Consider the following 72089-nt stretch of genomic DNA (forward strand, 5'->3'; position numbering starts at 1 on the left):
TTGATGAAAAATATCCGGACCGACCTTTGTAAGCGGAACTGACCACTGTCACGAAACGTGGACTCGCCAGTATAATATGAGACGGGGATTACTGTCTTGTCAGTGAAGAAGCAGTAAGAGCGGAATGGATTGCTCAAGAGAGATCAGTGACTTCGAATGTGGACTAGTCATTTGATGTCATCTGAGTAACAAATCCATCACGGATGTTTCAACTCTTCGATTAGTGATGTGCTTGTGATGTGGAAACGCGAAGAAGCAACAACTGCTACACCGGGATCACGCAGACCTCATGTACTCACAGACGGGGGCCGACGAGCACTGGGGAGAGAGGTTGTAAAAATCAGCAGAACGAATGACTCGTAAGTTCCAAACTGATGCCAGCAGTCCAACTAGTCTAATGACTCTGCTTAGGCAGTTAACATGTAATAATATAATGGTCGAGTGGCCCCTTGTAAACCAGAAATTACTGTAGTCAATGCTAGGTGACGCTTGAAGTCGTGTGAAGAACGAATCCACTGCGCCGTAGATGACTGGGGACGAGTGGTGTGGAGTGGTTCAACTGGCTCTAAGCACTATGGGACTTAACAGGTATGGTCATCAGTCTCCTAGAACTTGAAGAACTACTTAAACCTAACTAACCTAAGGACATCACACACATCCATGCCCGAGGCAGGATTCAAACCTGCGACCATAGCAGCAGCACGGTTCCGGACGTACTCTGTGGGTATCCGATGGTAGTTATTGAGTTTGTTGAATGCCAAGAGAATGATATCTTCTGTTATGTGTAGTACCAGCTGTGTTGTTCCGTGGTGAGCGTGTGATCCTTTTATTGCGCTTGTGAAAACGCTTAATGTGACAGAATATAAACTCCTCTTTCATCACTGCCTATGGTAGAACAGCAGGTCAGGGACAAAGATCGTTTTTATCAGCATGCAACGCATATTTTCATGAGGCAGCGTATCTGAGGCACTGGTTTGTTGATAGTAACATTCCTGAGATTCACTGGCGTGCCCAGAGTTCCAATCTCAATATAGTGGAACACCTTTCGAAGGAGTTATAACTTCGTCTTTGCATCATACTCCAGTTTACAAGATTGCAATCTTTTCTGATTGCTGCAACTGAGGTGGAGTGGGCTACTATTACTCCACAGCAGGGGAAAGCAATAGTTTTGGCTTGGGGGCGACTTTGTGAAAGCAGAGGCTAGCGGAGGGTCGCACCTTTCAAAATGATTGTTTGCTTTAGTTCAAAATGGTTCAAATGGCTCTGAGCACTATGGGACTTAACAGCTGTGGTCATTAGTCCCCTAGAACTTAGAACTACTTAAACCTAACTAACCTAAAGACATCACACACATCCATGCCCGAGGCAGGATTCGAACCCGCGACCGTAGCAGTCGCGCGGTTCCGGACTGCGCGCCTAGAAACGCGAGACCAACCCGGCCGGCTGCTTTAGTTAACTTTGCATTTCAGAAAAGGTATAAGTAGTTGCATAAAAATTTTGACTTTTTGGCGGGCCGCACAATAAACGTTAGCGTGTCACATAGGGCCCTCGTGCCGCTGTTTGCCCACACTGCTCCACAGACATTCAAACAACGCATTGAAAGTGTCCCCAGCAGAGTTCAGGTCGTCATATAGGCGAATGGTGGACATACTCAATATTAATATCCACTAATAGGCCTCTGGACTATTTTCATCAGATAGTGTAGCTAAACTAACATGAAACCAACACTACATTTTTTACATGTAACCCGGAGTCCATGCTATACACGGACGTAACAGAGTGATGCTATTGGCTGGTGTGTCACATGGGACTCTGTCGCTTAATATTGCGTGTTGCCAAACCACGCGCCTTCTTACCTGCACACAACCATAGCCAATGCATACTACTTCATCAACGTTCTGCCTTACACTCAGATGACAAAAGTCATGGGATACCGTAGCTCCAACTATTATGTCGGACCTCCTTTTTCCGGGTGTATTTCAGCAACTCGACGTGGCATGGGCTCAATAAGTCGCTGGTAGTTCCACGCCGAAATACTGAGCCACGCTGCCTAAACAGCTATCGATAGTTGCGAAAGGGCTGCCACTGCAGGAATTTGTGAACGAACTTACCTCTCGATTATGTACCATAAGTGTTGGATGGGATTGATGTCGGGGGATCTGGGTGGCCAAATCATCCGCTGGAATTCTTCAGATTAATCGGAAACAAATGTGGGTTGTTGAGATGGAGCACTGTCATCCATAAAAATTCCATCGTTGTTTGGGAACATGATGCCCATGAACGGCTGCAGACGATCTCCAAGTAGCCGAACATAACCATCTCCTGTCAATGATCGGTTCAGTTGGACCAGAGGACACAGTCTATTCATGTAAACACAGCACACACCATTATGGAGTCATCACCACCTTGCAAAGCGCCTTGTTGACAGCTTGGATCCATGGGTTCGTGGGATCTGCGCCACACTCGAACCCTACCACCTTCTTTTACCAACTGACATCGGGACTCATCTGACCAGGCCACGGTTTACCAGCCGTCTAGGGTCCAGCCGATGTGGTCATAAGCCTAGGAGAGGCGCTGCAGGCGATGTGTTGTTAGCAAAGACACTCGCTTCGGTCGTCTGCTGCCATAGCGCATTAACGCCAAATTACGCCGCACTTTCCAACGAATACGTTCGTCATACGTCCCACATTGATTTCTGCGGTTATTTCACGCAGAGTTGTTTATCTGTGAGCACAGACAACTCTATGCAAACGTCTTTACTCTCGGTCATTAAGTGCCCTGTCTGTGGTGAGATAATGCCTGAAATTTGATATTCTCGGTACACTCTTGAAACAGTGCCGAGTTCGAAATATTGAATTCCCAAACGATTTCTGAAATGGAACGTCCCATGCGTCTGCCTCCAATTACCGTTTCGCGTTCAAACTCTGTTAATTCCCGTCGTGCTACCATGATCACGTCGGAAACCCTTCCACAGGAATCACCTGAGTACGAATGACAGCTCAGTCAATGCACTGCCGTTTTATTCCTTGTGCAGACTTTACTACAGTCATCTTTACAAGTGCATATTGGCTCCCCATGACTTTCCTCTCGTCATTGCATATGCTCATTCTATACCTACCACTGCGATTCTTAACAACCATTATATTTGGCGATAACATAAAGCTCTACCACACTGTTTAATAATGATGATATCCTGTTGTGTATAATATTCGGAAGATATAAAGGGGCGTATTGATGGTGATATCGTCAAAAAAGAAACAAATAAGACTTTCTATGGGTAGGAGCGTGGAATATTAATAGATATGATAGAGAGCGTGGGAGGAAATATAAATATATGAAAGTAAGATAGGGTAGGAACCCGTGAAGGGCAGCGCCAGGAAAAATAGCATTTTTGTTGCTGAGCACAAGATTAACAGTACAAATCAAAGAGAAGTGAGACAGGAATAGGTTTACCAGCCAACAAAAAAATAATGAGTTGGGTGATATACCGGGTGATCAAAAAGTTAGTATACATTTGAAAACCGAATAAATCACAGAATAATGTAAATAGAGAGGTACAAATTGGCACACACGCTTGGAATGACATGGGGTTTTATTAGAACCAAAAAAATACAAAAGTTCAAAAAATGTCCGACAGATGGCGCTTCGTCTGATCAGAATAGCAATAATTGGCATAACAAAGTAAGACAAAGCGAAGATGATGTTCTTTACAGGAAATGCTCAATATGTCCACCATCATTCCTCAACAATAGCTGTAGTCGAGGAATAATGTTGTGAACAGCACTGTAAAGCATGTCCGGAGTTATGGTGAGGCATTGGCGTCGGATGTTGTCTTTCAGCATCCCTAGAGATGTCGGTCGATCACGATACACTTGCGACTTCAGGTAACCCCAAAGCCAATAATCACACGGACAGAAGTTTGGGGACCTGGGAGGCCAAGCATGACGAAAGTGGCGGCTGAACACACGTTCATCACGAAACGACGTGCGCAAGAGCTCTTTCACAGGTCTAGCAATACTTTGTTTGTTTGTTTTTTTGTTCTAGTAAAACCCCATGTCATTCCAAACATGTATGTCAATTTTCACCTCTATATCTACATTATTCCATGGTTTATTAAGTTTTCAAATTTATACTGACTTTTGATCAGCCGGTATTATGATGGGTACAGTGAATAGATTACCACAACCCTTCTTTGGTAACTGGTAGTAGTTAATTTGGTAATAGAGCGATATGCGGGAAGTAAAAATAGTAGAGGAAGACGAAGGCTCGTACGCAATATTCAGGTTGAGGTGTTTGTAGGTTGCAGCAGTTATGCACAAAGTTTTCATTCTGAGTCATCAGTCTTCTGTTTGGTTACATGCGGCCCGCCACGATTTCCTCTCCTGCGCCAGCCTCATCATCCCAGAGTAGCACCTGCAACCTACGTCCTCGATTATATGCTGTATGTATTCCAGTACATGTTTTCCTCGCCCACTCTAACACCATAAAAGTTATTCCCTGACGTCCTAACAGACGTGGTATCATCCTGTCCCTTCTTCTTGTCAGTGTTTTCTGTATACTACTTTCTTCGCCGATTCAGCGGAGAACCTCCTCATTACTTACCTTGCATTTCAAGTAATTTTCAACATTATTCTGTAACACCATATCCGTAATGTTTAGATTCTCTTCTGTCCCCGTTTTCCCACAGTCAATGTTTTACTACCATCCAATTGGTGTGGTCAAAAAGTATATTCTCAGAAATTTCCTCCTCAAATTAAGGCGTATGTCGAAACTCGTAGACTTCTTTTGGCCAGGAATGTTCTCTTTGCCAGTGCTAGTCTGTTTTTATGTCGTCCTTGCTCCTTCCGTCATTGGTTATTTTGCTGTCTAGGTAGCAGAATTCCTTAGCTTCATCTACTTCGTGACCATCAATCCTGATGTGAAGTTTCTCGTTGTTCTCATTTCTGATTCTTCTCCTTACTTTCATCTTTCTTCGATTTACTCTCAATCCATATTCTATACTCGTTAGATTTTTCATTCCATTCAGCAAATCACGTAATTCTTCTTCACTTTCACTCAGGATAGCAATGTCATCAGCAAATCGTATAATTGATATTCTTTCACCTTGAAATTTAATCCCACTGTTGAACCTTTTTTTATTAATTTCCGTTACGTTTCTTCGATGTACACATTGAATAGTAGGGGCGAAAGACTGCACCCTGTCTTTCACAACTTCTAATCCGATTACTTCTTTCTTGATCTTCCACTCTTATTGTTCCCTCTTGGTGTTTGCACATATTGCGTATTACCCGTCTTTCGCTATATCGTATTCCTGTTAATCTCATAATTTAGAACATCTTGCATCATTTTACAATACCGAACGCTTTTTATAGGTTGAGAAATTCTATGAGCGTGTCTTGATTTTTCTTCAGTCTTGCTTCCATTATCAAGCGCAACGTTAGACCTGCCTCTCTGGTGGCTTTACCTTTCCTAAAGCCAAACTGATCAAAAATGATTCAAATGGCTCTGAGCACTATGGGACTTAACTGCTGTGGTCACCAGTCCCCTGGAACTTAGAAATACTTAAACCTAACTAACCTAAGGACATCACACACATCCATGCCCGAGGCAGGATTCGAACCTGCGACCGCAGCGGTCGCGTGGCTCCAAACTGTAGTGCCTAGAACCGCTCTGCCACTCCGGCCGGCCCAAACTGATCGTCATCTGTAGCATCTTCAACTTTTTCCCGTCCTTCTGTATTTTAATCTTGTCAGCATCTTGAATGCACGAGCTGTTAAGCTGATTGTGCGATAATTCTCGCACTTCTCGCACCTGTCTGCTCTTCCTATCGTCTGAATTGTATGGACAATGTTTTTCCGAAAGTCTGTTCGTATATGGCCAGTGTCACACGTTCCACACACCGACGTGAATAGTACTGTTTCTACTTTCCCCAATGAGTTTAGAAATTCCGATGGAATGCTATCTGCCCCTTTCTGGCTTATTTGATCTTCAATCTTGTAACGCTCTTTTACATTGTGACACTGGTTCCCCTATCTCTTCCCTATGACCTCCTGTTTCTTGTCCATCTGACAAGTCCTCCTTCTCATAGAAGCCTTCAATATACTCTTTGCACTTATCCACTCTCTCCTCTGTACTGAACAGTGGAATTCCCATTGCACTCTTAATGTTACCACCCTTGCTTTTAATTTCACCGAAGGTTGTTTTGACTTTTCTAAATGCTATGTCAGTCCTTCCGACAGTATATTTCTTTTCCGATTTCTTCACGTTTTTCATGTACCCACTTCACCTTACCACTTCCTATTAATTTCATTCCTGTTTGTATTTCTGTATCCCTGAATTTCCCTGAACATTTCTGCAATTCTTTCTGTCTCTGATCAGTAAATATTTCATCTGCTGCCCATGGTTCCTCCGCAGATACCCTCCTTGTACCTACGTTCTTCTTTCAAACTTCTGTGGTCGCCCCTTTTAGAGCTGTTCCTTCTTCTTCAACTGAACAATTGTAAAATTCCTTCTTGCAGTTTTTATAGCCTCACGGAACTTCAGGCGTACTTTCAGATTACACATTTAACTACTTCCGTCCTCTGGAAGAAATTTAAACGGTGTGGCATAAGAGAAGGTTAATTACAATCCCTTAAAATTTATTACAAAAATAGAATTATCCTAGAATCTGCCCCATTGCCCAAGGCGACATAATCTGCAAGTGGCCAGGTAATGATGGCAAAATAAAACAGCAGCTCTCGCCTGCTGTATATACAAGAAGAGTTAAGGCCCACGCTGTTCTTTTAAGCACAGTTCCAATAAACTACCCGTGGGAATTAAGACTATGATCACTTCAGTATAGATGATTTTGAACAACTGCCATTGCACGAACGAAGATCGGTCAGTTCAGCAACGATCCACAACTATGCAAGCCAAGTTCTGTCACATGTCTCAGTAAGACACGGATCGTGACGTTCACAGCTGCTGTATATGTAGCGCAAGCATTTGCCGACGCAAAAACGGCATACATGGAACGCTGCGTTCCGTCGGACGCGGCCGTCTTCAACCAGTACGGCTACGGAAATAAGTCACAAACTCTTTCTAACGCACGGCGCTGACAATGAGGATAGCTCGGACGTGTGGTTGCTGGCTTCGGCTATACTACCGCTGTAATTTACAGCTGTCTTCCACTACTAGCATCGCCTCCACGTTTACTGTTTACTGAGCTGTACCCGCGCACTCAAACAACTGCAAATGGTCAAGTCACGCTGCATGCAAGTGCTTTATACTTCTTGGCGGAAGGCGGAGTCAAGAAAACCAGAGACAGAACTCTGACAGCACGCAATGCCAGTAGCGATTAATCGAGCCGTCTATAATCACGGCTCAGTTACACAACACTTCCTTGACAGTGGCTACACAACCAAAACCGTGCAGTAGTGGAGAATCCTAAGAAAATACACTCCTGGAAATTGAAATAAGAACACCGTGAATTCATTGTCCCAGGAAGGGGAAACTTTATTGACACATTCCTGGGGTCAGATACATCACATGATCACACTGACAGAACCACAGGCACATAGACACAGGCAACAGAGCGTGCACAATGTCGGCACTAGTACAGTGTATATCCACCTTTCGCAGCAATGCAGGCTGTTATTCTCCCATGGAGACGATCGTATAGATGCTGGATGTAGTCCTGTGGAACGGCTTGCCATGCGATTTCCACCTGGCGCCTCAGTTGGACCAGCGTTCGTGCTGGACGTGCAGACCGCGTGAGACGACGCTTCATCCAGTCCCAAACATGCTCAATGGGGGACAGATCCGCAGATCTTGCTGGCCAGGGTAGTTGACTTACACCTTCTAGAGCACGTTGGGTGGCACGGGATACATGCGGACGTGCATTGTCCTGTTGGAACAGCAAGTTCCATTGCCGGTCTAGGAATGGTAGAACGATGGGTTCGATGACGGTTTGGATGTACCTTGCACTATTCAGTGTCCCCTCGACGATCACGAGTGGTGTACGGCCAGTGTAGGAGATCGCTCCCCACACCATGATGCCGGGTGTTGGCCCTGTGTGCCTCGGTCGTATGCAGTCCTGATTGTGGCGCTCACCTGCACGGCGCCAAACACGCATACGACCATCATTGGCACCAAGACAGAAGCGACTCTCATCGCTGAAGACGACACGTCTCCATTCGTCCCTCCATTCACGCCTGTCGCGACACCACTGGAGGCGGGCTGCACGATGTTGGGGCGTGAGCGGAAGACGGCCTAACGGTGTGCGGGACCGTAGCCCAGCTTCATGGAGACGGTTGCGAATGGTCCTCGCCGATACCCCAGGAGCAACAGTGTCCCTAATTTGCCGGGAAGTGGCGGTACGGTCCCCTACGGCACTGCGTAGGATCCTACGGTCTTGGCGTGCATCCGTGCGTCGCTGCGGTCCGGTCCCAGGTCGACGGGCACGTGCACCTTCCGCCGACCACTGGCGACTGTGGAGACCTCACGCCCCACGTGTTGAGCAATTCGACGGTACGTCCACCCGGCCTCCCGCATGCCCACTATACGCCCTCGCTCAAAGTCCGTCAACTGCACATACGGTTCACGTCCACGCTGTCGCGGCATGCTACCAGTGTTAAAGACTGCGATGGAGCTCCGTATGCCACGGCAAACTGGCTGACACTGACGGCGGCGGTGCACAAATGCTGCGCAGCTAGCGCCATTCGACGGCCAACACCGCGGTTCCTGGTGTGTCCGCTGTGCCGTGCGTGTGATCATTGCTTGTACAGCCCTCTCGCAGTGTTCGGAGCAAGTATGGTGGGTCTGACACACCGGTGTCAATGTGTTCTTTTTTCCATTTCCAGGAGTGTATATTTTAATCTAACTAACGACAGCCTGTGAAGCAGGTTTTGTTTTTGTAATTCTCTCTCTTTTTTCAAGATAAAGTCTAGCACTTCAGTAATCTGCCTAGTTTTGCTGGCTATATGGGACGGTCCCTGGAGAATGAAGAAAATGCAAAACTGATATGGAAGATACTTATTGTAATTGCGTACAGTGACATTTAGGTATTGAATGCAGTGAGCGACAGGAAGGCTAAAGATCAGGTGATGGAGAATAGGGCGGAAACTACATTACTTTGCAAATATAACATCTGTAAAGACGAAATCATCGATGACTACAACATGTGTAGTCTTCAGTCCGAAGACTGATTTAATGCAGCTCTCCGTGTTACTCTGTCATGTGCAAGCCTCGTCATCTCCGAATGACTACTGCAAGCTACATCCTTCTTAATTTGCTTACTGTGTTCATCTCTTGGTCTCCCTCTACGATATTTACCCTCCACACTTCACTCCATTAATAAATTGGTGATCTCTTGATGTCCAAAAATGTGCCGTCTCAACCGATTCCTTCTTCTAGTCTTGTTGTGTCTCCCCAATTCGATTCAGTACTTACTCTTCAGTTACGTGATCCACCCATCTAATCTTCAGCATTCTTCTGTAGCACCATATTTCAAACGCATCTGTTCTTTTCTTGTCCAAATTGAGTATTGTCCACGTTTCACTTCCATACACGGTCATACTCCAGACAAATACCTTCAGAAAAGACTTCCTATCACTTAAGTCTCTATTTGATGTTAGAAAATTTCTCTTCTTTAGAAAAGCTCTTCTTGCCATTGCCAGTTTATATTCTATATCGACCCTCCTTCGGCCATCATAATTTATTTTGTTGCAGAACTCATCTGCTACTTTTAGAGTTTCGTGTCCTAATCTAATTCCCTCAGTATCATCTGATTTAATTCGACTACATTATATTATCATTGTTAATGTTAATCTCATATTTTCCTTTCAAGACACTGTCCATTCCATTCAACTGTTATTACAAGTTCTTTTTATAATATCATCCCAAAAACTCAAAGTTTTTATTTCGTCTCCCTGAAATTTAAATCATACGTCAAATTTTTCTTTCGTGTCCTTCATTGCTTGCTCACTGTACAGTTTGAATGACGTCAAGGATTAGCTACAATCCTGTCTGTCTCACTCCCTTCTCAGCCACTGCTTCCTTTTCAGGCTCCTCGACCCTTCCAACTCCCGTCTGATTTCTGTGCAAGTTGTAAATAGCCTTTCGCTACCTGTATTTTAGCCCTGTTACCTTCAGAATTTCAGAGAGCGTTCAGATCGACATTGTAAAAAGCTTTCACTAAGTCTACAAATGCTAAAAATGTAGATTTGCCTTTTCTTAACCTGTCTTCTAAGATAAGCCGTAGTTTTAGTGTTGTCTCGCGTGTTACTACATTTCTCTGGAACCCAACTGGTCTTCCCCGAGGTCGACTTTACCAATTTTTCTATTCTTCTGTAAAGAGTTCGTGTTAGTATTTTGCAACCATGACATATTAAAGTGATAGTTCGGTAATTTTGACACCTGTCAGCAGCATCTTTCTTTAGAATTGTAATTATTACATACCTCTTGAAGTCATAGGGTATTTCGCCTGTCTCGTACATCTTGCACAACAGATGGAAGAGTTCTGTAATGGCTGTCTCTCCAAAGACTATAAATAATTCTGAGGGAATGTCGTTTACGCCCGGGGCCTTGTTTCTCAGTAACGTAAACGTAAACCCCATCCACAGAGCCTGGCAGACCCAGCGGGACCGACCGGCCGCCGTGTCATCCTCAGCCCATAGGCGTCACTCGATGCGGATATTGACGGGCATGTGGTCAGCACACCGCTCTTCCGGCCGTATGACAGTTTCCGAGACCGGAACCGCTACTTCTCAATCAAGTAGGTCCTCAGTTTGCCTCACAAGGGCTGAGTGCACCCCGTTTGCCAACAGCGCTCGGCAGACCGGATGGTCACCCATCCAAGTGCTAGGCAACAGCGCTGAACTTCAGTGATCTGACGGGAACTGGTGTTACCACTGAGGTAAGGCCGTTGGACAAAGTCCCCCAGTGCTCTGTCAAATTCTTTTCGTAGTATCTTATCTCTGCTCTCATCTTCATCTACGTTCTCTTCTATTTCTGTAATATAGCCTTCAAGTTCAACTAGCTTGATCTCAGGTGTAGAGACCCCCCATATAATCCTTCCATCTTTCAGCTTTCCCTTCTTTACTTAGGACTGGTTTTCCATTTCAGCTCTTGGTAACGAGCTGCTTCTCTTTTCTCCAAGGGCCTCTCCAATTTTCCTGTAGGAATATATTGTGAGAATCTCCTAGGGCAAGAGAATCTGTATCCGTTTGGTTTGAATTAAGGGGAACGGACGATTCTAAGTGATACCTGGGCTATCAAAAGTAAAGATGAGGCGAAGAGGGACACAACAAGACAGAAATTGTAAAAATGTGTAGACTCTACGTTAGTGGATGAAAACATTATGACCACTGCCCACCGTGGCACCAAATGTGGCCCTATTGCGCTGCCTGCGCATGACACCGCTCGCAAAGTGTTCAAGAGGAACAGAGGTTAATGGAATATCATTCTACCGACGATATGTGACTCAAAAGGAAAAATCCATGGACATAAACGATTTTAACGAAAGGCAGATTGTTCAAAAAATGGCTCTGAGCACTATGGGACTTAACTTCTGAGGTCATCAGTCCCCCAGAACTTAGAACTACTTAAACCTAACTAACCTAAGGACATCATACACATCCATGCCCGAGGCAGAATTCGAACCTGCGACCGTAGTGGTCGCGCAGTTCCAGACTGTAGCGCCTAGAACCGCTCGGCCACCCCGGCGGGGGCAGATTTTTACAGTCTGCCGAAGCTGGTCAACTGGTCGTGCGCCAGTACTGCGAGCATCTATGGAAAATGATTGAAGAACGGCGAAATCACCTGTAGACGACAAGCTGCTTTACGTCCACGCCTCATCAAAAACTACAGAATGTGGAAGTCGGAGCTTTGTACGCCCTATAAAAAAGAATAGGCGGTGACCAGCGTGTGACCGCATGAGAGGTGCAGGTGCAGGTGCAAGCGTTCCGGAGTATCCTGTTCAGCGAACATGGGACTAACCAACAGACGAACCCAACATGTTCCTTTGTTGGCCTAATGACATCTGTAATTACCACTGCAGTGGGTGCGTCATCATAGAGGTTGGAGCGTGGATCAAAGAAACTCGCCGCCCGGGCACGTGATCTACGTTTCTTATTATGCAAAGTCCGTGATCGTGTCCGGATATGCCGTCATCCAGGCGAACGTTTGCTCCAAAGAAGTACCGCGCCACGGACTCTGGGCTGTGGGAGCTGTATTATGGTAGGGGTAACATTCATCTGGGCTTCCTTGGGACCTGTGATGCTAATCGAAGGCACAATGACAGCTATGCAGCAAATGATCGTTATTGTGGACTACGTGCATCGTTCCGACGGCGATGGCACTTCCAGCATGATAAGTGACCGTCTCACGAGGCCAGAATCGTGCTACAGCGGTGTGATGTACATGATGGTATACTCAATTCGATGCTATGGCTGCCATATTCACCTGATCTGTACCCAGCGGAACATTTGGAAGCTTCTGGACGCCAGCACCGCGCTGATGAATCACTGGTCCGTAACTTATGGAATTTGTGAGACATACCTATGTAAATACACCAAAAACTTTTCACAGTGCTGCGTTCCAAAGGTGAAGTAGATGCTCATAATTTTTGACACATCAGGTATTTCACTCAAGTTACTCTAACTTCTTTAACAATTATTTCTTTACAATCTTCCACTCGTTTACATACATGCATGCTTTTACATTTGTCTAAAGAGGCTGCAGATAAGTGGCTTACTTACATTTCCAACCTCCCTCATGTATTACACAATTTGAAAAATTCAAAGACCCTGTACACGCTGTGCTAAGTACTCGGCTTAATTACAAAGATAATTAGTGCTTAATAGCAAATACTTAGGGCAAACATATGAAGAACAGAAGCAGAAAAGAAACAAACATTACAAGGGCCACGATGTGTAACGGATTACCATTTTGCCCTTTCACGGTTAATTTGGCGTATCTCCATCAGTTACCTGACCAACTCAACCTATAGAAACGATCGAGGTCAAATTTCCTTGCAGGTAATGGTGTACATAATCCTAACCGGCTGCAAATGGGGAAATCCACTGACATAAATGACTTCGTCAAAGGACAGGTTGCTATTGCCGGCGCCTGGGAACGAACATCTCGGAAACGGCGAATCAGGCAGACGACAAGGCGGTGGACATTAACGCTTCAGCACAGTACTTTGAAGTCGGAAGCTTGTCCTCTTTGCAGAGCATGATAGGTGACGATCTTTAGTAGGTCTTCAATGCTGCTGTGGACTCAGTGATTTCGAGCACACTATTGAGTGCTCGCTTTTGATCATAGGGCTCTGGAGCAGACGATCTCTACTCGTACCCTTGTTTAACCAACAACATTGTCAATTACAACTGCAGTGGCCCCAGTATCATCGTGATGGATCGTTGATCAGTGGAAACGTGTCGCCCGGTTGGATCAACCACGATTCTTGTTACAGAACGTCGATTGTAGTGTCCGGACAAGCCCTCATCCGGGCGAATGGCTGTTAGAAATACGCACCGCGCCTTCTATGGGAGACACTCACATGGATTTCTACGGGACCTGTGTGAGCAATTGAAGGCATAGTGACAGCTGTGCACTACGGGACCACTACATCTACATCTACATCTACATCCATACTCCGCAAGCCACCTGACGGTGTGTGGCGGAGGGTACCTTCAGTACCTCTATCGGTTCTCCCTTCTATTCCAGTCTCGTATTGTTCGTGGAAAGAAGGATTGTCGGTATGCCTCTCTGTGGGCTCTAATCTCTCTGATTTTATCCTCATGGTCTCTTCGCGAGATATTTGTAGGAGGGAGCAATATACTGCTTGACTCTTCGGTGAAGATATGTTCTCGAAACTTTGACAAAACCCGTACCGAGCTACTGAGCGTCTCTCCTGCAGAGTCTTCCACTGGAGTTTATCTATCATCTCCGTAACGCTTTCACGATTACTAAATGATCCTGTAACGAAGCGCGCTGCTCTCCGTTGGATCTTCTCTATGTCTTGTATCAACCCTATCTGGTACGGATCCCACACTGCTGAGCAGTATTCAAGCAGTGGGCGAACAAGCGTACTGTAACCTACCTCCTTTGTTTTCGGATTGCATTTCCTTAGGATTCTTCCAATGAATCTCAGTCTGGCATCTGCTTTACGGACGATCAACATTATCTGATCATTCCATTTTAAATCACTCCTAATGCGTACTCCCAGATAATTTATGGTATTAACTGCTTCTAGTTGCTGACCTGCTATTTTGTAGCTAAATGATAAAGGATCTATCTTTATGTGTATTCGCAGCACATTACACTTGTCTACATTGAGATTCAATTGCCATTCCCTGCACCATGCGTCAATTCGCTGCAGATCCTCCTGCATTTCAGTACAATTTTCCATTGTTACAACCTCTCGATACACCACAGCATCATCTGCAAAAAGCCTCAGTGAACTTCAGATGTCATCCACCAGATCATTTATGTATATTGTGGATAGCAACGGTCCTATGACACTCCCCTGCGGCACACCTGAAATCACTCTTACTTCAGAAGACTTCTCTCCATTGAGAATGACATGCTGCGTCCTGTTATCTAGGAACTCCTCAATCCAATCACACAATTGGTCTGATAGTCCACTACGGACTAGCTGCATCCAATCATACATTATGTGTTTCCCTCCGTCGATAGGATCGACAGCAGAATAACAGTCTGTGTCACGAGGCCAGAATCGAGCTGCAGTGGTTTAACGAGTCTGATAGTGAACTCACGTTTATGTCTTGGCTATCAAATTCGCTTGATTTGGACCCGATGGGACATATCTGGGACGCCATCTGACACCAGCTCCGTGACCAACAAAATCGCTGGTCCGCTGCTATATTGTGTACCTGTTAAACAGGTGATCATAATGTTTATACGGAAAAAAAGATAGAGATGCAAGGCTGAACACGAAGACGGACGACAAATGTTGACCAAGAAGATAAGGAACGCAACCGACTTAGCAGGGAACAATTGATCAGTGCTGGTGGCGGAGGGTTCCGTGACATTTCACTCGAAGCCTTCAACATGTTCCTCCACTTCGGCACGCAGCGAGGGACGTTCAGATAGGTTGATCGAAGTGTCTGTCTTCTGTTTTCGTCATATGTATTTCATACATTTGGATACAAAAATCTTAAGTAAATATTCTATTAGTGTGTACTTCAACGGGTTTAGAAATGGACAGAAGAATAACATTGTATAAAATCTAGTCTGACTTTAAAATGCTTTAGAATAACACTCCAAAGTCATAATACTTAATTGAATAGAAAACTGTATTTTTGTTTAGCAGTAAACAAGCAGATTTTGTTTGCTCAAATGGTGGAACTGTTAGAAATGTATTGGAAGGTTCGAAGATGAGGATAGGCATTAAAACTAACAGTAGTGTTGGAAATTGGGTTGTTTTGAAAATCGAGCTGAGGCAAACATAATTATGTTTATATTTACCCAGACATGTTTCAACACCTCTGTGTCATCTTCTGCGGGTCAAATTTTTATTTCTGTAAAGTACAATGTCAAATTTCTAATAATTTAACTATTGTAGGCCTAAGATTTACAATATGTGTATTTCGCTTTGTTTTGTTTAGACGTTCACCTTAAAATTACATCGCCAAATGAAGTGCATTATTCTACATCGGCTTTTGTGCCCTTTTTCGTCGTTGTTTTGACAGCATGTCATCTGAAAACTAACCACGAAGAAAGTTATTGTGTATTTGTGAGGAACTGTTTCGTGGGTAGAGGTTGTGTGCGTTTCTGTACTTACAATTTTTTTTTCGTCCTGTTGCGTGTCTCTAGCCGATGTCTCGATCAACTGCTACTCAGTGTACTGTTTCCACACAGTTTTTCACACAAATTGTTTTCACTCATTAGTTCACCTCACATGTACTTTCACAAAGTGTGGCGGAACGTGTGGGTAAATATAAAAATAATCGTATTTTCGTAAGACTGATTTTCAAAACAACCCAATTTTTAAGTCGCAAGCACGGAAAACGTCAAGAGGAGCTCCAAACCTCAGTAAAACGCGTATTGTTTGTTTTAAAAGCAGGAAAAACAAAACAAGGGCAATGAAATACAGGGTTATTACAAATGATTGAAGCGATTTCACAGCTCTACAATAACTTTATTATTTGAGATATTTTCACAATGCTTTGCACACACATACAAAAACTCAAAAAGTTTTTTTAGGCATTCACAAATGTTCAATATGTGCCCCTTTAGTGATTCGGCAGACATCAAGCCGATAATCAAGTTCCTCCCACACTCGGCGCAGCATGTCCCCATCAATGAGTTCGAAAGCATCGTTGATGCGAGCTCGCAGGTGTGGCACGTTTCTTGGTAGAGGAGGTTTAAACACTGAATCTTTCACATAACCCCACAGAAAGAAATCGCATGGGGTTAAGTCGGGAGAGCGTGGAGGCCATGACATGAATTGCTGATCATGATCTCCACCACGACCGATCCATCGGTTTTCCAATCTCCTGTTTAAGAAATGCCGAACATGATGATGGAAGTGCGGTGGAGCACCATCCTGTTGAAAGTTGAAATCGGCGCTGTCGGTCTCCAGTTGTGGCATGAGCCAATTTTCCGCGGGCTACGCGTGAAACTTGCCCGTACGCGTTCAACCGTTTCTTCGCTCACTGCAGGCCGACCCGTTGATTTCCCCTTACAGAGGCATCCAGAAGCTTTAAACTGCGCATACCATCGCCGAATGGAGTTAGCAGTTGGTGAATCTTTGTTGAACTTCGTCCTGAAGTGTCGTTGCACTGTTATGACTGACTGATGTGAGTGCATTTCAAGCACGACATACGCTTTCTCGGCTCCTGTCGCCATTTTGTCTCACTGCGCTCTCGAGCGCTCTGGCGGCAGAAACCTGAAGTGCGGCTTCAGCCGAACAAAATTTTATGAGTTTTTCTACGTATCTGTAGTGTGTCGTACCATATGTCAATGAATGGAGCTACAGTGAATTTATGAAATCGCTTCAATCATTTGTAATAGCCCTGTACATGTTTTCCTATTCATTATGAAAATAGTTATTGGTCCTGGACACATGTTATAAAAGCAAACGTTTTCCACACATTTAATTTGAGATTTCTCAGAAATAATCATTACTTACAAAACTGTAAGAGATGTGAACTTCAATTTGATATGAAAAAGGTAAAGTTGGCCGCATCCCGTAGTCTCTTTTGAACACAACAACGATTTCCTAGGCATGGTGCTATAAACTTGGGTATTACCTTTCTTCTACCAACCTTAGAATCGACTTACTGAATTTAACCTGAATTCCATACCATCTTGAAATGTTTGGATTTAATTAAGTCATTTCTACAGGTAAAATGGGGGGAAAATTTCTGAAACGATTGAGTACGAATCTCTGAACTTCAGAGTTGCGGTCTGGGTCTTAGCTGCAAAGCCTTGTATACACTGCCTGACGAAAATGTGAAGCAAACAGATGTCATCGTCGATGTCAACGTAAGTTCGTATACGTATGCATCCTCGGTAAGTAAGTAAATGACTGGTGTGACCGGTAGAACTGCCATTAGAGCGCATTATAACTGTTAATGTTTAGTGTTGCTAGAGTTTGGTGTTTTTACTGTTTTGAGTTGTCACCGGACCTCGTATGGTAGACCCTATAATGGGCGTGAACAGTGTCAGATATTGAGTGATGATTATGAAGGACGGGGCGATACTGCATACTGGTCTGAGTCAGTATTATCAGCACCTGATAGAGTTTGAAAGGGACGTCACAGTGGGTCTCCATTTGGCCGGTTGGTCGAATCGTGCGATATCCAGGTTAGTGAAGCATTCGGATATGGCAGTGGCCCGATGTTGGACTGCGTGAGAACGTGACGGCAGGAACACTCGTCATCAAGATTGCGGCAGACGATGTCTGATCATAACAAGAAAGAATTACTGTATTGTACTGTGCACTAAGCACATCTGCGCATGGCACCCGAGAACAAGTAATGGGCCCTCTGCAACATTCTGTGTCCAACTACACTCATGCTCATAAATTACGAATACTTGCAGAATGTGGTGCCACATAACGTGGCACTACACAAAACTGGCGCTAATAGCGTAGTCACATAGGGAACACACACGACACAGATATGTTAAGTCCACGGTATTGTCGATAAGTTGAGAAAACCGTCGCGAAACACATGTGCTACAAAACGTCACTGTTTCCTGCGCATGTACCCCGACATCAATATGGGATATGCACCTGTACACAGGCCGCACAACGGGTTGACATACTCTGGATCAGGTGGTCTCGCAACTGCTGGGGTATAGCTGTGCCTGTCGGAGCTCCTGAAGTGTCCTAGGGGTTTGAAGACGTGCAGCGATACGTCGACCGAGAGCATCCCAGACGTGCTGGATGGAGTTTAAGTCTGGAGAACAGGCAAGTCACTCCATTCGCCTGATATCTTCTGTTTCAAGGTACTCCTCCACGATGGCAGCTCGGTGGGGCCGTGCGTTATCATCCATCAGGAGGAAGGTGGAACCCACTGCACCCCTGTAAAGGGGTGCAAAATGACGTCCCGATACACCTGACCTGCTACAGTTCATCTGAAACCACGACCTCCATACAGGTCCCTTTCAAGGACGTGAAGGGGTTGGTATCTTGTTCCTGGTTCACGAAAGCTGAAAACCAGGCGAGAATCACTGTACCTGGACTCATCTGTGAACATTACCTGGGACCGTTGTTCCAATGACCATGTACTGTGTTCTTGACACCAGGCTTTACTGGCTCTCCTGTGTGTCAATGGAGTGCACCTTGCGTGTCTCCAGGAGAATAAACCATGTCTGTTCAGTCGTCTGTAGACTGTCTGACTGGAGGCAACTGTTCCAGTGGCTGCGGTATGGTCCCGAGCAAGGCTACCTGCAGTACTCCGTGGCCGTCTGCGAGCACTGATTGTGAGATATCGGTCTTCTTGTGGTGTTGTACACTGTGTACGTCCCGTGCTGTAGCGCCTGGACACGTTTCCTGTCTGCTGGATTCGTTGCTATAATCTTGAGATCACACTTTTTGGCACACGAAGGGCCCGTGCTTCCACCTGCTGTGTTTGACCATCCTCCAGTCGCCCTAGTATTCTACCTCTCATAACGTCATCAATACGTGTTCTTTGAGCCATTTTAAACACACAGTCACCATTAGCACGACTGAAAACGTCTGCACACTTACTCGCTGCACCGTACTCTGACATACACCAACACACCTCTGTGTATGTGGACTACTGCCAGCGCTACTGTGCGACGACCACAGGTCAGATGCACCGCATGGTCATACCCCGAGGTGATTTAAGCCCGCAAACCGCCCACCAGAGCGTTGTTTCACCATGTATCAGCATTATCCTTAATTTATGAGCATTAGTGTAGAAAATTACCGTCCCATTTTTAGGCTGCCGTTAACATAAACGACTGGAGTGGTACTGTGACAGCGAAGCGTTGACTGCTCATGAATATCGTCGGATTATATTCAGTGATGAAGCGCGCTTCTTCACTATCCGGGATGGTCAACTCGGCGAGTATGGCAGTGACGTGGGAAGACGTGGAAAGATGCCCACTCTTCAGGTGTTTTGGAGACTTTAGGTCACGGCTGGAAGCGACTGAGGGAGCTCTCACGACACAACGGTAGGTCACGTCTTCATGTAATACCTTTAATGCAATATTTTGCTGTTTCAAAAGACATTATTGTTGAGAGCACATATTTCAAAAGGAAGGACATTCATAAAGCAACTTGGGTCTCTCCGGATGGACACACCCGAAACCAAATTGATCATGTTCTTGTAGATCGTAGATGGCGCACTGGTATAGAAAACGTTAGGACTTTCGGGGGAGCAGACTGCGATTCTAATCATTTTCTTGTAGTTGCCAAAGTTCACCAACGGCTATCTACAGCAACATCAAGGTGTCACAATGCAGAACTTGTTAGGTTTGACACTGACAAGCTAAATGATGAAAACTTTAGAAGAAGGTACATGATAGAAATTTCAAATAGGTTTGATGCTCTCAGGGCACACGAAGATCAAGACGAGGATGTAAATAAACAGTGGGTCACTGTGAGGAATAATATGAAAGAGGCAGCGAAAATCACAATAGGTACAATTAAGAAGAACAGGAGGAAACCGTGGTTTGATGAGGAATGCAAGAAATTGGTAGAGGGAAGGAGAAAAGCGCGATTATATTGGGATAGAATGGGAGACAGAAAACGAGAGGAGTTTATGAACTTGAGAAGGGAAGTTAGTCGTAGGCTACGGGCAAAGAAAAGGGATTATTTGAACAATCAAATTACGAGAATGGAAACAAACAGTAAAACAAAAAACATTAGGGAACTTAACCTAGACATAAATAGGACAAATGCACTTCGAGGGGATGCTGGGGGAATACTGACAGACCTCAGTGCTATATTAAGTAAATGGAGGGCGTATTTTGAGCATCTATTAAATGTACACCAGGAAGCAGGAAATGAGCAGGCGTACGAAATACATACAGCAGAACCCCAGATACCTGAGCCAACGTTAAAGGAAGTAAGAGATGCAATCAACAAATTGAAAAACCATAAAGCACCAGGATCAGATTGCGTAACTGCAGAATTAGTTAAAAATGGGGGACAGAATTTGGTGGAAGTAGTTCACAAAGTGATAACTAAAGTATGGAACTCAGAGATGATACCTGAAGAGTGGCAGGAGTCGATTCTGATCCCAATTTTTAAGAAAGGTGACAAAATGGATTATAGTAATTATAGAGGGATATTGCTATTACCAGTATGTTCCAAAATTCTTTCGAATATTCTGCTAAGCAGGCTTACACCATATGCAGATGAAATTGTGGGGGATTACCAAGCCGGCTTTCGGAGGAACAGATCAAATATTCACCCTGCGTCAAATTTTGGAAAAGAAATGGGAATACAATAAACCAGTTCATAATCTTTTCATACATTTTACAAAAGCATATGATTCAGTATTGCAGTCAAAATTGTACAGAATTCTTTTGGAACTTGGAATACCAAAGAAGTATGTTAGACTTATAGAAGTGAGCTTGAAAAACATAAAAGGTAGAGTACGCGTGGGGAAATTGGAGTCAGAAGAATTTGTAATAAAGAACGGACTTATACAGGGTGATGTCCTGTCTCCTCTACTTTTTAATTTAGTCCTAGAATATATTGTACGAATGGCAGCAGATAATTCAGAGGGTGTGGAGTTAAATGGAAATATTAAGATACTAGGGTATGCAGATGATCTAAACATCATTAGCGATAGGAAAGAATCTGTAACAGCAAATGCGAACGCGTTAATCAAGGCTAGTGAAGATGTAGGTCTAAGGATAAGTGAAGACAAAACTAAATACCTGGTTACTACTAGAATGCCAACAGCAGTAGATCAGGAAATGTTAAGAGTTGGAGACATGCAGTTTGAAAAAGTGAACACACTTAAGTACCTAGGCGTGGACATCACTTCGAGAAATGAGATTGAATCCGAACTGAAGAAGAGATTACGGGCGGGAAATGCGTGCTACTTCTCACTGAATAGATTACTTTCATCACGGATATTGTCTAGGAATTTAAAGATTAGAATATACAAAACTATTATTCTACAGTTATGCTGCATGGGTGTGAGACTTTGTCTCTCACTGTGCAAAATGAAAAGCCGTTTCGAATATTTGAAAACAAAATTTTGAGGAAAATTTCGGAGCAAAAAAGGATGACATTAGCGGAGAGTGGCGAAAACTGCATAACGAAGAGATTCACGAACTCTATTCAAGCCCTGACATAATCAGTATTATTGAATCACGTAGGCTGCGATGGGCGGGTCACGTAGCTCGAATGGATGAGGGCATGGCAGCGCGCAGAGTACTGGTAGGGCACCTAGAAAGAAAACGTCCTGTGGGGAGACCGAGGCGTAGATGGGAGGTCAATGTGAAAGCTGATTTGAGGAGCCTAGGCATTGAAGGTGAATGGACGGAAATAGCCCAAGACAGGGACAAAAAAATGGTTCAAATGGCTCTGAGCACTATGCGACTTAACTTCTGAGGTCATCAGTCGCCTAGAACTTAGAACTAATTAAACCTAACTAACCTAAGGACATCACACACATCCATGCCCGAGGCAGGATTCGAACCTGCGACCGTAGCGGTCACGCGGTTCCAGACTGAAGCGCCTTTAACCGCACGGCCACACCGACCGGCCAAGACAGGCACAGATGGCGAAAATATGTTGGTGCGGTAATGGACTCTCGAGTCCGGTATGACCAGTGAGTAAGTAAGTAAGTAAGCAATGGTGTCTTGGTGCCATTTTTCTACAGTACAATGCTCGACCACGCTTGACACCTATCTCTGTGATCTGTCCACGTGTTGATGAGGTACTCTCATGGCCTTCAGTACCCCCAAATCTGTCCCTAATATAACATGTGTGGGATCGGCTGACAAGTCACCTCTGTCCATGTACCAGCACTCAGAAAATCAAGGACCAGCTGCAACAGTTATGGGCCAGCTTGCCTCAGGAGACTGTACAACGTCGTCAAAGCACCCTTCCAATTGAATCAATGTATGCACGCAGGCATAAATATGATAAGTATGCTCATACTGCTAAGTTATTTACAAATTTGACTCAATTTTGCAATGACCTAAGTAAGATCAAATATGGTACACTCTCAACCCCTGGGTTTCGTTTCTTTCCTTCTCCTATTGTGGGTTATATACTGTATATTCGATAACACCGCATTTGCTGGCCGTACCTACTCCGCTCAAACGACTCCTACTCCATTTGCTCCTCGTCTCCTACAGTGACACTGACGAAAACTCGCTGGTTCACTGGTTACTCTGACGACCTGTATTTTGGGCGAAAGGAGAATATAGGATGTACATTAGAATGCTTAGCAGTGTAGAATACGTTCAGCTACAGAACAGTGGTTGAAGGGCATGTGTAGACCGATGTTGTTGTTGTGGTATTCAGTCCTGACACTGGTTTGATGCAGCTCTCCATGCTACTCTACCCTGTGCAAGCTTCTTCATCTCCCAGTACCTACTGCAACCTACATCCTTGTGAATCTGTTTAGTGTATTCATCTCTTGGTCCCCCTCTACGACTTTTATCCTCCACGCTGCCCTCCAGTACTAAATTGGTGATCCCTTGATGCCTCAGAACACGTCCTACCAATCGACCCCTTCTTTTAGTCAAGTTGTGCCACAAATTTCTCTTCTCCCCAATTGTACTCAGTACCTCCTCATTAGTTATGTGATCTACCCATCTAATCTTCAGCATCCTTTGAAACTTCCCCTTAGAAAAATTTATGAATTACTGTGCTTTGATACCCCTTACGTTATTTGATTTTCAACTGAGCAGAACTGAACGTACTCACACATTTCGCTCTTTACTTATCCTGATCAACACTAAACTGACACACAATATTTTTAGGGCAACGCATCCTGACTTTCAAAAATCCCTTCAAAAGAATGGCCCTGACTAACAGTAACCTATGCCTTTCATGAATCACTTACCTCACAAAAATCTTCGTTACTCGAACTACTGCAATACAGTGAGCGCCAGTACTGCCAGCTAAATAAAAGATTCTAACTACTGAAGGCACTAACTACTGATAGGCATACTTAGCAAATGAAAGATTTTGATAGAGAACAAACGATGTATTTACCTTAATAACATTCAAAAGTCATCATATTAATATATCAGTTCATGATATCCAATCTTACAAATTTACTCTCTCTGATGGACACACGTCTAGATCGTCCGCTCTCAAAACTCCATCTCACTCCCCACATCCACCACTGCTGGAGACTCACATCCAACTGCCCAACACTACAATAGCGAATACTCCAACAATGCCAACAAGCCACAGACTGCACACAGCACAGTCAGTCATTTTCATACAGGGCGCTACGTGGCGTTACCAGCATAAAAACCTAAAAGCCTACTTACACCTTCTATAGCACCACATTTCGAAAGCTTCTATTCTCTTTTTGTCTAAACTATTTATCGTCCACGTTTCACTTCCATACATGGCTACACTCCATACAAATACTTTCAGAAAAGACTTCCTGACACTTAAATCTATACTCGATGTTAACAAATTTCTTTCCTTGTAGACCGATATCATGACTGAAATTAAGATCACAATCGTGCCCATAAAGAGTTAAAACGAACAAAATAAATGTAAATAAATGTAAGAGGACTCGAAAATGTGAAAGTGGACTAGCAGCATTGATTTTCAGCCAATTGTCGCGAATATTTTTGTGAATTATGAAAATAATCAATTAATTTGCTCCATTATTGTGGTATATGGATTTGTCTTGTTTCATCGGCTGCGTGACAAGGTGGGACTGTCAGTTACGTCATCGGAAAGTGGAATCGGACGCGGAGTGGCGTGCAGAGTGAGTTTGGGTGACCAGGTGGACACACGAGACGGCGAGTGGGCGCGACCGCAGCGGACGCGGAAGATGCGGGATGCGCCGGACGCTGGCCCGGCAGGTAAGACCGCGGCAATTAAGGGCGGTGCGGCACGGGCACGGGCGCGGTTACGTAAGCACGTGGCAACAGTGCCGGCGTGTGACGTCACGAGTGTAGGAAGGAGCGGTCTGGGAGTGGCACCGCGGACACCTGGTGGCTCGTGCCCACGCGGGAGCACTCCGCTGGACGCTCCAGAGACAACTCACTGGAGGCCGGGGGTACGGCCAGCCGCTGCTGCGGAGTGCGGAGGCCGCCCTCCCATCGATGCCGTAACGTGCTGCCTGACTGTTTGTCCCATTATCCCTTCAGACAGCAAGTGAGATACGCCTGTAGAGCAAACCATTAGAAGGATATGGAACTAGAATGAGATTTTCACTCTGCAGCGGAGTGTGCGCTGATATGAAACTTCCTGGCAGATTAAAACTGTGTGCCGGACCGAGACTCGAAATCGGGACCTTTGCTTTCGTGGGCGTGCTCTACCATCTGAGCTACCCAAGCACGACTCACGCCCCGTCCTCACAACTTTACTTCTGACAGTACCTCGTCTCCTACCTTCCAAACTTTCGAGAAGCTCTCCTGCGAACCTTGCTTAACTAGCACTCCCGAAAGAAAGAATACTGCGGAGACATGGCTTAGCCACAGCCTGGGGGATATTTCCAGAATGAGATTTTCACTCTGCAGCGGAGTTTGCGCTGATATGAAAGTTCCTGGCAGATTAAAACTGTGTGCTGGACCGAGACTCGAACTCGGGACCTTTGCCCTTCGCGGGCAAATGCTCTACCACTTGCCCGCGAAAGGCAAAGGTCCCGAGTTCGAGTCTCGGTCCGGCACACAGTTTTAATCTGCCAGGAAGTTTGATACGGCGCTTCAGTACGGAACCGTGCGCATGCTGTGGTCGCAGATTCGAATCCTGCCTCGGGCATGGATGCGTGTGATGTCCTTAGGTTTGTTAGGTTTAAGTAGTTCTAAGTTCTAGGGCACTGATGACCTCAGATGTTAATTCCCATAGTGCTCAGAGCCATTTGAGCCAAGTTTGATATGGAACTAATTCGAGTCAATCAACAGAGTAGGTTAAGGACAGTTTCTACGAGTGTTTTTTTCTGATTTAACAAAAGCATTTGATTCTGTGGATCATAAAAATAATTTTGGTTAAGGTTCAACATTATGGTATTAAGGTAAAAGTTCGACAATGATGGACATCAAAGCTGGGAAGCCGGACGGAGTGGCCGTGCGGTTCTAGGCGCTACAGTCTGGAGCCGAGCGACTGCTAGGGTCGCAGGTTCGAATCTTGCCTCGGGCATGGATGTGTGTGATGTCCTTAGATTAGTTAGGTTTAATTAGTTCTAAGTTCTAGGCGACTGATGACCTCAGAAGTTCAGTCGCATAGCGCTCAGAGCCATACCTGGGAAGTAGAAAGCAGTAGGTTTCCCTCCAGTGCCAACAACACGGAAGTCGTTTGAATCTGATTGGGGTTACATAATGCGAGGGCATGTTACAGGGTTCTGTTCGGTGTCCGTTGCTTTTCTTGATGTAAATCAATGATCTTCATCATACAAGGCTTGTTGATACCCAGCTGAATACCACAATGCTCATAATATCTGGCGCAATCAGATCTACTCCAGTTTAATGGCTTCCACCGGTGTAATGCCTCCTGATCTACGCAGATGTACTGCCCTTATGGGAGAATTCCACAAGATCTGCAGGAATTCTAACCTATCCGTGCATAGCGACCTGCCACTTTTAAATCGTAAGAGACTGAAATCACGCCATCCAACTCCGTGCGATGCTGCTGACATGGTTGCTAAGGATTTCAAACCTCTTGAAGAATGGAGAGGTCGGTGGGAAGCAGTGACAGATGTGCATCTGCATAACATCTTCTCAGGTGCTAAACTTCCAAGTGGATTCGACCTACCACGCAAGACTTGGACTACTATCAACAGAATCCGTACCGGCCATGGCCGATGCAGGGATGCTCTCTTTAATTGGAAGAAGCTGCCTGATCCAGCCTGTGAGTGCGGGGCTCCATACCAGACTGTTCACCACGTTGTCAGTGAATGCAGGATTCGAGCCTATCACGGCGCCAAAGAGGACTTCCTGCTAGCAACTCGAGATGCAGTGCACTGAGTTGAAGGACTGGATATTCAGTTGTAAAGACAAACTTAAGTTTCTTGTGTGTCAGTATGTACATATGTAAACGTAATTTAATTTCATGATATGCCTGTATTAGCCAGACACTAAATAATAATGATCTTCCTCTGAACAAGACAGGTAATTCCAAAATTTTAAATTTTATCGATGACACGAAGGTTATCACGAAAGTCGGGGAATGTAATGCATGTGTTCCAGCTTAGTCGTCGTCAAACGGTTTCACTCAAGAACCAATACTGACACAGTGGAGCGGTATATCGGGTCGCATATGTGCTAACCTTATTAATAACTGAAGAGTGGAAACCTCAAACGTCCTAACTGCCAAATTTCAGGTTTGTCAGGAGTTAAAAAAAAAGGAAACTACGTATCTAATTTTCTGTATAACTTACTTTTATCCAAAAAGGTTGAGAAGGTACTTTGATACCACGGAATTATGTAGACCACGTCATCAGTGCAAAAAATAACGAAACAAATGAGAAAATAAAAGTCAAGAACGTTCTAGCGCCATGCCAGGAAACTGACTGGCTCTAAGCGCCAATTAGAAAGTTTTTATTTCAACTGCTATTAATACAGAGGCACTACGTATTGCTTGGGATAATACAATTATAGAAATACAGCAGGAATATTTTACCTAGTAGAACTGTGGTCGACAAAACTTATTTGATGTTTCTCTTGAGTTTTCTTTACAAAACAATACAGCAACTCAATTCAAGAAAAAAACTCTCAGCATCGGTTTCTATTTTTACATAATTTCATTATTGGGTTCAGATTTTGCGAAGTTTAATGTAAAATTACCAATGCTCTTGAGAAGGAAATGGCAACATTGTCAACAGGTCTTCCTGTTTTGCAACTGGTTATTATGGCTGGCTTTTTAGATGAAATACGGGATGGTATATATCTGAGATGGTCATTCCTCTTTTACAGGCAATGGCATTTTTTCCACTCATGTGTTTCCAAGTAACAAGTTTCATATATCTCTTCGAGATGGATGAGTATGAGACATTTTGATCACACTGGTGCTACGTTTGGAGGTCTTACACGACTGCAGTGACAACAGTGTTTTAGCAGCATCTTTAAAAACAAAGAAGCCAGACGTATGCGTTGGGATGCAGATTTAGCCGACTCAACAGTCTTGTGGAATTGTTGTGGAACAGTTGCCTTGATTACCTTTTTTCGTTTCTCTATAATCGCAAAAGCTCAGTCGACGCTCAAAAAACTGTTCCCACTCACCAAGAAGTGACGTGTTATCTCTTCAGACGCCTGAGACACTTGGAAATCCACTGGGAAGCACTGATACGGACAGAGAGTATGCGCCATAATATTATCTCCATGATTTGACATTTGGAACACGTATAGAGAAAAAAATGACACCAGAATGTTTTTCATTTGCACTCTTCAATTGGTAACCTACATAAATGTAGTATGTTATGACCCCATCCCCCAACAGTAACTATAGTAAGGACGTAATAATTTGGCCCCCAGCCCGAAACTCGAAACTACTCATCGTTGAAAGTCGGCACAATTCGGAACTCTTCGTGTCGACTATTCTGTTTTTCAGTTTGCTGCCAAAGCTGTGATCCCAAAGCTGTGACACAGTAATTGACTGAAGACGTGTTGTCTGTCCCAGCGACGAATAGTTCATTGATAACAGTAGTCGAATTTATATCTTTATGCTATATGAACCACGACAACAGATGTTTTGAAAGTAATTTTTTCTTCTACTCATTCCGTTGTATTACATTACTAACTAATTTAATAACAGATAATTTAATTTATTCTTCCTTGCTGCATCCTTGCTACATTCCTTGCTACATCTGAAGATGACCGTATCTGTAATGCACTTTCACGAATTCATGTTACTTCCCTGTCCGTCGATAGCAGCTGATTGGTACGTGAGCTATCAGTGCTGTAAGACAAACCATAAAACACTTCCCCTCTCATACTGCTAACTCAGCAGTGGCCGCACTGCCTATCCCTCTGCCCTTGAGGAAAGCAGCCAACTTTGCTTAGCTCATGGCCGATTTCAGCAACGTCAATTAAGATTAGGAACTTAAAATATTGCTGCCTAAGTTTTTTTGTTACAAACCAACAGAGCTAAACTCTTAAGAAGCTGTTCAAGTTAGCTGACGTTTCTGGATTCTGCTCTTAGTTGGCAGCAGATGCATATTATTCTAAAATACGGCTGGAAACCGAGGACCACACGAATACTCGATTCGGGCTGCAGTTTGACGACCACCGTTCTAGATAATAAGTTAATAACGTCAGAAAATAACAGCCAAAAAAGAGATTATCACGTAACTTCAACAAAACGCAATGCGTACAGTTTTTGACATGGAACTGTCGTAAACACAAAATTTAATTGTTCAAAGAGGTTAAGCAGCCGCTGAACAAGTCCATCTTAAATTCACAGCGCTGAGTGTTGATGAAAAATGTTTTTCGAAACATCATGCTCAAAATCGTACGCTGAAACTGAATGTGGCTACCTTTACTATAACAATCTTCTTGTCTCGGAAACTAATAGGCGAAGGCTTGTATACTTTCACGATACTGTCTCTTATGTCAGCATATTTTGCTACACTTCTGTGCACTTATGCACTCACCAAAAATGTTCTTAGCCCAGAAGGTGTTGGTCAGGCAGAAGGCTGGACGATATCCTGAATCTGTATCACATGTTGCAGACTGTATTCCTTCCAACGCGACTGTAGGACAATAATAGCACAACTACAGAAATATTTTTTTCTTTCTTCATTACTAGAGGGGTATTCCGTTAGTAAAAGGGTGAAAGGCCTTTCGGATCACGATGTTCAAATTTTAACACGAACAGGAATTTGTGCACACACATACACACACACACACACACACACACACACACACACACACACACAAAACACACACACACATGTTAAATATAAATACAAATTTATTATTAGCCGCTCGGGGTAGTCGCGTGGTTTGAGGCGTCTTGCTACAGTTCGCGCGGCTCCCCCCGTCGGAGGTTCGAGTCCTCCCTCAGCCATGGGTGTATGTGTTGTCCTTAGCGTAAGTTAGTTTAAGTTAGATTAAGTAATGTGTAAGCCTAGGAACCGATGACCTCAGCAGTTTGGTCCCATGAGAACTTACCACAAATTAAATTAATTGAACTGATTATTAATGTTAATCCAGTGGCAACATAGACCTTTAAAAAACTCATTAAGAAAGAAGGTTGGCAAGATGTGCTGATAAAACAAACGATAAATGTGATGATGTCCTTTAAAAATTTCTCATGTTCTTTGAAAGTTGGTTTCTATCCGAAAGTTTTAAACAAACTTGAAGGAACAGGCAACCTCAGTGAATGGCTAGTGGCATATTGATATCACTTAAAACGAGTGGGAATTACATCAAAACCTTAGAAATTGTCACAATCTAGCTGCAGTAGCCCACTACAACAGTACAGAAAGTTGCTTAAAAATATCAGTAGGGACGCAAAAAACATGCCATTTGCAGTTAGAATAGATAATTCTAAGGACAAAATTCTTTGGTGAAGGATTTCGGAAAGCTGTGTTTAGGAATTCTGATTTTGCACCACTGTCGTCTGTAGTATTTCTATTGCTATCGCGCATTGATTGTGTCTCGCATACTTTACATACGACCAGAATCTCTTTGGATTTTCTGCCAAGCTTCGAGACAAAGTTTCCTTATGAAAACTATTACAAGCATCTCACATTGAAGTCCGCGCTAAATTTCGAGCTTCTGTAAGAGAACGCCAGTCTTGGAGATTTTGCATTCGTTTAAATTTGGCATGTTTTTCGTTGTTTCTGCAACAGTATTCAGACTTGTTTTGTGTACCACGGGGGATCAGCTCCGTCGTTTGTGAACTTATTTGGTATAAATCTTTCAACTGCTGTCGATACTATTTCTTCGAATTTAAGCGACATCTGGTCTACACTTACGAAGTTAATATGCAAGGAGTTGAGATTGTCTCTCGTATCTGTGCATCAATAGTAATGTGAGGTGACATGTGAGTTGTCCGATAATATAATCACCTTACAGTTTACTTACACTTACCATTTTGACCACAGACAAAAATAAAACCCTAATAACTCTGTCACACTCAGCAGACGTACTCTACTGCATTCTAAATCACGAGAGGAAAGAAGAAGATGATGTATGCATGAACTCTGTTACTTGCCACTGTTTTCTGGAACACCTCTGTGGAAACGCTCCGACAATGTGACTCCTACAACTAACGAAAAATCAATTCTTCCGTTTGTTATACACCGTCGTTGAAATGAAGCTAGGTGTGTACCATTTGCAGTCTGGTACTCAAAGTGCATTCAAGATCAAGCAAATAGTGCAAATGTTGGTAAAATAAACAATTTTAAATCAGAAGAAATTGCATATTCTGATGGACACTAAACAAAAATTTGCACATTTGGTTATTTAATGTTCACCTCCAGTTAACGTTTGCATTCACTTAGCTATTAGAAACAGGTGTTTCCAGCATTCTCTCAACTTTATTTGTTCTCTCTCTCTCTCTGTCGGTCTGTCTCTCTATCTCTCTCTTTCTCTCTCTCGCTCACACACACACACACACACACACACACACACACACACACACACAAACACATCGCCTTCTTTCAGTCTTTATGTGGAATTTTGTGGGAGTGACTGTGTGTGTGTGTGTGTGTGTGTGTGTGTGTGTGTGTGTGTGTGTGTGTGTGTGAGTGTAGTAGAATTAGTTACATGCTTTACTTGCTAGCATTGCAGTTAGGAAAGCCGCTCCATTGACTACCAAGATTCTACAAATATTCATCCAGTCATCGCGATTCGGATTTTTTTCGGTTGCCGTAAATCCCTTCCGACGAATCACGTTACCTGAGAAGAAAAATCTGTGGCCGATTACCAATATTATCTTTCCGCTTTTCATTTTTGTGCTCTGTCTCTAGAGACATCGTCGTTGCCAAAACGTTAAAGCCTAATGTATGTCACACATGCTTTAATCTGCGTACTCCATACTATGCAGGCGTAACATTTCCGTTTATTTAAATAGTAACATCTTCAATCAGCGGAATAGAAACGCACATTACAGAAGAATAAAATATATAACATAAATAAAAAATAGATTTTTTCATAGACTTAGGACTCAGGGAATTTATTCTAAACAATCTGCACGTATGCGTAGAAAGTATCTGAAAGTAATGAGAATGACGATGCGGTTTCTTGAAAACGATTTTCAAAGACTTTTATGCAAGTAAAAGTGTCCAAAATCGTATTGACATCATGATAAACGAAATTAACAATTTTACGAGTACTTCTGCTCTGATTAGTATATAGCAAATGTAATTTCATTAAAAAGATAAACGAAAATAATTTATATTCGTTGACTCCTTAGTAACCATTTGCTACATATGCAAAATGGACTGTCAGTTCTGCACTCCAATCTACAATGATAGGATGCTATTTTTTTCTTCCGATCAAAATTCTAAAAATAGGATGCTATTTTTTTCTTCTGATCAAAATTCTAAATACTTTTACAATAATCACAAAAAAATTCCTTATTTTTCAGTATCTATCATGTTCGGTAAGTAACGTTACGATGGTAAAATAATCAAGTCACCTAAGCACAAAGGTATAGCTGCGTTAAGTAATAGGGACATGCATAATTGAGAGACACAAATACAGTTGCCATTAATTAATTGGAAGAAGTACGTTACCAAATGAATGCAATGTAGGGAAGTTTTGCTTTCAACGTTTTCTAACGAATCCAGTTTCATTACTTATTCTGTTAACATAGCACTGCATTGTACTGCATTAGACCATACTTTAGCGGGATAGTGATACTGGAAAGTTATGGTGATAGAAGGGTCTCATAAGATGTATTTCCCTCTCAGATCATTTTTCTTCATTTGTTATTTTATTGTTTGCAATGCTGCCATACTAACTCGATAAAATTATTTCTTGAATATCTAACGTATTATCAGAAGTTGTAAAGTACGAAATACCCGACTAAAAATGAAAAAATTTTGCAATACGTAATTAAGTAGTGATCTAGTATATTGTGATTTGATTATATTAAATTTTTGGTGAATGAGCTACATCAGTATTTATCACTAATTTCATCCTGTGATTCTATTATCACAATTTGATTCACTCATTTGCTCCCAACGGCGCTGAATGTTAACACTCAATTTTTCAGACAACCTGAGCGCTAAAAACACGTAGAGTAACTTTTATCCCAAATAATTATTTACCTTTCCTTAACTTTTATTGTCAAGGCGTGCTCCGTACAGGATTATACTTTTAAGTAACTCGAATCACATCATCAATAACTACTACTTTAAATGTGTACTTCTATAGACGACCTAATATGATTTTGGATATAACCAATGAATGAGTCAGCTTCATAACATATATTGTACATCAGAGATTACACTACCTGCAGCTGTCGAAGGAAAAGATGAACATTGCAAAATAACAAGGACAGAACATTAACAAGCGACACTGTTTCAGGCATAAAAAGAGGTTGTATGCATTGTACGCTATGTGACGCTTTACACACCTGGTGCAATGAAGAATTATATCGTTGATTAAACTTCCTTGCCATTAGTTGTACTAATTTGCCTCGAAAATTTCCCTACTTTTCTTTCGATATTTTAGATGGGTAAAAATCACAGTTCAAAATTTGCTACACACACTCTATAAAAACATTCCAGACATTTCGATGATAGGAAAATTATTCCAGAATGAGATTTTCACTCTGCTGCGGAGTGTGCGCTGGTATGAAACTTCCTGGCAGATTAAAACTGTGTGCCTGAACGAGACTCGAACTCGGGACCTTTGCCTTTCGCGGGCAAATGCTCAACCATCTTTTTTTTTTCATCTCATTTTGTTCGCTTTTGTTTGTTGCATCTGCTCGGGGCGGACGTCGTAAGACATCCGTTTAAGTTCGTTATTGATCGATTAGCTCAGTTTTTTATTACAGAGGGCTGCTAACCCTTTGACCTAACACGCTGAGCTACTGTGCCGGCACCATCTGAGCTACCGAAGCACGACTCACGCCCGGTCCTCACAGCTTTACTTCTGCCAGTATCTCGTCTCCTACCTTCCAAACTTTACAGAAGCTCTCATGCGAACCTTGCAGAAATAGGACTCCTGAAAAAAAGGATACTGCGGAGACATGTCTTAGCCACAGCCTGGGGGATGTTTCCAGAATGAGATTTTCACTCTGCAGCGGAGTGTGCGCTGATACGAAACTTCCTGAGGACGGGGCGTGAGTCGTCCTTCGGTAGCTCAGATGGTTCTGGTCCTCGGAAAAAGAAAAGCCGGCACGGTAGCTCAGCGTGTTCCGTCAGAGAGCCGGTTGGCCTCTGTAATAAAAAAAAAAAAAAAAAGTGAGAGCACTTGCCCGCGAAAGGCAAAGGTCCCGAGTTCGAGTCTCGGTTGGGTACACAGTTTTAATATGCCAAGAAGTTTCAGGAAATTTATTGTTATTGACGCTGAATTAAATTGGAAAACCCTCTCAGACTGGGCGGCTGACCGTTGGGGTCGCCCGGCCAACTACGCCACACGACTTTACTTTTACTTAATAGAAAAACATTAAGGTGGCGGCATGAAAGTAGAACTCAAAATCAGTATCAATAATAAGAGTAAATTAAAGTAAAAACGAGACAAGATTAGGGTTTACTATCCACTAGACGACAAGGACATTAGAGAAACAAGACAATGTATAATTAACATATCGAAAACAAGATGTACAAATAAAAATGATGTCACAGAAAGTTGATGAGTTTTTGTATTTAGGGCAGCTGTAGACAATGACCTGATGAAGAACAATACTAATAAGAGAAGAATAAAAGCGGTCAGTGGTGCTTTCTGTAAACTAAATAGCGTTTTCTGACGTAAGCTTCCGGCTGTCAGTGTGCATTACCAGTTTTGAGGTGTGCCAGTTAGCTGTGAACTTTGGATGCGAACACTGTTTAGAAAATGATGCCTTTCTAGGACCAATGGAGAAATTCATGTTTAAAAATGAAAAGAATGTTAGGAAAACAAGTAAACAGAATTGGAAACAGAGTGAATTGAAAGGCGTTATGATAACTGCAATGAAAGTGAATGGATGTGCAGATAATTTAACTACTTTAACGGGCTAAATGGACCAGGAAATTTCTTTGAGACTGCCCTCTCGTAACCGAAAACACAGGAATTCCATCCAGAAGAAATATGTAGATGTATTACCTGCTTATGATGCTTTGCGTTTACTAAACTTTCAGTTACGAAGTAGCACACTCAGCTCAGAAAGCACGTTTATTACGAACATCAATGTACAAACAGAACACAACTCATAGTGGCTGTCAGGTGCCATGAAAGCAGTGTTACACCGGCAGTCTCGGCAACTTCGATTTGTCAGTAGCTTGTCTGCATGTCTGTAGTTGAGAAATACATTATACATTATTGTTAAGGCTTTCGTGGCCACTTGTTGACAAACTGCCTATTGGCTTCTGACTCGGGTTCTTCAGCCGACGTTCATCCAATGATTTTACTGACGTTTCGTCAGCACGAGTGGCTGGCATTGTCAAAGCTTCACCCTCCATTGCCGGTGTTCACCACCGGCCGAAGAACCCGAGTCAGAAGCCAATAGGCCGTTTGTCACATTATACAGGGCTATTACATATGATTGAAGCGATTTCATAAATTCACTGTAGCTCCATTCATTGACATATGGTCACGACACACTACAGATAAGTGGAGAAACTCATAAAGTTTTGTTCGGCTGAAGCCGCACTTCAGGTTTCTGCCGTCAGAGCGCTCGAGAGCGCAGTGAGACAAAATGGCGACAGGAGCCGAGAACGCGTATGTCGTGTTTGAAATGCACTCACATCAGTCAGTCATAACAGTGCAACGACACTTCAGGACCAAGTTCAACCAAGATCCATCAACTGCTAACTCCATTCGGCGATGGTATGCGCAGTTTAAAGCTTCTGGATTCCTCTGTAAGGGGAAATCAACGGGTCGGCCTGCAGTGAGCGAACAAACGGTTGAACGCGTGCGGGCAAGTTTCACGCGTAGCCCGCGGAAAATTGGCTCATGCCACAACTGGAGACCGACAGCGCCGACTTCATCTTTCAACAGGATGGTGCTCCACCGCACTTCCATCATGATGTTCGGCATTTCTTAAACAGGAGATTGGAAAACCGATGGATCGGTCGTGGTGGAGATCATGATCAGCAATTCATGTCATGGCCTCCACGCTCTCCCGAATTAACCCCATGTGATTTCTTTCTGTGGGGTTATGTGAAAGATTCAGTGTTTAAACCTCCTCTACCAAGAAACGTGCCACACCTGCGAGCTCGCATCAACGATGCTTTCGAACTCATTGATGGGGACATGCTGCGCCGAGTGTGAGAGGAACTTGATTATCGGCTTGATGTCTGCCCAATCACTAAAGGGGCACATATCGAACATTTGTGAATGCCTAAAAAAACTTTTTGAGTTTTTGTATGTGTGTGCAAAGCATTTTGAAAATATCTCAAATAATAAAGTTATTGTAGAGCTGTGAAATCGCTTCAATCATTTGTAATAACCCTGTACATTGATTCTTTTCAGCAGTCTAGGGTATCGTTAATCCGAGGTAACGGGTAGACATCTTTTTTAGAAATTTTGTCCAGTTGTCGACCATGTGCCACCCTAGTTCTTCACACAGACCGCATGAGAGGACAAAGGACTTTCTGAAGGTTAAATAATGTCATCTTTCCGCATGTTCTACCCTTTCTCCTGGATTATTTGTCGTTCAGCTTGGCACACTCTATACAAGCCTTGGTTAACACTCGCCAAAGCTGTTTTCCTCGCTCAGGCCAGATCCTATTGGCAGTTCGCTAACAAAAGAAAATCAGCAGCTGAAAGTTGTGCACCGTTCTCTTACACTGGAGAGTGCAGAATTTGTATGACGCATTGTTATCGTCATAGAAGAGTGTAAGGTTGGCCATTTGTCAAAGTAGAACTCAAGTATGCAGTCCTCTCCGTCGAATCGTGACAGGATCTTAAATCTGTTGTACAGCCTACAGTCAATACATTGTGGTATGGATTCTCGACTCAGAGTGTTACTTTAAACGCTAACAACGTTGGACTCCGCGTGTCCTGAGTTCTTGTTAATGCCTGCAGGAAGCTTTAGTACATAATAATGTACGCCAAGGTAGCGTCTTTTATTTCTTGGTTGACTGTATTTAGTTAACAAGAAGTGCGTCTATGGGGTAAAAACGTTTGAGTGCTCGACATCTAACGTTGTGTTAACGGCAGCCATAATTAGAGACAGTTCGATATGATATAGTGACCAGAAACAGACCTGCCTTTGGAAAATTCAGAGAGTTAAATTTCTGGGTTGTTTATTACCGTCTCTCAGAAAACGCTTTATTATCATCATATCTCGCTGGTGATCTGAAATGAACTCATCTTCCTCAATTAAGACTATAGCAGGATGATGCATCTGACTGCCATCAACTCTACGGATTGATCTAAATAGTACATAGTACGCCCAGCTTAAATGTTACGCTAAATCAAAAGAGAGAACTGGATATTTTATGCAAAGCGTTTATTTTCTTTTCCCTATCGCTGCAGCAATAACGGCATTTTTTTCTGGAGAATAAGTTTCCACTGTAAGTATTTATTTCGTCGCTACTTTATATTAAATGCTTGCTAATATTCATGGTACAGGAAAATTTGATTTAGTGGCATATAGTCTTAGCGGTTTATAGGTAGAGTAGTCTTTTCGAGTAGTGGTCCCGTTCAGAATCAGAGACTTTTCGTAGATGGAATTCCAATTGAGAATATCTGGGAGGGAATTTCAAGTTTCGTGTTAGCTTATAACCAAGAGGAGCCTCCCAGAGACCTTTCTCAGAGACCTTGGGTGAGAAATATTCCTAATTCTCATATGTGCGTCTTCTATGGGAAGTGGGACGATGGCTGATCAGTCTATGAGGATTGATGGTACCACCTTCAGACGTGTTTATTAAATTTCTTTATTCAGTGCCACCTTTTTCGTTGCTACTCTGCAGTGTCATCTAGCCTTATGTGCATCAATGTGACAACATTAGTCATCCAAGAAACACAAAAAAATATTACAATAAATGATACCAAACGTTCTATCTTTGATAAACAGTATGGTACCTCAGAGTACTTAGCACATTGTCCGCCCCCGGTAGCTGAGTGGTCAGCGCGACAGACTGTCAATCCAAAGGGCCCGGGTTCGATTCCCGGCTGGGTCGGAGATTTTCTCCGCTCAGGGACTGGGTGTTGTGTTGTCCTAATCATCATCATTTCATCCCCATCAACGCGCAAGTCGCCGAAGTGGCGTCTAATCGAAATACTTGCACCAGGCGAATGGTCTACCCGACGGGAGGCCCTCGTCACACGACATTTCATTTCATTTCATTAACTAATTAGCCGAAGAAAATCATACATAAATCGTAATTTGTTCTGTCCAGTAATAAAATTAACTATAAATCTCATATGGCTACAAAACCTTTTACTTAATAAGAGTAGCCATTCACGAGTAAATCTTCCTTCGAGAGCATGACCAACAGCAGTTGTGAATTCAGAACGGCTACAAAATAGGACTGTTGCTCAGTAACAGTAGCAAATAGTATATGATAAGTCAATCGACATGTACAAGGTATTTCACCATGGATATAAGCACGTGCCAATAATAAGTTAATTCAAAAATGCACTGACTGTCTACGAAGTTCCACTATTTGTGTCTAAAATAGCTAAAATGTGAAAATTGTCCTGAGGTAATAACAAGCGAAAACACATAGCTTCAACAACAGCACGACATACAAAACTCAGGACTTCTCTCTGTCCGTAGTAAACCACACACATTCTTTCTTCAACATGGGGTGAAGTTTGCAGTCACAGCAAAATAGGATCACAACACAAAATCTGTCTACAAAATATCCTTATAATACCATCGGTCAGAAACGACAAATGCAGATCTCTAAATAATGCGGATATCGCATATGAAAGGTAAATTCGAATTCTGTCTGAAGAGGTGTGTTCCTTGCTAAACCAGAAACGACTGCTACGCAGATAACGTTTACTCAATGCCAAAGCCTAATAAAAGTCATGGAGCACATGCATGACAACTCATAAAAGCATGTAATCACTCTCAGCAGAAGACGAATATTAGAGGCGCCTATGCAAATCTAAGTACGCGTAGTTGGCAGAATCCAAGGCGGTACCACACTAGTGTTAGCAGTTAAAAGAACCACAGCTTTCACAGCGTCCGTAGGTTACACATAACGAAAAAAATCCGGCACCAGGCAGATATTAAAAGCAATAGATGAAATGAGAATTATGTCGTCTCGACCAGGTCAAAAGTACTAGTCAATATATAAAAAATAACTGGAAAAGGAACTCGTGTATCTTTTCCTGCAGTACTTCGCATGCGCTAAAATGAAAATGCCTGCGTGCATCAAATCAACGTTACATAAAGTCTAAAGGGGATTTGTGACCTATGTGCATACGTGTAACCCCATTTTAAATTCCTCATATGAAATACAAAACGAAGTTTTTTTCCGATTATTAGTGAAAACGTTATCGATGAACCTTGAAGACATACACCAATTGCAAATAGTTTTGATTTTTCCGTAACAGCATTAATTTCAGAAGTTTGTAGAAAGTTTTGTAATTTTCAGTCATATTGCTGACATCGCCAAAAATAGAAGTAATAAGTAGTCTTACATTGTCCTAGTTTTAACTCTAATGTTCAGTAGGTAGTTTTGAACCGTTAACATAACCAAAAAAGTTTGTGACGAAGAACATTTCCCTGGTGTAATGAATTTTCAGCGGCAATACTAAGAAGGAAATGTAACGCAAATTCCAGTGAAACTCGCAAAAAAACGTCATCACAAAGCAGGAGCATGGTATGTGATAGATCCCATGATAGGAAAACTAAGTAAATTTTTGTGTTTAGAACTCATTCTTCTAACGTGTGAACACAACACAACACAACACAAAAATTTACTTAGTTTTCCTATCATGGGATCTATCACATACCATGCTCCTGCTTTGTGATGACGTTTTTTTGCGAGTTTCACTGGAATTTGCGTTACATTTCCTTCTTAGTATTGCCGCTGAAAATTCATTACACCAGGGAAATGTTCTTCGTCACAAACTTTTTTTGGTTATGTTAACGGTTCAAAACTACCTACTGAACGACCGAGTTATATATACTCATCCACTAAGTGATTACATATAACAAAATTTATATTAAATTTCAATCTACGGTAGTTCTGAATACCCCTGCGACGAAAGACACCTCTCTCTCTCTCTCTCCATAAATGTGGTTAATCAGCTATTGACAATAATGGACTCTCTACAGCCTATAAAACTGATGGTACCAAAGCGTTTATATGGAGATTGTATTCAATCTTGAGTAAGCAATAAAATACGTAAACTTCAATGTACGGATATGTAGCACATGTTACTCAGCCTACAATAATCAATGAAATACATAGACTGCATTATGCGAATATGTAACGCTGGAACGAAATCTTAATCTTCGGTTGCACATACAGACTATTTTTATTTGAAACGTCAATGCATTAAAGCATCTGCGAGAAAAATTGCTTCAAGTTTTAAATAAGGTACGACTACAAGCCAATGATCGTGTTTTGGCAAACAAAGCTTCCATAGATGTCGCTTTAAATAAAGGACGATCGTTGCAATGACGTCAGACTCATTGATCGCTAATACCACTGATCAGAGTTAATAAATTTGATGTTGATACGGTAACAAAATGAGGTCAGTGCAGTTTTCTTCGATTCCGAGAAAGGCAAATTAAATTTAAAGTAGAGCCTGAGTAATGATACGAGTTACACTGGTTAATTACGAATAAACCGAAAATAAATTACAATTTTTGTCTGTGGTAGCAAAAGAATGAAGGAATATTGAAACGTGACTCTCTGCTTTTGATAACCCCCTTTTAACTCAACTAATGTTGCTATAATACATTATACAGTTGTCCTTCCATCAAACACAAGATAGTTGAGTGTCGCTATTCTATGAAATTTAAACCGTTATAATAATTATTATTGTTATTATTATTCGTATTATTATTATTATTATTATTAAAGTATTTCAACAACAGCTTCAACATTACTGACTTATCTTCTAGAGTTTGAGTCATTTGCCGTTCAAAACACGTAAGAAGTCGTCCACAACTCTTAACGCGACAAACTCTATGACTTCATTCATTGAGTCTTGTAAGGAACAACAGTTATTTACTAATGGTCGCCTTAAGTTAGGAAAGTTACAGTGAACTGAAGAGCAACAACGAAACATATGTCATGCTATTCCAATTAATAATTTTAATGAAACGACTCACGATGAACACAGCTGTACAAACGAGTTTCTTTCTTGTACTGAAATGATTTATAAGAGTTATATGGGTTAATTCTTTAACGCTGATAACTACAAAATTTTTGCTTACAGATGTAACATTCGATTCTAATTTTTTAAACGTGAGCATCTGAAAATTCACTGATTTCAGTCAATGAAACGAATTAAAGCTGCTCTGATACCTGCATCAGGAAGGATCAGAATATGACACGCAGCTCACTGAAATCCTGGCCGCCGTATAGAACTCTCCAGAATAATTTAGTCACCAGTGAAGTTATATTGCTATGATACGTAACGCAGTGTGGATTTACTTACATGGTAGGCAGGACGCCAGTAGTGGGGCCGTAGATTCTCGTCTGTGACAATCAAGCGTCCACGTTTAGCAGAATGTATACAGAACTTTCGCACTGTGCTGGCGGTGCGACATGCAAACGCCACTGGGCTATTGCCGTCACCCTTAAAATTACATGTTGCCACGCGTTCCGTTACAACCAGTTCGTTTCTCTTGGCACACACTGCGCGTGAACTCCCATTCGCTCGTAATAACAACTGAAGGAAGAGTATACATAAGGTAGGAATATCCATGGCGTAAGCAAGGATTATACTTACGGCGAATATTGAAATTTTAAAATTACGCGTATTTGCCCTATTTTTCAAAAATGGTTCAAATGGCTCTGAGCACTATGCGACTTAACTTCTGAGGTCATCAGTCGCCTAGAACTTAGACCGTAGCGGTCGCTCGGTTCCAGACTGTAGCGCCTAGAACCGCACGGCCACCCCGGCCGACTGCCCTATTTTTAGACATTCATTTGTCAGTAATAACAATGCCGAAAAATTTTTGGTGTTACCGATGGAAATGGAAATACATGAAGGGAGGAGCACCAAAAACTCGTCAAGTGAGAAGCAATACTGGGATATGTTGAATACAAAAAGAGAGAAAAAATGTATTCCGTGCTCCGGATGTACACCACAGAGTTACTGCTAGACTCTATGCGAAGAAAACGAGATGCGGCTTGTTTACTTGTAACTAGGTGGCGCATGCAGAATTACCTTGCCTCACTGGTCGCTAATATAAAATCACGACGTGAATAAAAAATTCTGACGTATTATATCGCGCTCGACTAAACACAGATTTCATTCGTTTTATGTTTTATTTATTACATAACTGATTGAATATTTACACACCAGTATTTAATGTTCCCCACATGACCACGTCGTACAACCATATTTTTTTTCTTTATGCTATTTTGTCTTTAACTAATAGTTGTGTAGTATCTGTAGTTTTCCTCAGCCAATGCTGCCTAGGATCTGAGATTCGGATGGGGGGCGGGAAGCGGTTAGGAGGAGAATGTCAGCTCGTAAACGTTTGTCGATGAATGACAAAAGTAGTTTTATGATTTCATGACCAATGATTCTGAACGTGGTGAACCCGGTACTGACCCATCTCTCCCAATCCAATAGTTTGGGAAAATTTTCTGTTCTTCCATACTAACGGCAAAGTGTTATGGGACCCTGTGATGCTGGCACAGTAATCGTTGCCTGACTGATAGCGGGACATTTTCCAGCATTTCCGGTGGAATGACCGTCGCTGTTTATGCCCTTGTCCTGAACCCCACAGAATTACGTGCATCAGATGACTGAAGGCGTCTTATAATATAAAATACAAAATTTAAGTTTTATCAGTCATCTTAAAATTATTGTGATACGCACTGGAAATTGGGGACAGCCTTCCTGTTTCTGTGAATGGTAACAATCACGGAGATATTTACAATTTAGTTAAAGATAAAGAAAGTTTCTTGTTCCTTAGTTGCACTTACACAAATGAAATGCATACTGATTTTATGTATTTAGGCACTATGAATGTACCTTGGAAACAATACAAGAATTATTAAAGGGCGATATAGTTTGTATTACAAAAACAGTAGCTGTTTTTCTGTTGAACATTCATACGTAATGAGGATGAAAATAATTACATTACAGGTTACAGTACAAAAGAAAATCTGTCTTCCACTTTTGTTACACATAGTGTAAGAACTTTGTATACAAAATTTTGGACTGCTCAGAGGAGATAAAAAGAAATATGTGATCTGAGGCTTTCCCGGCGAATGTGCTGTATCCAAGGTTCTCGGGTGTCCAGCCGAATCCGATCGTCGAAGTTCCACGATATTTCGGCGAATAACTGCGACGATCGGATCCGGCTGGACACTCGAGAACCTTCCATACATATTAAGAAATACTTTTTTATTTGATGACATATATATCACAATTACAGCGTTCCCCGTTGGAGGTTTTGACGTTAGTGATGTTCAGAGTCGGTGTTCAGAGTGTCATCTGGTGAATATTGTTTGAGATATGTTGCTGAAAATGTCGTCCGTTTACATTGATGCACAAATGGCATCTACCTACTAATGACTGTCTAACACGCTCAAAACAACCAAGTGTTTCACGAACAATGGCTGCAGCTTCAACTAAACAGGCAAACGGCTCTTCTAGGGTATCTATCGGTGTATCGTACGCTAAACGCTTCGTCTCCCCCCACAAAAAGAAATTGATAGGAGTGAAGGTCGGTAGAACTGGCCCATTCCTCCCAATTCAACAGTTGGGGTATATGTTGTCTATATGTTCTCTGGCACCGACGTGGCCCCGACATGCTGGAACCATAATAGCTGCCTGACAGTTAGCAGAACATTTTCCAACATTTCCGCCAATAATTCGCGGAGAAAGATACAGTAATTTCTTCCACTGAGAGGGTTAAGCCGAATTTAGGCTCAATCAGAATGTTGTGAACAGTACCAGCCCATTCGTTTATGGTACGTTTCTGATGATGGTGGAAAGAACGAGTTGCCTTACGATTTTCCAGCTCCCAAACATTCCTATTACGTCTATTGAATATCCTTTACATTGTGAAAGAAGCCTCGTCAGTAAAGAAAAAAACGCTTTTGGAAGACAGGGATGTTTACAGTTTGATGTAGATACCGTTGGCAGAATCTTGCACGCTGCGGGAGGTAATCAGCAGATATGTCTTGTACTTTCTTATCCTTGAATGGATGCAAGACCGTTGTAGTATCACGCAAAGAATAAATCTGTAGCTTGCCCAATACAAATTCCTTCCAAAGAGTAGTGCACGTGAGCTTTGAAATTTCTGTCCACCGACTGCTATTTTGGGGTCATCAGAGTATATTATGGAAAGAATTGTACGGTATTATTCATCTAACTATTGTCTTGTACGCGGTATTGTACTGACGTTGATCTATGTAGGTATAACAGACGCATATTGACATCGTATTTTGACATGACTGAAATCAACACAAGCCGGCCGCGGTGGCCGTGCGCTTCTAGGCACGTGTATATGTTCCACATGCTCTCCTCTTGGTGCATAAATCCCTTACTGTCAGGTAAAAATCGCTGTCTGGGTAAGAACCACCTGGCTATCATAGTTACGGAGCTTTGACGCCATAAACAGACTGCCGCATCGTGCATTGTGTTTAAATTTGTTACTTCTGTGCTACTAACTCTATCCACATATGGCGCTAGACGCATCTACAAAATTATATCATGGTACCATATGACATGGCATAAACACTGTGGTGCGTGAAGAACTGCCGCACAATGCATGATGTTTAAATTTATTACTTCTGCGCTACTGACTCTATTCACAACACGTTTTGCAGACAGTAGCCACATATGCCTCTGAATGTGCCTAAAAATTATATCTTTATAAGACACATAGGTCAAGAAATTGACATCATAAACGCTGAGATGCGTGAAAAAATGCCACATCATGCACTAAGTTTTAATACACTCCTGGAAATGGAAAAAAGAACACATTGACACCGGTGTGTCAGACCCACCATACTTGCTCCGGACACTGCGAGAGGGCTGTACAAGCAATGATCACACGCACGGCACAGCGGACACACCAGGAACCGCGATGTTGGCCGTCGAATGGCGCTAGCTGCGCAGCATTTGTGCACCGCCGCCGTCAGTGTCAGCCAGTTTGCCGTGGCATACGGAGCTCCATCGCAGTCTTTAACACTGGTAGCATGCCGCGACAGCGTGGACGTGAACCGTATGTGCAGTTGACGGACTTTGAGCGAGGGCGTATAGTGGGCATGCGGGAGGCCGGGTGGACGTACCGCCGAATTGCTCAACACGTGGGGCGTGAGGTCTCCACAGTACATCGATGTTGTCGACAGTGGTCGGCGGAAGGTGCACGTGCCCGTCGACCTGGGACCGGACCGCAGCGACGCACGGATGCACGCCAAGACCGTAGGATCCTACGCAGTGCCGTAGGGGACCGCACCGCCACTTCCCAGCAAATTACGGACACTGTTGCTCCTGGGGTATCGGCGAGAACCATTCGCAACCGTCTCCATGAAGCTGGGCTACGGTCCCGCACACCGTTAGGCCGTCTTCCGCTCACGCCCCAACATCGTGCAACCCGCCTCCAGTGGTGTCGCGACAGGCGTGAATGGAGGGACGAATGGAGACGTGTCGTCTTCAGCGATGTGAGTCGCTTCTGCCTTGGTGCCAATGATGGTCGTATGCGTGTTTGGCGCCGTGCAGGTGAGCGCCACAATCAGGACTGCATACGACCGAGGCACACAGGGCCAACACCCGGCTTCATGGTGTGGGGAGCGATCTCCTACACTGGCCGTACACCACTGGTGATCGTCGAGGGGACACTGAATAGTGCACGGTACATCCAAACCGTCATCGAACCCATCGTTCTACCACTCCTAGACCGGCAAGGGAACTTGCTGTTCCAACAGGACAATGCACGTCCGCATGTATCCCGTGCCACCCAATGTGCTCTAGAAGGTGTAAGTCAACTACCCTGGCCAGCAAGATCTCCGGATCTGTCCCCCATTGAGCATGTTTGGGACGGGATGAAGCGTCGTCTCACGCGGTCTGCACGTCCAGCACGAACGCTGGTCCAACTGAGGCGCCAGGTGGAAATGACATGGCAAGCCGTTCCACAGGACTACATCCAGCATCTCTACGATCGTCTCCATGGGAGAATAGCAGCCTGCATTGCTGCGAAAGGTGGATATACACTGTACTAGTGCCGACATTGTGCATGCTCTGTTGCCTGTGTCTATGTGCCTGTGGTTCTGTCAGTGTGATCATGTGATGTATCTGACCCCAGGAATGTGTCAATAAAGTTTCCCCTTCCTGGGACAATGAATTCACGGTGTTCTTATTTCAATTTCCAGGAGTGTACATTGCTTCCTTACCACAAAGACACTACTACGGTCGAGTCAGTTTAAGGAAATCCCTGAGACCTACCGATGCTTTTAACAGATTTCAACCACGAAGCACAAACGGCTGTAGTGGATAACAATAAACGTCTTTAGAGCTGTGCAGAAACGTTGCCATAGGGACGATTACAAAATCGTTTTGTAGACGTGCGAAGCAGCTGCACTTATACATTTGGACATTATGCATATTTATTTGTACAACTGTTTCGTAATTTCAAAGATGTTTTCACGAATACGTAGAAATGAAACTTTTTCGCCGCTCGCAGTGGTCGCGCGGTTTGAGGGACCATGACACTGACAGCGCAGCCCATTCAAAAAAAAAGGCTCTGAGCACTATGGGACTTAACATCTATGGTCATCAGTCCCCTAGAACTTCGAACTACTTAAACCTAACTATCCTAAGGACAGCACGCAACATCCAGTCATCACGAGGCGTAGAAAATCCCTGATCCCACCGGGAATCGAAGCGGCCCATTCCGCCGGAGGTTCGCGTCCTCCCTCGGGCATGGGTGTATGTGTTGTTCTTAGCATGAGTTAGTTTAAGTTAGTTTAAGTAATGTGTAAGTCTAGGGACCGTTGAACTCAGCAGTTTGGTCGCTTAGGACTTCACACACATTTGAACATTTTGAAACTTTTTCGATATTACACTACAAAGACAGTTCATTTTTTCCGTTTCTAAAAGGGACTCGGTAAAATGAATACTCGGACAATGCCAGGTTTGTCAGGTAGTAACTTAATAAATTATCTAGTGAAATTAATTTGAAAGTTGTCTGACACAGTTACAGCTTTCAGAACTGATTTTTTTTCCGCTTATTCTAAATCACAGCACTCTGCAAAGGTCTTTTTGTATCAAGCAGTCGATCTCTGAAAGTATCGCTGTCTTTGGCGAACCCTGTAGCGATATGTGAGGTGAAAAAGTTAGACGAGCTGTAGTACCAGCCAGTAAGGACGTTGGCCCCCACGTATTCAACTGGGGAAGTGATGTTTAAAGGGACAAACCGAAATTATAATCTTAATCTCGTTTGTTGTTCCCGTCTGCGTGTTTTGGAGTGCACAGGCGCTTCTATAGATGAGTAAAGTACTAAGTACTAAACCTTAGGTCAATTTCTGTTGATCAGTCTCAGATCTTGTTTCAAAGACATTTGCAGAGATTCTAGCTTACTTTGTGCGGCTTGAGTAATTAATATTTGCAGCATTTCCAGATCTTTAGCGTGCTTTTATCCATATTCAGAGTTAACGTTCTTTGTTCAGTGGGATGGTAAGTTCACGGAGCCTGGTCAGAACTGGGTTTATATAAGTCCAACAGACCACTGAGACCGTTGAATTAATCACACCCTCGTCTATAGAACTGTTCTCATTACTTCCCAATGCATGTAAAATACATTTGTTTAAATCTTTACTTTCTAGTAATTTGCAGTAACGCGTTGTTCACGTATGGAGGATTGCCTGCTTCATTGTGGCCATAATTATGTTTTAGATGATTCTAATATTTTCACGGTAGAGTGTTTAGTTTCCAAATTACATCGAGCTGCTTCAAGTAATATTTTAGATTTACTGCCATCAGCAGAGATATTGGTCTTACTGAGCGACTATTACAATCAGTAACTTGGTTTATGGTTCAAATGGCTCTGAGCACTATGGGACTTAACATCTATGGTCATCAGTCCCCTAGAACTTAGAACTACTTAAACCTAACTAACCTAAGGACAGCACACAACACCCAGCCATCACGAGGCAGAGAAAATCCCTGACCCCGCCGGGAATCGAACCCGGGAACCCGGGCAACTTGGCTTATGAAAACTGCAGTCTGCAATACTGTTCGGCTATTTTTTGCATTTTTTTTCCGACCAGGAGGTAAGTCATCCGCTGGAGGTGGAGAGAGAGCTAGCTGGTCATCAATTTATATACGATCTGATTACTTTGTGCCCTTTAATTTCAGATTCTAAATAGAATAGGTCAGATGTAAAGATAGAGCCAAGCATGTCCACTCCACAAACATGGCTACAAGCTCAGTCTACTACACATTATGAATGTGGTATCAACTTTCGATACCACACTTGTTAGAGGTTGCAGTTATCGACCGCGGTCCGTACCAATATTGCTGGACCCGCGAGTCGAGGCTAGCGCCGATAGCGACGCTCCGCGACTTGCAACAACTTACTAGCGTGCGCTCGGCCACTCTTGCTTGGGACGTCAAGTAGGAAAGTAGTATAGCCTTCAGCTGATAGGAAAACAAACTCTAACAAGGCGCTTAGTTAAAGTATGGCCTATGTGATGCCTCTATAGCTCTCTGTTTGTAAGTATATTCCTTCTGACTATGAAGACTCCTGTACCACCAGTGAATATATTACTTTTTTACCAACGACTTCTAATTATTTTAGTCGTTTTACACCCAGACCATGCAGCCAGCTCCTTATCGACTTCACTGACAAACCTGCTGTGTATGCAAAGAAGAGATTTGTATGTTTCTATTTAGCATTGGCCACCACTCATTCACATTGACGACGATTCGTGCGTCATCATCATAACAATGAAGCCATGCTAGGGGGCTGGATAAAAAGTAGTAGCAACACTGTTCTAATTGAGACCAGACTTTATCGACAGACGTTCACCGTATCGCATGCTCTCAACATAATCGCTCCGTGTACTGCTCACCCCCCCATCCCCCCCCTCCCCCACAAAGCCGGAAGGAGCTTTACACCGTTAGCCCGTCCATCTCTGTCGATATCTCACAACTGCCGGTCTATGCCACCTATGATGTCTTGTCTCGCACTGGGTATACCATGTAATGATCAAAGAGCAACAGTAATGAAATGGAAATGATGTCCCATGCTCCTTTACAGAGCGTAGGTGAACGATGCGGGAGACCCGCACCGCTTTACTAGGCAAGGTCCTAGTGGAGGTGATTTTCCATTGCCTTCCTCCGACCGTGAGGGGGATGAATGATGATGATGAAGACGACACAAAAACACCCAGTCATCTCGAGGCAGGAAAAACACCTGACCCCGCCGGGAATCGAACCCGGACCCTGTGCTCGGGAAGCGAGAACGCTACCGCGAGACCACGAGCAACAGTAATACCGATCTGCTTTTGTAGAGGAATTGCTCAAATGCTGCCACAGGGCGGTTAGTAACTATGATTCGAACCTGAGCTCTGTCGTACGAGCCACTATCAAAGCGGCAGTCCGATGAATGGAAAGCCTTGGTTCTCCTCGTCCACAGAACGTGCGTCATGGACCAGTCTGTACAAAAGTGAGGTTATTGTCCTTAGGTCAAACCTGCATCACGTTGTACCGCAGGAGCCTACTACTCCAATTTCTTGCGACATCATTTTCGTCCGGCTCCGAGACTATAGCGACAGCACTTTCTGGCACTGCTTCCTACCATAGTTCATGATAATGCACTACGCCCCGTGTAGGAGCTCTTGTTAACGTGGGGGTGGGAGACACTGGAATATGAGTCATTGCGCTTGCGACTTGTTTAGCAAAATGAAAGTTCTTCCTGGTGGCACGTGATATAATACGAGAGAAGACAACACCATTGCCACAGGGCGGTCGTTGCGAGAAATCGACAGGGATGAAGGCGCTGTAGGTGTACGACACCTTCCATCTGCGTGATTGAAGCTGATCGAGATGAAGGGCGATTACATTAAGGGCATGTAATACGGTGAACGTCTGGTATGAATTTTAACAGTGCAACCACTACTTTTTATCCAGCCCTGGTACAAGTTTATCAGAAATTAGTACAATCATAGAATCCATTCAGACGTTCATTTATGCTCGCTATTATTATATTGTGCAAAGTAATTTATACCTTCTCTTCTCTTGTTCTAGCCGGCCGTTGTGGCCGAGCAGTTCTAGGCGCTTCAGTCTGGAACCGCGCGACCGCTACGGTCGCAGTTTCGAATCCTGCCTCGGGCATGGATGTGTGTGATGTCCTTAGGTTAGTTAGGTTTAAGTAGTTCTAAGTTCTAGGGGACTGATGACCTCAGATGTTAAGTCTCATAGTGCTCAGAGCCATTTGAACCATTTTTTCTCTTGTTCTATTCCTTTACAAAATTGCAGTCTGATGGCTTTATGATATTATTTCTAGGGTCTAAACTTTATGTTAAAGAGGGAATTTTATTCAAGGTACGTTTCAGAATCCATATTTGCTTGTAATCCGCAGTTCACTAAAGGATGAGTGGCTTACGAAATCAAGTATGAGTTCAGCGTTATTATTTGATTCAATCCCGTCGCTAATACTTCTACTGAATCTTCATTTTGAGAAATTAGATTCTCATTTGTGTGGTTTAAAGAACTTGCAGTCAGTTCAACGAAGTCCGACTCAGAGATGAAAATTAACAATTCACCGTTACTTCAGTCGTAATTTACGAGGTCAATATTCTTTCGCATTTTTACATTTAACATTCACTCTCACCATGTTTTTCTTCAAAGAAAAGAATTTATCTGTACCTCTGACATTTTCATGTAACCTATGCTCTACTGTATTCGACAGTAAACAAATAATTAATATGTAACAAATATACTACATCGTCTCTTGCAAGATGTTCCACACATAGGCGTTGGAAGTGTTTAGGTCATCGGCTGTGGTGGTGCTGGGCTTATCCTAAGTCACTGTGAGACAGTTTCCACAAACTGAACATTTCTTGCACTGCGAAGTCTACCTGTTTCCAGTCGGTCTGGTCTAAGGGACCCTGTTTCACGAATATGGCCATAAGTTCTTTGAAATATGGTATGATTTGTAACGTTCTCAGTGGAAATCGCTCTGCATTCAAGCACCTTGCTGCCAGACTATTGCATTGTGCCTCCCCATAAATGAACTGCATGTCAGCTAACTCAGATTTAGAGTGTATAAAAAAATCAAAAACTTCTACTAAATATCAGAAGAAACTTTCATGTAAACACAGCATACCATAAACAATAATAACGTAATTGCGTATCCAGAACGTGGACACTGTTAGCAGTGAAGAAAACCTACGCTTTCTAGCTGTAAGATGTAACAAGAGTCGTAAATCAGATTCCAGCTTCACCGTGTTGCATACGAAGTAGTCCAGTCAGCTGTGTATGTTGGCCTAATGTAAGCCCAGGGTCAAATCGTTTAAGAACCTCTAGTGGGGAATGATGCATCTGTGAGATTTGCGTCAGATAACAATAGTGTTTCTTTTTATCTCCTCTAATAATTCTATACATTTACACCTTTTTTACACCCTCTATGTGAGGTAGTTCGAAATGATATTTCTTCCTAATGTCGTTGTTATACTATCTATAGAATGCTAAATGTAAAATTATGAGTTCGAAACGTAATATCTTTCTAAACAATATTGTTACGTATGGAATGATGAATGTAAAATTATTAATTGTAAACATAATTTCTTCGTAAATGTTCTTGTAACGTATGGAAGGCTAAAGCAAAATTATTACTATTACATAAGTTGTAAGGCCACTATCCACTAAGTGCACATCCTTCCTGCACTAGAAGATCTTGCTTCCTGTCAAACGGTACATCGCAGTTGCTGTCCTATCTCACTGCCTTTCACCCGTTTCTCCGCAAGAACAAATTATATCTTTCACGTCCGTAATGCTGAATACTTCATGTATTGCGGCACGTCGTTCTATTTAGACTTCCCGCAAACCTCACACTCTCTCTTTACTGGAATTATCTGTGGCTTCGTTCACGGTAACCGCAGAATGTAATGACGTGTTGCCCATTCGAGAGAAGTCTTTCAGCATGCGCTTGTTCCTAAGAATTGTGTGAAAAGCGGTTTACAGGAGCTGTGGACAACATTAGCATCATGTTTCATATGTTCGCTCACAGACCTTAATTAGACTTAGAACCCTTTAAAGAATGGAGACATCTGCAAGTTGAGGACCATCAATTAGCATTCAAGTCGTAGGTCGACTTTCTGGGCATTCTTTCTTTTAAGTATTTCTATCTGTTGTGGAATGCAACTAGAAAACTGATTAGAAAAGTAAGTAAAGTGGGATTCATTGTGACGGGATTTCGAATTAATTTTCAAGTTGACTTTTTCTTATTGAAAAAAGAGAGTTGGTGGAAGTGTTATTGGCACTGTAATGCTGTCTTATTGTTATTAATTTCTATGCTGTGAGTACCGAGAAGAAAATTAGAATAGGTCCAGAACTAGATACGATACTAAATAAGTCTTTTTCTCTTTGTGTCACTTTTTCAAGTGCCAAGCATGAAGTTTTCTTAGAACTTATCTGTCTTTGTAGGATCCCGAGACGCCGGTGCTCTGCTCATTCTCCTCAGTTTTTTCCTTTAACGTAAGTGAAATTTAGCAAGCTGGGCAGTCACGCTGACGATAGATTGGTGTCACATAAATGCAACAGTACGTCTTCTTAATCATTCGGATTGATGAAAATCTATTATATGACACATGGTGAAGTCCAAATATCAATCTTCAAGTTTTTCTCAAGATTGCAGGAGAAGTAATTCATTTCTTTTTCTGGCCTGTAACGCCTACTGATAATCACGTCGCATCCTAGCATCGAATAAGTGGAAGTGTACTGTTTACTTTATTTATGGTATAAGAAAATAAAAGTGATACGCAAACATCTGCCAGATTACTGACGAAATTCTGAACTCGTTGCGTAACTGTGTAACTAAGTATCGAAAATTTTGAGATGCTATTCACAGTTAGACATATCACTTTTCAGGTAAACTTTTGCAGCAGGTGACGGGCATTTCATACCAAATGTTCCATTTTGAGGATATATAGTGGGATCAAGAAACTCATCACGATGCATCCATCATGCACGCCCTTCTGCGCATCATAGTTGGAAGAGCAATATGGTTGGAGCCACAGTACTTCAAAACCCCCACCACATATCAATCCCACATATGGCAACATGCATAGGTGAGCGGAATACATTTTTTTCACTTGCTATGGTAATACTGATATGTACGAGGTGCATTCATGTTCTAAGGCCTCCAATTTTCTTTTTTTCTCCAGACTGGAAAGAGATAGAAACATGCGCTTTGTTTTAAAGTGAGGCCGCGTTCATTGTCAATACGTCCCAGAGATGGCAGCACCGTACGGCAGATGGAATTTTACCGCCAGCGGCGAGAATGAGAACTGTTTTAAATACTTAAAATGACGACGTTTTCCTTACTTGAACAGCGTGCAATCATTCGTTTTCTGAATTTGCGTGGTGTGAAACCAATTGAAATTCATCGACAGTTGAAGGAGACATTTGGTGATGGAATTATGGACGTGTCGAAAGTGCGTTCGTGGGTGCACAGTTTAATGAAGGCAGAACATCGTGTGACAACAAACCGAAACCACCTCGGGCTTGCACAAGCCGGTCTGACGACATGATCGAGAAAGTGGAGAGAATTGTTTTGGGGAGTCTCCGAATGACTGTTGAGCAGATCGCCTCCAGAGTTGGCACTTCTGTGGGTTCTGTGCACACAATCGTGCATGACGACCTGAAAATGCGAAAAGTGTCATTCAGGTGGGTGCCACGAATGCTGACGGACGACCACACGGCTGCCTGTGTGGCATGTTGCCGAGCAATGTTGACGCGCAACGACAGCATGAATGGGACTTTCTTTTCGTCCGTTGTGACAATGGATGAGACGTGGATGCCATTTTTCAATACAGAAACAAAGCCCCAGTCAGCTCAATGGAAGCACACAGGTTCACAACCACCAAAAAAATTTCGGGTAACCGCCAGTGTTGAAAAAATGATGGTGTCCATGTTCTGGGACAGCGAGGGCGTAATCCTTACCCATTGCGTTCCAAAGGGCACTACGGTAACAGGTGCATCCTACGAAAATGTTTTAAAGAACAAATTCCTTCCTGCACTGCAACAAAATCGTCCGGGAAGGGCTGCGCGTGTGCTGTTTCACGAAGACAACGCACCCGTACATCGAGCTAACGTTACACAACAGTTTCTTCGTGATAACAACTTTAAAGTGATTCCTCATGCTCCCTACTCACCTGACCTGGCTCCTAGTGACTTTTGGCTTTTTCCAACAATGAAAGACACTCTCCGTGGCCGCACATTCACCAGCCGTGCTGCTATTGCCTCAGCGATTTTCCAGTGGTCAAAACAGACTCCTAAAGAAGCTTTCGACGCTGCCATGGAATCATGGCGTCAGCGTTGTGAAAAATGTGTTCGTCTGCAGGGTGATTACGTCGAGAAGTAACGCCAGGTTCATCTATTTCGGGTGAGTAGTTAATTAGAAAAAAAATCGGAGGCCTTAGAACTTGAATGCACCTCGTACGTCTAGTGGCCCGTGCACCACTTTCTCCTTGGAAGGTACCATGAAAGCTTAGCTCCACCACTAACTGTTTTGACGTTTCTAGAAATTTTGGACCCGATATTTGTTTCATCAGTTTTTGGAATTCCATTAAATGCTAAGGGAATTCTTGAATTTTTCATGTCCATCTTGATGTCTAAAAGTGCGCAGAATGGGCTGTTGTACAAGAAAGTTACTTATAGAAAGGTGCAAGATTTCATGCCAACTGTGTTCAGGGCTAATGGAACCTTAAGTTAAGATCTGTACATTTTCATCTATTTGTTTACTATTATTCGATTAAACAGACTGGAAGCATAAGATTGAAGGTATAAATTGCAATATTGCTTTCGTTGAATAAAGAGATCACAGGAACTGGAAACAGAAGAAATGAGTCTTCCTTAATATTATTGGCAGTATAATTCGACATCATGGATCAGTCGAAAACACTTCGGAACTGATGATTCGTTATCACTGACTGTAAAATTTTTAGAACGTCTATGATACTGATTCAACGTCATCTACACTCCTGGAAATTGAAATAAGAACACCGTGAATTCATTGTCCCAGGAAGGGGAAACTTTATTGACACATTCCTGGGGTCAGATACATCACATGATCACACTGACAGAACCACAGGCACATAGACACAGGCAACAGAGCATGCACAATGTCGGCACTAGTACAGTGTATATCCACCTTTCGCAGCAATGCAGGCTGCTATTCTCCCATGGAGACGATCGTAGAGATGCTGGATGTAGTCCTGTGGAACGGCTTGCCATGCCATTTCCACCTGGCGCCTCAGTTGGACCAGCGTTCGTGCTGGACGTGCAGACCGCGTGAGACGACGCTTCATCCAGTCCCAAACATGCTCAATGGGGGACAGATCCGGAGATATTGCTGGCCAGGGTAGTTGACTTACACCTTCTAGAGCACGTTGGGTGGCACGGGATACATGCGGACGTGCATTGTCCTGTTGGAACAGCAAGTTCCCTTGCCGGTCTAGGAATTGTAGAACGATGGGTTCGATGACGGTTTGGATGTACCGTGCACTATTCAGTGTCCCCTCGACGATCACCAGTGGCGTACGGCCAGTGTAGGAGATCGCTCCCCACACCATGATGCCGGGTGTTGGCCCTGTGTGCCTCGGTCGTATGCAGTCCTGATTGTGGCGCTCACCTGCACGGCGCCAAACACGCATACGACCATCATTGGCACCAAGGCAGAAGCGACTCTCATCGCTGAAGACGACACGTCTCCATTCGTCCCTCCATTCACGCCTGTCGCGACACCACTGGAGGCGGGCTGCACGATGTTGGGGCGTGAGCGGAAGACGGCCTAACGGTGTGCGGGACCGTAGCCCAGCTTCATGGAGACGGTTGCGAATGGTCCTCGCCGATACCCCAGGAGCAACAGTGTCCCTAATTTGCTGGGAAGTGGCGGTGCGGTCCCCTACGGCACTGCGTAGGATCCTACGGTCTTGGCGTGCATCCGTGCGTCGCTGCGGTCCGGTCCCAGGTCGACGGGCACGTGCACCTTCCGCCGACCACTGGCGACAACATCGATGTACTGTGGAGACCTCACGCCCCACGTGTTGAGCAATTCGGCGGTACGTCCACCCGGCCTCCCGCATGCCCACTATACGCCCTAGCTCAAAGTCCGTCAACTGCACATACGGTTCACGTCCACGCTGTCGCGGCATGCTACCAGTGTTAAAGACTGCGATGGAGCTCCGTATGCCACGGCAAACTGGCTGACACTGACGGCGGCGGTGCACAAATGCTGCGCAGCTAGCGCCATTCGACGGCCAACACCGCGGTTCCTGGTGTGTCCGCTGTGCCGTGCGTGCGATCATTGCTTGTACAGCCCTCTCGCAGTGTCCGGAGCAAGTATGGTGGGTCTGACACACCGGTGTCAATGTGTTCTTTTTTCCATTTCCAGGAGTGTAATAATCAGTATTAGGAAAAAGTACTGAATGTGTAAAAAAACATTTCTTTCTAACTCTTTTTTTTAATTTTTAATCAACACAATTTTAAAGCACTGTTTTGATTTCATTTGTGTTATTAGATTACTTAGTAATTTATTTATCAGGTCAAATATTTATAAATACGTCGTTTCTGAAATTAAATGCAAGCATATGGGTGTGGCATGGCAAAACGTTAGGTGGTACACCATCTGCGGCAATTCGTGAAGAAGATTTTTCTCTACGGGGCAGCTACCAGAAATGGTACCAAAATAAACAAGAAATTATCAGAGGATCAGTTTCGATTTAGAAGTGAATGGACAAGAAGATAATTCATTAGATGGGTGACGTCGTCGATGGAAAGAATGATTTAAGTCAAAACGGAGATGAGTGTATGTTTTCTAGTTTTGAGAACATTTCGATCAAGTAAAATAGAAGATAATGTTTCAGATACTGAAAGAAATAGTGTAAGGACAGTAGGCTAATACGCAGAAGCGTAATGAGAGTGTAGGAAGAACAGACAGATCAAATAGTTATTAAGAGAAGTGCAGAAAAAGGTATTTGAATGCCACCGTTCTTTATTAATACCTGTCACGACAGAATTGGGGAGGGCAGTGAATTAAGATAATTAAATGAACAAAATGATCGACTGGTCGCAATAAAAAGAGAACATCTTCAGAAAAAAGAGATAGAGATAATGAAAGAAACAGGGATGTAATTTGAAACGCTTATCACGATTTTCAAGATAAAAGTAATGAAACAACAAAGAGAGACGGGCTACTAAAAATAACACGAAATAGTACGGCAAGGAAGCTTCAGAAAAGTCGGGTGACTACTAACAACAATAGCAAACTGAAATGATGTAAGAAGTATAGATGGGAAAAATTGCCATATTAAGAGTGTATAGGGCTCAGAAACTTGGACAATAAGTACGAAACGGATGAGGTATTTGGAAAACATTAAAATGGAGAAAATTCGAAAAAGTGAGGAAAGCAAGGTATTTCTTGAAGTATATTAGAAAGACAAAATTAAATTGGTGCGGATACATTCTGAGGAAAAACTTCTTGCAGAAAATCGTGACAGTAACAAAAATATAAGGCGAAAGAAGCAGAATCAGTTGAAGACATGGCATGCAAATAGGTTTAATAGAGGAAACATCTCTGGAGATGCTAAGGGAAACCGCAGAGAATAACAATCGCGAATACCGAGTTCAGTTGATACCTGCGTTTCGAAAGAATTTGTATGTGGTGGCGATTTTTCATTTTACATCCTTGTGTATCACCATCCTGGTAACATTCCGATAAATGTTTATAAATTTAATAAAACGTCTATACAAGTTCTGTGGCAAATTAATACGTACTGGCGGGCTGTTACCGCACGTGTATCTTTGCACATCATCCATTGTTACAGCATTTACAATTTGGTCGCACTGTTTTCTGGAAAAGACATTTATGGTTGAGCTGACGTACGGTGAGTCTGTTAACATGATCACTTGCTCCCAAAGATCACTTAGAAAGAACCATAACGACCATGTTTACAAAAAGTATTCACTGTGGTCCAATACAAAGTTCAGACCACTCTAGTTATTCGCGAAGCACATGGTGCAAGTTAGCTACGTCTTCGATATGAGACTTTCAGTGGTCCACGGGCCACCTTAAGAGTATTTCTTCAGTATGTTACCTTCGTCGCTTGGCTACAAATTCGACGTACGGGAAATTGTCGTCGTGGCGTGGGATTGGCCCACGTCAGCCAATTTAGCGATTGTGAAACGGTATTAAACAAATCTCACACTCACTCAGTGTAGTTGTTGTTGTGGTCTTCAGTCCACAGACTGGTTTGATCAGCTCTCCGCGCTACTCTATCCTGTGCAAGCTTATTCATCTTCTTATTCACCTCCCCGTACCTACTGCAGCCTACATCCTTCTGAATCTGCTTAGTGTATTCATCTCTTGATCTCCCTCTACGATTTTACCCTCCGTGCTTCCCTCCAGTACTAAATTGGTGATCCATTGATACCTCAGAATCTGTCCTATCAACGGATCCCTACTTCTAGTCAAGTTGTGCCACAAATTTCTCTTCTCCCCAATTCAATTCAATACCTCCTAATTAGCTAAGTGATCTACCCATCTAATCTTCAGCATTCTTCTATAGCACCACATTTCGAAAGCTTCTATTCTCTTCTTGTCCAAAGTATTTATCGTCCATATTTCACTTCCATACATGGCTACACTCCATATAAATACTCTCAGAAACTATTTCCTGACACTTAAATCTATACTCGATGTAAACGAATTTCTCTTCTTCAGTAACGCTTTCCTTGACATTGCCAGCCTACATTTTATATCCTCTCTACTTCGACCATCATCAGTTATTTTGCTCCCCAAATAGCAAAACTCATTTATTACTTTAAGTGCTTTATTTCCTAATCTAATTCCCTCAGCATCACCCGACTTAATTCGACTACAATCCATTATTCTAGTTTTGCTTTCGTTGATGTTCATCTTATATCCTCCTTTGAAGACACTGTCCATTCCGTTCAACTGCTCTTCCAAGTCCTTTACTGTCTCTGACAGAATTACAATGTCATCGGCAAACCTCGAAGTTTTTATTTCCCCTCCATGGATTTTAATTCCTACTCCGAATTTTTGCTTTGTTTCCTACACTGCTTGCTCAATATACAGATTGAATAGCATTGGGGATAGGCTACAACCCTGTCTCACTCCCTTCCCAACCACTGCTTTCTTTTCATGCTCCTCGACTCGTATAACTGCCATCTGGTTTCTGTACAAACTGTAAATGTCCTTTCGCTCCTTGTATTTTACCCCTGCCACCTTCAGAATTTGAAAGAGAGTATTACAGTCAACATTGTCAAAAGATTTCTCTAAGTCTAAAAATACTAGAAACGTAAGTTTGCCTTTCCTTAATCTATCTTCTAAGATTGAAAGGGTACAGTACCGCCCGACATTGAAAATAGGTACAACATACTTCATTATTTTTGTCAGAACAACACATTTTTTTTGTAAAATAACTCAATTTCAATTAATACAGCGAAGCCGGATACCAGTGTAGAAATGAATGACAATTTATTTATTTAATTTATCGTATGTGCACTCCCACAAACTAAATCCCTACATCCAGTTTGGTGAGATCTTTTGAAATGAATGAATGTATGGTCGTCTGCTAACCGCAGATAGTGAATGTGAATATATGATCATCTTTGAGTCGATCCTTTGGCCACCTTTGGTGGGACCAAAGACATGAAATTTACCAGAGCTTTGAGCGCCTGAAATGTAGCTGGCCAATAGGGTAGTAAGGTGCTCCCCCACTTCAGCAGAAGTGGAGAGGACCTCGAAAACGGCCATGTTTTAGACACTCTGCCGCTGGATCCTGTGCTGTTAACATCTGTTTTAGATGTGCTCCGTAATGACGAAAGAATGGAGACATGGTATGCATGTGGAATATTTAAGAGTAGTTTGAAATAATAATTTCTCTATTTCAGGAACTTTTGTGGGAAGAATTAAATGTCAGGCAGGTAATATTAATGGGATTGTAGTAATCTTCGGAAGTGACCAACGGTCACAAAGAAACCACGTGTAGCAATAAGTTGAAATACTACCGTGTGCTTAAGTTAAGCTGAATCACTAGCGTGTGTACAATAAGTTGAAATATTTAAGAGATAGCGTGTTTACCATAAGTTGAAATATTTAAGAAATGGCGTGTGCAGGACTTGAAATTAGAGACGAGTACTTCCACGTGGTGAGTACTGTGTGAGTCTCAATTTGCGTATGGGACAAAGGATAAAGAGAAGTACTCGTCCATGGTATCAGTTGAGGACTCGCGTGTGTGATGAATACATTAATATTACTTTGCGTGTGACGCTAGATTCAAACTCTGAGAGAGAAGGAAGGTGAGTTGGCCGTCTATCCAGCAACGCCGCATGGCTTGCATTGCACAGGAAGACGTGCATTTATCTCCAGAGTTCACAGTACGAAAGTAGAATTACAAAGTGGGGCAGTGTCGTGTGAAACTGGGATCAATATTAATTGAAGTGGGAAAGCTGAAAGTGATAATGTTGTAACCATTCTCTGTGTAGTATTTCATATTGTTGTGTGGTGTATGTCATGTAATTTGGGTATGTGTGGTTTCCATGAGTGTGTAGCGAAGTAGTTTCGAAAGATTAGTGGGTTATGCTTGTTCCTTCTGTACCGCTCGGTCTGGAGGAAAGTTTCGTGATGATGATTGTGAGAGTCGAAGTGTGAGGTATAATAAAAGATCCACCAACCTATCCAGAAAGTGCACTGTAGCGTTAAATAAATTACGAGACCATAATATAGAGATTCACTAATGTAAAGCCATGCCCACTGGGCGGAATTTCTCATATGTTATTGTTGTAGATTATAGAATTTGTGTGTTTAGGTTAGGGAATTTATCGGAATAAATCAGATAGTGAAAAGAAAGAGATTGGTAGACTATTCCTTCAAATTGTATGTTGTCATAATGTCCCGAATTTATAATGTGTGCGCCATTCATATTCAGTGGGATGGCCACGTGTTAATAAAAGCCGTCAAATAAAAGACAAAAAGAAAATGTGGTACTGCCAGTGCGTAGTGTACAGTCAGAGTTCTGTAAATCACTGATAGTCAGATATGCGTTTCCGTTGCGTAGTAATCATATAGGAGGATAAGTGAGAGTACTAGAGCTAATATTACTCGATAACTAAGAATGAATCCACTCGCTTGGCAGACCACTCATCTTGCAGGCCTGACTGCTTGATGCCACAGTATGAGCAAGGCATGTGGGTGCCTCTCAAGATAAGTCGTAGGGGCAACATTGCCTCACGTGTTCCAGTATTTCTGCGGAATCCAAACTGGTCGTCCCGGAGGTCGGCTTCTACCAGTTTTTCCTTTCGTCTGCAAAGAATTCGCTTTAGTATTTTGTAGCCGTGACTTATTAACCCGTAGTTTGGTAATTTCACATCTGTCAACACCTGCTTTCTTTGTTATTGGAATTATTATATTCTTCTTAAAGACTGAGGGTATTTCGCCTCTCATACATCCTGCTCACCAGATGGTAGAGTTTTTTCCCAAGGCTGTCAGTAGTTCTAATGGATGTTGTCCACTCCTGGGGCCTTGTTTCGACTTAGATCTTTCAGTGCTCTGTGAAACTCTTCACGCAGTATTGTATCTCCCATTGTATCTTCGTCTACATGCTCTTCCATTTCCATAATATTGTCCTCAAGAACATTACCCTTGTATAGACCCTCTATAGACTCCTTTCACCTTTCTGCTTTCCCTTCTTTGCTGAGAACTGGGTTTCAATCTGAGCTTTTGAAATTCATAGAAGTGGTTCTCTTATCCCCAAAGGTCTCTTTAATTTTCCTGTAGGCAGTATCTATCTTACCCCTAGTGAGATACGCCAGTATATCCTTACATTTGTCCTCCAGCCATCTCTGCTTAGCCATTTTGCACTTCCTGTCGATCTCATTTTTGAGATGTTTGTATTCCTTTCTGCATGCTTAATTTACTGCATTTTTATATTTTCTCCTTTCATCAGTTAAACTCAATATATCTTCTGTTACCCAAGGATTTCTACTAGTCCTCGTCTTTTTACCTACTTGGTCCTCTGCTGCCTTCACTACTTAATCCCTCAAAGCTAACCGTTCTTCTTCTACTGTATTTCTTTTCCCCACTCCTGTCAATCGTTCCCTTATGGCCTCCCTGTAACTCTCTACAACCTCTGGTTCTGTCAGTTTATAGAGGTCCCATCTCCTTAAATTCCCACCTTTTTGCAGTTTCTTCAGTTTTAATATGCAGTTCATAACCAATAGATTGTCGTCAGAGTCCCCATCTGCCTCTGGAAATGTCTTACAATTTAAAACCTGGTTCCTAAATCTCTGTCTGACCATTATATAATCTGTCTGAAACTCTCTATTATCTTCAGGCCTCTTCCATGTAGACAACCTTCTTCCATGATTCTTGAACCAAGTGTTAGCTATGATTAAGTTACGCTCTGTGCAAAATTCTACCAGGCGGCTTCCTCTTTCATTTGTTACTACCATTCCATATTCAGCTACTACGTTTCCTTCTCTTTTCCTACTATCGAATTACAGTTACCTATGACTATTAAATTTTCGCCCTCCTTCACTGTCTGAAGAATTTCTTTTATCTCGTCCTACATTTCATCAGTATAGTGATAGATGGGGAAAGATAAGTTGAATAGAAGGGAGAGGCGCCCTCTCACGCTGCTAATGCACGGGATAAGTGTTGTCTGACGTCTGCAGCATAGGCGAAATCACCCACAAAGTATATCCAGCCGGAAAAAAATTAGCACATCTGGATAGAATACTTCGATTTGATCCGATGACGCCATATGCCAATGGTTTCAGCGTCGTCTGCTAACAGATAAAGTAGTGGCATTGCTACAAAGGCGCCATCTGTGTATACTGTTTAATAGGGTATGCTCGCAGCCAGAACGCGCAGTGTGGTGCAAACGTATGAAGTAAACACGCAGCCATGCCACGGATAGGCACTCGTGCTTCCTACAGCCAACTGAGCGAGTCTGAAAGGGGTCAGATTGTGAGATTCCGAGGGGCGGGATGATCCTTTCGGAAAACTGCCACACAGATTGGGCGTGCAGCGTCAGTTGTGCAACGATACTGGCATCAGCCGTCACGTGAACATTGTCACGCCCGTAGACGAGGTTGTTGAAGTCCACGCTTAATAGATACCCTCCGGAATCGTCGTATTGTAAGGACAGCAGTAGCAGACCGTACAGCTACCACAACACAGATAAGAAGGCTTGTGAGTCTAGATGTGCCAACACGAACTGTTGGGAACCGGTTATTAGCAGTGGGTGTACGAATACATAAACGCCTAGCCCGTCTTCCTCTCACACCACAGCATCGACGTACAAGGTCCACAGTTGCTCACTTGGAAGATGGAATGGCGCGCCGTGGCGCCGTAGTCTCCAGCGACGTAGGCAGATTATGCCTGCACGGAAGTGATGGTTGTTTGCGCGTACCACGTAGATTTGGTGGGCGCTGTCTCGCAGAGTGCGTTCGTCCAAGACACACTGACGCCGCAATCTTCTGGGTCGTGCGATAAGCTACAAGTCTCTTTCACCTAGGTGTTTCTCGAGGGGACGCTAACCAGCCTTAGTACGTGCAGGATGTTGTTAGACCCGTTCATTTGCCGTTCTTGCAACAGAGAGTTGGTGTGTTATTCCAACAGGATAATGCTCGCCAACAGATTGTACCTGAAACTCAACGTGCTCTGCAAGACATGCAGCAACTTCTCTGGCCAGCATGATCTCCTGACTTGTCTACGGTCGAGCACTGGTGAGACATGGTGGGACGAGAAGTGACTGGTGCGACTCGTCAACCAACAACTCTCACAGAACTAGGGGAACCAGTCGAGGAGACGTGGCTTAACATATCCCAGGATAATATCCGTCATCTGTACGATTGACTGGATGTCAGAGTCAGTGCCTGCATTGCCGCTCTTGAGGCTACACCACGTTCTACACCACCATGTCGGTGTTCCAGCATTGGACCATACCTGGTATCTCAGAACCACTTGTGCTGTTGGTAAATGTAATCATTCCATGTACTCCACATGAATTTTTGCAACAATAAATCTTGAGCGAACTGGAAACCTCTAAAAGAATGTTCTATTTTTTTCCTACGGTATATGTTGCCTGTGTGGAAAAATGTTCTCATGATTCCCTGCCATACAATACTGTGCTCCAGACGGACATTCTGGAAAGCTGTTCCTGAAATTAACGTCAATATTTCACACTATTAACTTTATTTTACGAAAAATAGCTCTTTTTCCATACTAGTCTGTGTCTTATTTTCTCCTTGCTTCGTCTGTAATTATGTGTGTTCTGCTTCAGTTTATCTACTATATGGACCCCAATTTTGACGCAACGTTTATCGCTAATTTTATTTCTGTTGTTGTTCACTATTTTCGGTATGTTTACAGTCCGCATACATTGGTTATTACAACGTTCAATATATTCAATAAGCCCTGTAATTCTACCTCACTTTCACTGATTATGCGGAAGCCATTACCGACTGTTCTCATTGTTAACCTTTCAACCTGAATTTTAACCCGTGGACTGAACTTTTATGTCAGTTTCATCATTGCTTCTTTGATTTATAGGTTGAACATTAGCAGAGAAAGACGGTATTCTTGCCTTACACACTTTATAAACTGAACGTTTTCTCTTTTCCTTGCATTCTTATTGTTCCCTTTTGAATCTTACACATTTGTGTACTACCCGTATTTACCTACAGCATAGAACTATTTTCCTGGAAATTTCAAATACCTTGAACTATTTTACTTCGTCAGATACTTTTTATAGCTCTCGATGTTTCTTACGTCTTGCATTCATCATTAAGCGCAATATCACAACTATCTATAGCCTTTACCTTTCCTAAAGCCAAACTGTTTTTGCGTTCTTATGTATATCACTCTTATCAAAACCTATACGAATGGGCCGTTAAGCTGGTTGTGTAGAAGTTCTCACATTTACCCACCAGTGATATTTTCGGGATTGTATGGTTGATATTCTTCCGAAATTCAGATGGTATGTCTTTAGCTCATAAAGTCTACACACCAGCTTCTACAATATTTTGGTTGCCATTCCTTTCAATGAGTTTAGAAATTCCGATAAAATGTTATCTGTGCCTTCCGTCTTGCTTGATCGGAAATCTTCCACAATTTTGTCAAACTCTGACTATAGTATTGACTCCATTCTGTCTTCCATATTTACTTCGATTTCTTGTTCTACCATGTGAGCAGGCATTTCCTCTTTCTCGTAGAGGCTTTCAAATAATTCTCTCTCTTGTACATTTAGCAGTGGAATTTCTTTTGTATTCTTAATTATGATGCCTTTGTCCTTAATTTCACCCAACGTTATTTCGACTTTTCATCCTCCACCATGAGTATCAAAAACTGTATTCATAAGGGTAACTATCACTATTGGACTGGAAGCACAGGAGCATTTTGCTCCTGTGTTACTCATGGGAGTCAAGAAACTTCCTATAAGACCTCTGGATTGCACTATGTCGAGATCAAAGTTATTAGCAAGAGAGCGATCCGCACATCTAGATTTTCACAGACACAAAAGAGTTACCACTCCCCTTAGCAAACTTTATATTACTCTTATACCTTAACATAAGGAGTGCCCGGAAGATAAATGACTTTAGCCTAAGCCTCAGTGAACCTCTCCAGAAACTCAATCCATACATCCACTGACAAAAGCTCGAACACGTCACTTTTCGCTCACTGTTCATCATTAAACTGTAGTTGGTCCATCCCCTTAAATAAACTGTCGCATCCGGAAACATGGGTCTCAATATACTACCACCTCCTCCACTCCTCTTGTTCACACCAAGCTCATTTATTTGTAGACGAACATGAGCAATGGATCAAATTATAATGAATCTTTGTCTGTGAAGTGGATGGTGCGCTGTTTTCAAACAGATGAATATTACTAGCCGAGCCCAAAATCTTTCGCGGGCAATACAACAGAATATCGAATAAGATCTCATACCAGTAACTTGATCATTTCACTCAACAAAGCTGCACATCCATACACTTTTTTTTCTTTTTTTTTAATTCTGAACAGGTTCATGACATTACTCAGTTTCGGCCTCTTACTCAATTACCGCTTTGATTTTCAGTCTGTTTACAGCTTGTCACATTAATAGACATTCTGCTTTGGAGAAAACAAGCAGCATGTCTTCAGATAGCGAGCCAGTACTAAGTTAAAGAGGGAGTCTGCAATGTGGATGAAATGTGACACTGAGGTGACAAAGTCAGGGGACTGGGATATGCTCATGGCGATAGTATCGCGCACGCAAGGTATGAAAGGGCAATGCATTGACGGAGTTGTCATTTGTACTCGGGTGATTCACGTGAAAATGTTTCCGAAGTGATTATGGCCGCACGACCGTAATTAACAGACTTTGAATACGGAATGGTAATTGGAGCTAGATATTCCATTTCGGAAATCGTTAGGGAATTCAATATTCCGATATCCACAGAGTCAAGTGTGCCGAAAATACCACATTTCAGGCATTACCTCTCCCACGGACAACGCAGTGACCGACGGTCTTCACCTAAGGACCGAGAGCAGCGGCGTTTGTGTAGTGTTGTCAGTGTTAACAGCCAAGCTACACGGCGTGAAATAACCACACAGATCTATGTGTAACATACGATGATCGTATCCATTAGGACAGTTGTAATATTAGTAATTTTCGCCTCACAAACATTAATATACGCTCAATAGTAAATGCCTGATGGCCTAAAGTTACCGAACTATTGTAAAGTAAAAGAAATGAACCATCGCATAGCAGCGACAGAGTCTATTATTCTTTATCTTTGCCGTTCTTGCGCGGTGCCAGTAAATCTCTATGTACATGTATCGATTAATGGTATAAAAAAGAATTCTGTTGTTTCAAGACAAATGAGGCTTTTGGCGCCTCACCTTTTACTGTTTGTATTCTATGAAAGGCGGACGCGGACTTGCTGCGTTCCGCAACTGTATTTTATATTTTATGTGAAAATATTGAGTGAATATGCTAAATGTTATTTTTTTCAATCAGAAAACATGTAGTTTCTTGTAACTGATTACGAACAGACAGCATCAAGAGGACATTTTGGCTGTTATGTATGAAGTATTTAACCACAATGGTCATCTATTGTAATTTAATATGAAAAGGTACGTAGCATTAAAAAAAAGGTGTGTTACAGATAAGTGTGCTTATTTTAGTAAATTAACCTTGATGATTTCCATCTCCTTATTTACCTGTATGATAATTATTTTGTGTTACTTCGTCACCAGAAATAACGATCGCGCTGATGGGCCGAACGCAGCATGAGGCAGAAGGAACATTATCGTTCTCCTATTATTTCTGAATCAACTTTTTGTATAGTGTTGCATTTCTTTTGAAGTCCATAAATCTTCTGGTCCCTTAGTGTTGATCCGGGTATGACTACATCGCGACTATAAAAATGCACAGAAATGATAATGTTTCTTCCGAACGATCTCATATATATACTCCTGGAAATGGAAAAAAGAACACATTGACACCGGTGTGTCAGACCCACATACTTGCTCCGGACACTGCGAGAGGGCTGTACAAGCAATGATCACACGCACGGCACAGCGGACACACCAGGAACCGCGGTGTTGGCCGTCGAATGGCGCTAGCTGCGCAGCATTTGTGCACCGCCGCCGTCAGTGTCAGCCAGTTTGCCGTGGCATACGGAGCTCCATCGCAGTCTTTAACACTGGTAGCATGCCGCGACAGCGTGGACGTGAACCGTATGTGCAGTTGACGGACTTTGAGCGAGGGCGTATAGTGGGCATGCGGGAGGCCGGGTGGACGTACCACCGAATTGCTCAACACGTGGGGCGTGAGGTCTCCACAGTACATCGATGTTGTCGCCAGTGGTCGGCGGAAGGTGCACGTGCCCGTCGACCTGGGACCGGACCGCAGCGACGCACGGATGCACGCTAAGACCGTAGGATCCTACGCAGTGCCGTAGGGGACCGCACCGCCACTTCCCAGCAAATTAGGGACACTGTTGCTCCTGGGATATCGGCGAGGACCATTCGCAACCGTCTCCATGAAGCTGGGCTACGGTCCCGCACACCGTTAGGCCGTCTTCCGCTCACGCCCCAACATCGTGCAGCCCGCCTCCAGTGGTGTCGCGACAGGCGTGAATGGAGGGACGAATGGAGACGTGTCGTCTTCAGCGATGAGAGTCACTTCTGCCTTGGTGCCAATGATGGTCGTTTGCGTGTTTGGCGCCGTGCAGGTGAGCGCCACAATCAGGACTGCATACGACCGAGGCACACAGGGCCAACACCCGGCATCATGGTGTGGGGAGCGATCTCCTACACTGGCCGTACACCACTGGTGATCGTCGAGGGGACACTGAATAGTGCACGGTACATCCAAACCGTCATCGAACCCATCGTTCTACCATTCCTAGACCGGCAAGGGAACTTGCTGTTCCAACAGGACAATGCACGTCCGCATGTATCCCGTGCCACCCAACGTGCTCTAGAAGGTGTAAGTCAACTACCCTGGCCAGCAAGATCTCCGAATCTGTCCCCCATTGAGCATGTTTGGGACTGGATGAAGCGTCGTCTCACGCGGTCTGCACGTCCAGCACGAACGCTGGTCCAACTGAGGCGCCAGGTGGAAATGGCATGGCAAGCCGTTCCACAGGACTACATTCAGCATCTCTACGATCGTCTCCATGGGAGAATAGCAGCCTGCATTGCTGCGAAAGGTGGATATACACTGTACTAGTGCCGACATTGTGCATGCTCTGTTGCCTGTGTCTATGTGCCTGTGGTTCTGTCAGTGTGATCATGTGATGTATCTGACCCCAGGAATATGTCAATAAAGTTTCCCCTTCCTGGGACAATGAATTCACGGTGTTGTTATTTCAATTTCCAGGAGTATATATATATATATATATATATATATATATATATATATATATATATATATATATATATATATATGCTGCTCTTATTCAGGTATTTAATGCTCAACGTATGTTATTATAATAGTGTAATCAATCCCTGATTCTATTGCCAAGTGGCCCACCGAAATATTCACTTTTTCGACATTTTTCAAAAAAAAACAACAATTCTTTTTCTTTTCGTCCCCCAAGAGCAACGCTACACAGTGCGGCGAAATCTGGCGTTAAAGGCCTGTAGTAGTAGGCGACCGATGCAAGTGCCTTTGCTAATAGAACGACATCGCCTCAGCGCCTCTCCTGGGGTCGTGACCACATCGATTGAACGCGAGACGGCTGAAGAACCGTGGCCTGGTCAGATGACTCCCGATGTCAGTTGGTAAGAGCTGATGGTAGGGTTCGAGTGTGCCACAGACCACACGAAGCCTTGGACCCAAGCCGGCCGTCGTGGCCGAGCGGTTCTAGGCGTTTCCGTCCGGAACTGCGCGACTGCTACGGTCGCAGGTTCGAATCCTGCCTCGGTCATGGATATGTGTGATGTCATTAGGTTAGTTAGGTTCAAGTAGTTCTGACTTCTAGGGGACTCATGACCTTAGGTGTTAAGTTCCATAGTGCTCAGAGCCATTTAAACCATTTTGAATCTTGGACCCAAGCAGTCAACAAGGCATAATTGTGTGGGTTGTGTTTACATGGAATGGAGTAGGTCCTCTGTTCCTCTGGATTTTCGGCTAATTGGAGATCATTTGCAGCCATTCACGGACGTCATGTTCCCAAGCAACGATGGAATTTTTGTGAACGTCTATGCGCCATATCTCCGGGCCACAATTGTATACCATTGGATTGAAGAACATTCTGAATAGTTCAAGCGAATGGTTTGGCTACCCACATCACACGACATGCACCCCATTTATGGGACAGATCGTGCACAAAATCCTGTACTGGAAATTTGGAAATTTGTGATAAGTTACTGTAGGACCAAACTGCTGAGGCCATCGGTCCCTAGGCTTACATACTACTTAATCTAACTTAAATTAATTTACGCTAAGGACAACACATACACCCATGCCCAAGGGAGGACTCGAACCTTCGACGTGCGGCAGCCGCGTGAACTGAGGCAAGGCGCCTGAGACCGCGCGGCTACCCCGCGCGGCAAAATCCTGTACTGGCAGCACGTATGAACACAATTATGGACGGTTATAGAGACAGCATGGCTCAGTATTTCTGCAGGGGACTTCAACGACTTGTTGCGTCCTTGCCACGTCGTGTTGCTGCACGAGCAAATGGAGGTCCGGTACTATTTTGGGAGGTATATCCTATGACTCTTGTCACCTCAGTGTAGAGGCGCTGTGCAAGATGGAAGAGAGGTTATAAAAAGAATACCAACGAAAGTGAAACAAGTATAAAGGAATCTATTCTATTTAAATGAGGCGATGCTGAATAAATTAGATTAGGAAATTAGTAGATGAGTTGTGCTGTTTGTGCAACAAAAAACCGACGATGACCGAAGTAGAATGGCAATAGTAAAAAAAGAAAAATTTCGAAACATTGAATATTAGTTTTAATATTAAGAAGTTTTTTCTGAAGATATTTGTGAGGAGTGTAACACTATGCGAAAGTGAAAAATGGACGACAAATACTTGGGGCAACAAGGGGGTCATAATCTTTTGAAATGTGGTGTTGCAAATGAACGCTGCGGATAATTTTGATAAATCGGATAACTAAAGAGGTACTGAATGGAACTGACGAGATAAGAAATATTTAGCCTAAGTAGGAGATAGGTTGATAGATCACACCCTTAGGCCTCAAGAAATAATCGATTTGGTAATAGAAGTGAGTCTGACGGACGAAAACTGTAGAGAGAGACCAAGGTTTCATTACAATGTGCACGCTCAGATGGATGTTGTGTACAGCTATGCAGAGATGAACAGGATTGCACCGGTCGCACAAGTATGGAGAGTTGCATCGAATGAGTCTTCGAACTGAAGGCCACAGTAATGTGTACATTACCATTTGCACCGTTCTTCTTAACAATAAACTGCTACTTATACGTTTCGGTCGCAAAGCCTCTCACAATTAGTTGATTATATCATTTGAACGATTCTTTTAGTTTACAGGATATGTATACATGATTAGTTTTAACATTAATGAACATATTATTTTACAGTCCTATTCATACAAGTACATTTAAAATTCTTTCTAGAGGTTATCACTGTTGATTAAAAATTCTTTCATGAAACTATAGGAGTAGTGCAGAAGAAATATGTTACCTGTCAAACTTTTTTACTATAGGTCAAATCATCAAAAAATTTTTCTCCTGCAAACTGAATATCTTTCTGGGCCACTGAAAGCTTCAGTAATCCAGAATGAAATTTTCACCCTGCAGCGGAGTGTGCGCTGATATGAAACTCCATGGCTGATTAGAACTATGTACCGGACCGAGACTCTAACTCGGGATCTTCGCCTTTCGCGGGAAAGTGCTCTACCATCTGAGCTACCCAAGCCGCGAAACGCAAAGGTCCCGAGATCGAGTCTCGGTCAGGCAAACAGTTTTATTTTGCCAGGAAGTTTCAGCTTCAGTAATGGTAATGAGGGTATCTAGTGTTGTAGGTACCAACGTAACTATTCCTCCAAAGTTTTTAAGGATTATCGATGACGAATTTCACTCCAGAATATCATTCCACGAGTCATTATTGCGCGTAATTGTACGAAGCACGTTAGGAGAGTGATTAATTTGTTTCTAAGAATAAAAGTTAAGCGAGGAGGAAAAGTAGCTGCACTTGATATCTCGATAATATGCTTCTTTTAATTCAAGTTTTCATTAATTCGTACACCCATAAATTTTGAGCATTCTACTTTGTTTACTGACTCCTCGTCATATGCTACTTCAGTTGTTACGATTCTATTTCCAAAATGACTATAGCGTTTTTTTTTTCAAAATTAATGATGGTTTCATTTTCAGAGAACAGTTTAATAACCTTTCGAAAAACACCATTAACGATTACGTAACTCTCTCTCCAATGGGATTCATTGTAACACTAGTATCGGATATGAGGTTCCCTGTTATGCAAAACACTGTTCTTTCATATGACCCAAATATGTTTCT

The sequence above is a fragment of the Schistocerca cancellata genome, chromosome 1 (assembly GCF_023864275.1).
Source record: "Schistocerca cancellata isolate TAMUIC-IGC-003103 chromosome 1, iqSchCanc2.1, whole genome shotgun sequence".
NCBI lineage: Eukaryota > Metazoa > Arthropoda > Insecta > Orthoptera > Acrididae > Schistocerca > Schistocerca cancellata.